The sequence below is a fragment of the Pristiophorus japonicus genome, chromosome 12 (genome assembly GCF_044704955.1).
Source record: "Pristiophorus japonicus isolate sPriJap1 chromosome 12, sPriJap1.hap1, whole genome shotgun sequence".
NCBI lineage: Eukaryota > Metazoa > Chordata > Chondrichthyes > Pristiophoridae > Pristiophorus > Pristiophorus japonicus.
In genome coordinates, this window is record NC_091988.1 from 88,596,249 (window position 1) to 88,668,337 (window position 72,089).

General features: G+C 42.4%; 2 protein-coding genes across 3 annotated transcripts in view; both read right to left on the bottom strand.

The window, feature by feature from the left end:
* Positions 1 to 4,548: 4,548 nt before the first annotated feature.
* On the bottom strand, positions 4,549 to 52,083 carry edem1 (ER degradation enhancer, mannosidase alpha-like 1). Of its 2 annotated transcripts, XM_070895727.1 has the most exons (12): positions 51,479 to 52,083; positions 47,618 to 47,690; positions 30,569 to 30,672; positions 29,391 to 29,562; positions 27,234 to 27,417; positions 24,330 to 24,504; positions 22,204 to 22,324; positions 21,942 to 22,112; positions 18,942 to 19,015; positions 15,039 to 15,135; positions 8,676 to 8,861; positions 4,549 to 7,510 (listed from the first exon to the last, which is right to left on the bottom strand). In XM_070895727.1, the coding sequence occupies exons 1-12, from the start codon at positions 51,976 to 51,978 to the stop codon at positions 7,421 to 7,423; spliced, it is 1,947 nt and encodes a 648-aa protein (XP_070751828.1). In that variant the 5' UTR covers positions 51,979 to 52,083; the 3' UTR covers positions 4,549 to 7,420. The 2 variants fall into 2 exon arrangements, with proteins under 2 accessions (XP_070751828.1, XP_070751829.1); XM_070895728.1 differs by lacking the exons at positions 4,549 to 7,510; positions 18,942 to 19,015 and having other exon boundaries at positions 8,778 to 8,861.
* Positions 52,084 to 68,629: 16,546 nt separating this feature from the next.
* arl8ba (ADP-ribosylation factor-like 8Ba) overlaps positions 68,630 to 72,089 on the bottom strand; it is a 38,384-nt gene continuing 34,924 nt past the window's right edge. The window contains exon 7 of the mRNA XM_070894952.1: positions 68,630 to 69,439. Coding sequence (XP_070751053.1) covers positions 69,390 to 69,439 — 50 coding nt within the window. The 3' untranslated portion in view covers positions 68,630 to 69,389. The remainder of the gene's footprint in view (positions 69,440 to 72,089) is intronic.

Consider the following 72,089-nt stretch of genomic DNA (forward strand, 5'->3'; position numbering starts at 1 on the left):
GTTCACCCTGATCTACATGAACAGGTAGAGAGCAGGTGGCTTCAACAAAGTGCACACCGTGATAGCACAAATATGTCACACGAGATTGAAATCAATGATCCTGTATTTGTACTAAATTATGGACAAGGTCCCAAGTGGCTTCTCGGCACTGTCATGGCCAAAGAGGGGAGCAGGGTGTTTTGGGGCAAACTTTCAAATGGACTCATTCATCGGAAACACTTGGACCAAATCAAACTCAGATTCACAGACTATCCTGAGCAACCCACCTTGGACCCTACTTTTTTTGATCCCCCAACATACACACCAATAGCAACCAGCACCACAGTTGACCATGAAGCAGAACCCATCATCCACAGCAGCCCAGCAGGGCCCAACAAATGATTCAACAACACCAGCTTTCATACCGAGATGATCAACCAAGGCAAGAAGGGCCCCAGATCAACTCACATTGTAAATAGTTATACTATAGATTTTGTGGGGGGGGGGAAAAAGTGTTGTTATATATGTAAGCTTGTATTTACTCTGTACAGCCACCAGAGGGCTCCTCCCCTGGAGTCTCAAGGGATCCAATAATCCCTTGGGTGGACAGGTATTCACAGGTTGAAGAGGCACTCTGGAGACCTGCAATAAAAGACTACGGTCACATTTTACTTTGAGCTCACAGTGTTCAGTCTGACTCTTTCTCTATACACAACAGTGATGGCTTGGAAGTGTTTATGTACAGAGGGACCTGGGTGTCTTTGTACACCAGTCATTGAAAGCAAACATGCAGGTACAGCAAGCAGTTAGGAAGGCAAATGGTATGTTGGCCTTCATTGCAAGAGGATTTGAGTACAGGAGCAAGGATATCTTACAACAGTTATATAGGGCCTTGGTGAGACCGCACCTGGAGTATTGTGTGCAGTTTTAGTCTCCTTACCTAGAGGGAGTGCAGCGAAGGTTCACCAGACTGATTCCCGGGATGACAGGACTGTCGTATAAGGAGAAATTGGGTCAACTAGGCCTGCATTCACTAGAGTTTAGAAGAATGAGAGGGGATCTCATTGAAACGTATAAAATTCTGACTGGGTTGGATAGACTGGATGCGGGGAGGATGTTTTCCCTGGCTAGGAAGTCTAGAACAAGGGATCACAGTCTCAGGATACGGGATAGGAAATTTAGGAGCGAGATGAGGAGAAATTTTTTCGCTCAGAGGCTGGTGAACCTATGGAATTATCTATCACAGAAGACTGTGGAGGCCAAGTCACTGAATATATTTAAGAGGGAAATAGATAGATTTCTAGAAACAAAAAAAAACAAAGGGTATGAGGAAAACACGGGAATATGGTGTTGAGATAGAGGATCAGTCATGATCATATTGAATGGTTCTGCAGACTCAAAAGGCCAAATGGCCTACTACTGCTCCTATTTTCTATGTTTCTGTGATTCATGCCAGGATATCATTCCATCAGAATAGACTGCTCTGGACTGAGTCCTCAGCCAGGTGACTGTGCGTCTAACCAGCAGGTTAGAGGAGATTAGTGAGATTAAATAGAGAGTTACAAGTTACAGAAAGTTTGAGAGCTTGACCAGCTAGTTACAAGAGGTTTGTGAGATTACATTCCAATGTTGTTAGAGGCTAGTTAGAAGAGTTTGATGGGATTAACCAACTAATTGCAAAAGATTTGTGAGCTTGAGTAGCAATTTGCAGGAGATTTGTGAGATTAACCAGCTAGTTACAGGAGGTTTGAGAGCTTAAACAGCTAGTTACAGATTTGTGAGCTTGAACAGCTAGTTACAGGAGGTTTGTACTTGAACAGCTAGTTACAGGAGGTTTGAGAGATTGAACACCTAGTTACAGGTTTGAGAGCTTGAAATGCTAGTTACCGGAGGTTTGTGAGCTTGAACAGCTAGTTACAGAAGGTTTGAGATCTTGAGTGGTGAGTTAGAGGAGGTTTGTGAGTTTCAATGGTAAGTTACAGGAGATTTGTGAGCTTGAAAAGCTAGTTATAGGAGGGTTGAGTGCCTGAACAGCGACTTACTGGCAGTTTGTGAGATTAACCAGCTAGCTAGTTACAGGAGGTTTTGGGTTTCCAGCATATGCATTTTTAAAAAATATTTGAATTACAGATTGACCAATCAGGAAAGGTGTGGCAACCAAGACCAACTCTGTCCTCACTCGATATAGGAAATCATAGGACGAGGAGTTGGCCATTAAGCCCATTGTGCCAATACTGGCTCTCCAGAGCAATTAAATCTAATCCCACTACCCCACTAGCCCTGTATCAATTCCAAACTAATCCCACTGCCCCGTTCTCTCCCCATAGCCCTGCATCAATCCCAAACTGATCCCACTGCCCCACTCTCTCCCCATAACCCTGTATCGATTCAAAACTAATCCCACTGCCCCGCTCTCTCCCCATAGCTCTGTACCGATGGGGTTAACAGAGAAACTATTTGTTCTATTTACTCAAGATCAAAAGATTTACTTCAGAATAGCCTGCAATTCAGGTTTTGAGAATTTGGCAAAATATTATTGCGAGAAAACCTAGAGCTGCCACGTTATTCCATCTCACTGTATTCACACACAACTTTTTTCAGTAGCACTAATGCTGAAATATAGCCAAACCTGATCACAAAACAATCTTTCAACTGTGAAAGTGGATATTGAGGGCGATGAGGAGTAACTTAGAGCGCTACACTGAAACATTGTTGGGAGAAGTACTGAGGAAAAAAAGGAATACTTTCAACATTACTGAGAACACAGATAAACCAATGTGACCAACAAGGGAGAAATAATGGAGGGATGTCAAATGTTCGTCTTATAATACACCTGTGAAGCACCTTGGGACATTTCACTATGTTGATGGCGCTATATAAATAAAAGTTGTTGTTGTTGAAGCTGCTGCTCCTGGGAGAGTTTAAAATTGTCACTGTACCAAAAAATAAAATCCCATTATTAGCACTTTTTAAAAAATAAGATGCTGATTGACGCATCTAAATGGGGAGTTCACTAAATCCAGTCACCAATGTATACAGGCAATGCCACTGCAATGGAGAATGAAATAACTCGTGATTCCTGTATTAATGCACCTTGTGACACAAGGTGCTTCAACTCTTCCCTTCAGAGATCAAGTATACTCTGGAAATACCCAACATGTCAGCTATAGAAAAGTCTGTTACATTTTTAAGTCTTATATTAGCAGAGTTTTATGAATTGTGTTTTGGTTCAGACACTTGCAAACAAAAACCGAGTAATTATGTTCGCGAACATTTTTGCGTCGTGCGCATGTGCGCCGAATCCGTCACGCTTTGCGCACGCGCGCTGCATCAGATCGTACATGCGCAGTGCAGTACACGAGGCGGCTGGAAGTGGGGCCAAAGCACCAACCTGTGAAGCTCATCCTGGGGATGGTGGGTTAACGCCAGGACTGCTGCCTGGAAATATCGGTGTGATTATACAGACGGTCATTTTCCCAGCCTTCGAAAGAGGAAATCGGCGGGGGGAGACTGGGGGCGGGGTGAGGGGAAAGAGTGAGAGAGAATTGGGGGGGGGGGAAAAGAGTGGGAGAATGGGGGGGAAGGGAAGAGAGCGAATGGTGGGGGAGTGGGAGAGAATGGGGGGGGGGGGAAAGGAGTGGGAGAGAATGGGGGGGGGGGGAAAGAGAGCGAATGGTGGGGGAGTGGGAGAGAATGGGGAGGGGGGAGTGAGAGAGAATGGGGGGGGGGGGAGGAGTGGGAGAGAATGGGGGGGGGGGGGGCAGAAGAGTGGAGGAGACTGGGGAATGAGGAGACAGGATAATGGGGGAAAGAGTGGAGAGGAAATTCGGAGAGATCAGGAACTCGGTGGTTGGGGGTAGTAAAGAGCATGGAGAGCACAGTGGGTGGGGATGGGGGAAGAACATGATCCAGGGGTCGGGGGTGAGATCGAGAATCTGATTCAAATGACAAGATGGATCACGTTCTTCCAACCCACCCCCTTACACCTGGATCATGTTCATCCTCCATCCCCACTGTACTCTCCATGCTCTTTACTCTCCCCACTCACACCATTTACTTCATACCCAATAACCTGCTAACAATCCGTGACCCACACACAATGACCCATCTATGGTGTGGCGGGGGGGAATAAGATCAGGAACTTGTTGGGGAGATGTCATGAATCTGTGAGGGAGGAACTTGGGCAGGGGGAGGTCAGGAAACCTGGGGATGAGGAAAGGTCAGGAACTTGAGCAAAGGGAGATCAGATCTTGGCTAGGAATTTGGACCAAGAACTTGTATTGGGGGTGGGTGGGTGGGAGGTCTTAACCCATGAGAGTGAGCTCTGTCTATTCTAAGTGAGCTCTCTCCTGTCTGGAGTTGGCAGTGAGAATGGCTCAAATTACACTTTGCAAAGTCACCGATTACATAGTCAGGACGGTTCTAATGACATATTCCAGAGAAACTGCTGGTTGTGTCTTATCCTCCAAGGGGACCAATCAGCAGTCGGGTCTTTTGATCAAAGGGACCGAAGCAGAGCTGTAGGTGTTACAAAAAAACTCATCCAAAAAAAAAAACGAACAAAAGAAACAATGGCACCGCATTTTTAATTGACATTTGTTTGGTCCTTTGACAATTTCAATACCATTGCTCATTTCTGGGAAAATAAAATTTATACAATTTTTCTTCTATACAACAGTGTATTGCACATTGATTTCGTAAACTTTAATAGTTCAGCATTGTCCTGTATATTAAACATCCAGCTTGAGTAAATACTTTTATTTGTAAGAAAACAATGTTTAACAATTACCCTTATCAACGTGTTAAAAATGAGGCAGATCCAATGTGCTTTGTTATCCTCTACCACGGCACTCAGATTGGTCAATTATATAAAAAGGTGCAATAGAAATCACCTAAAATGTTAAAACTTTGGCCATCAAACCGCAACATTTGGCACTTTCATTGCACATATAACTGAAGGAAGATTCTTATGTAATTGAGCCCTGTGCCCTGATCAGGCTCCTTCTTCCCTTGCCCACACACACACAAAGGCCACAAAGTCTGTAGGGAACTGGAGGCTTCCTGATGATTGTACAGGGTTAACCACTTGATTAAAAAAAAAAGGACAAACAACAGGGAGACTGCTGCACAAAAAGTTCATCCAAATAGGCCAATATGTAAGTTTGAGAAGGGAACGGGCAAACTTCAGGAATAATAATTAGATTGCACAGATCTAAGTTATTTTTGGTCCAGTGTCTAGGTTTGAAATTTCAGCAACCCAACAGGGAAAGTATTACCAAACATCTGGAATTTTTGGAAGTAGAGATTTTATATGTTAAGTAGAAAAAAAAATTAAATAAAGTCCTTAAGTGAAGTCAGCCTGGTTGTGCAGCACGACTGGGAGAATGCAAGTCTGAACCATGATTTCACTACCTTTGGTTCCAGTCTTGTTCTACCGGTTAAGGGGAAGGCATCAAACAGAAATAAGGTGCTTCCTTATTTGGGGGAGGGGGGCGGGGAGTTACTGAAAGGAAAGCCACTTTTGCACTCTGGAAACGCAGTGGATGAAGCACAGTGTGAGCAGAGATGCTGCAACAGGACAGCTGCTCAAGCTCTTGGTGAGAAAATGCAACCACAAAGTGACAATGCTGACTCGTGACATCACCAAAATTCACCATTGGTTTCTTTCGCATTCCCTCCGACTAATTTCTGCACCCCATCTCAACGTCCATGTTAATGCGTACTATCATCTTGAACTATGCAATTTTTGTTCTTCATTCAAAATTTCAATTGTCAGCTTGTCAAAGGTAGGCAAACTCTTCTGGACGATCCAGTCAAGATTTTGAAATAGTTTCCTCCTCTACTCCTCCCCAACTCTAGCGAGTAGCATTGTGACTGAGCACATGCAAGAGGGCGATTCTGAAACTTCCACTATTTCACACGTGCTGAATTTTCAGTCCCAATGACAGAAAAGAGAAAATTCTCACACAAAAGACAGAAGTGTCCTAATTTAACAAGTGCTGCTCACATACAATGTAGACCAGGAAATAAGCAGGGTGGGAATGTGGGAGGAAGTATAAAAAAAACAAATGCTCCACATTTTGCTGAAGAGGTCAATAAATATTCCATTGTAATAGCCTAATTTGTTCTTCGAACCACTCCCATCCAATGTCTCAATTCAACACATACAAAACCTGGAATGTATTTCAGTAATTGCCCATCATCTAATCACAGGTAACTGAGAAACAGAAGTTTGATAAAGAGTGATGCACAAGACCATAGAATGGGCAGGGCTGAAGTTTAAACTGAGCATTAATAACTGCCAAAAGTGCTAGAAAGATTCCAATTGCAAATATCAAACTAAACAGCAACCATTTTAAGATGGCATACTGAGGGCACCATTCTGGAATATTGTGAAACACCAGGAAATGTTAGGATGACGATGCGAGTTCCCAACTCCAGAGTTCCCAAGCTGAGCTGCATCAATCTGAGGGAGGTACTGAGCAGAGTTCAACACACCCCACCCCCTTCAAGAAGTTGAGTTGCAGATGGAGTGTGTGGTCTTAGGGTTGAGGATGTGATGACATTTGAGCTGCGTTGATATTTAAAAAACCAGGTGGCAAAGAAGCTTTACTTTTTGAAGACAGATCACAAGGAGTCGTCCACAAAATAAAATTAAGATGTGGTTGGCGAATATACTTCATGATCATGGCACACTTCGTCGTAACAGTGTTGCAGTCCTCTCACACAGCCATGAGCCCAACCAGCCAATGAAAACTGCATGTTCAATTAGACGGCTAACAGAAATCAATGCTGATTTGACGCTCAGACACGAGATGCCACTAGCTACTTTTGGTAAATGCATTGATTGTTACAAAGCACACTAGCCAAATCCAGAGCAGATTACACTTCTCTTTTTCCATATCTGGACACCCCACACCCAATACTAGACAACCGGAAAAACTGACCCAAGAGTGTGAATTCACAGTCCAGATCTTCACACTATTTTCTTGGTTTTCCCCCCTATGTGTAGCACATACATTAGTACAAAGGTGGATTCTGTACTGTGTGCTGAAACTTATTTCAAATTGCTGTACATTTAAGGCAGTAAATTACTTCAAATGGATTTAAACAAAAACCTAGCACAAGTCTTCTTACATTTTATTTTTCCTGGAAGAGCCTTGTAGTCAAGCGATTAATCCTATGCCTTCACAGAAGACGCAATGCACTAAAAACCCACCCATTTAAACAAAAACATTCCCCCCCCCTGCACAAAAGCAAAGGTTAGAAGTAATATCTTCTATTGCAGAGATGAAATTACATGTCCTAGAAATGTTTTCAGGGAAGGTGTAAAACTCTTAATAAATAAATGTCAATACATTTCTACACAAAAATAACAAAGTTGCATAGCTGAAGGTTAAGTCCCTGCATATCCATGTACGAGCCCTTTTAAGAGGTCGGTTTAAAGAAGTCCCACCATCTGGTCAATCTGCTGCATGTAAACTCCTTTCAAGGGCAGCGCATATCTCCGCTCACTGGAGACTCTGCTGCACTGTGGAAACATTATATATTAAAGCAATTAATTTTCATTACAGCAGTATCCAAAAAAACAATGTATCCTCATAAGTGATGCCAAGTTAGAATAGAGAGAGATTAACTATGTAGAAACAAGGTGATTTGCAAAGATATGCAATTTTGTTTTAATTGTATAAAGATCACTAACCTACAATCTTGCCAAATTGGACATGTGCAAGTAGTACACCGATACTACCAGCAGCTTCAGTACTCACCCCCCTCTCCCCACCTACCTCACAGAGGAGAAAAGGAAAACTCAGAACAGGGAAGTGTTCCATAAATAAATCTGTGCTATTTGTTTTATGAATTGTGTAGGTTTTCCCTAAAGCTCAGGTAAAATATTCCTTTCCCATAACTCTCCGCATTCAAACAATAAACTGCAGAAAGACGACTGCATCAATATGGGTTCACTTCATTTGCCGACTTAACATAAGAAATAGAAGCAGGTGTAGGTAATTTGGCCCCTCGAGCCTGCTCTGCCATTCAATAAGATCATGGCTGATCTGATCATGGACTCAGTTCCACTTCCCTGCCTGCTCCCCATAACCCTGGACTCCCTTATCACTCAAAAATCTGTCTATTTCCACCTTGAATATATTCAATGACCCAGCCTCCTTTACTCTTCAGCCCATGTGATTAGCAATACTTCTGACACCAATGGATAGGATCCAGGCAAGTGATCCATGACAACACCACAACACCAAAAAGTACTGGTGAGCAATGGGAGATTTGAGCCTTTCGGAAAAATCAAGTACACAACCAAGGCAAGTCTGACCCAGAGAGAAAAGCCGTTCAAGTGTCGCATTACAGCATGTGACACAGTCTCGGGGTGGAGGGCTTCAAAACGTTGGTCTGGAAAATATTTCTATGATGTCCAGTAGATAGAAAAAAGGGGTGTATTTTTATTTTCAAATCACACATGCACACCCAAAGACTTACTTTACTGTTGTTGAGGACAGTTCGTTAGATATATTCAAAAAGGAGTTAGATGTAGCCCTTACGGCTAAAGGGGTCAAGGGGTATGGAGAGAAATCAGGAACGGAGTACTGAAGTGCATGATGAGCCATGATTTTATTGAATGGCGGTGCAGGCTCGAAGGGCCGAATGGCCTACTCCTGCACCTATTTTCTATGTTTACTTACATTAATGCTGGAATTGGCAGGTCTGTGGTCCAGCACTCTAGAGTCATCTACAGTACCCTCTTCTTTGGAAGCGACATCTTCCCAAGGCTTTTCTCGGAAAAGTTTATCTACTGGCAAAATATGGCCCTCTGTTGTGAAAAGGTATTTGCTCCCAGATCTGTGCAATGGGTTGTCTTCATCAAATAGCTGATCATACAGTCAAAAGAAAGAGGTTAAAAGTTGGTTTCATCCACACAATGAACACCAACAGCAGCTAGAACAGAGTCCTATTTGGACAAGTACAGATTATACATTAGAAATGGCTGAGAGAAGCAAAACTTTCAACATACTACTATAAACAATTAATAAATAAGGATAAACGTAAACTTGTGAAAAATACATTTAGACCAGATACTAGAAGGAACTCCTTTATATAAGGGAGTGATGAACATTTAAAATAAACATCCAAACAAAGTAATATAGACATGGCTATGGGAGGAGAGAGATGAAAGGATAGGTGGATGCTCAGTTGGATCTGCTTGAATACTGGAGGAGTGAGCTTTGATGGATTGAATGACCATTTTGCTATTTAACTTTTCCTATGTAGACTGACATTTTACATTTGGATCTTCATAACCCACTCATCTCCCATTTAATAATATATGTAAAGCTCCAGTGCCTTTGCAAAACTCTTGGTAAGAGATCACAGGTGTGAACTATCAAGTGATAAGGGCACTGCAGCACTCCAAACAAGAGATCATAAACCCCAAATTAGTCCAATGTCAATTGTGAGTAAACTACTAGAATCCTTTATTAGGGTCAGAGTAATTGAGCATTTAGACAAATATGAGCTGATCAGAGAGCCAACATGGATTTATAAAGTCATGATTATCAAAGCTAGTTGAATTTTGAAAAGGTAGAAAACATGGTAGATAAGGAACATCTATGGATGTTATCAATATTGACTTTCAGAAGGCAAGTTTCAACACAGGAGATTAACAAAAATGAGAACGCATGGAATTGGAGGCAATCTACTGGCTTGGATAGGGAATTGGTTTTCAAATAGGAAACAGAGGTAGGATCATGGGTTTGTACTCACAAAGTGGCAGAGTGTGACTAGTGATGTCCCCCATAAATAAACGGCTTAATATTAAGTGAGTGGGCAAAACTGTGGGAAAGTGTGAGGTGATCCACTTTGGAGCCAAGAAAGATCAGAGTATTTTCTAAATGGCGAGAAGCTAGGAACTGTGGATGAGCAGAGAAACTTAGGGGTCTAAGTACAGAAAACACTAAAAGCTAGTGGATAGCTGCAAAAAATAATTAAAAAGGCTAATTGAATGTTGGCCTTTATCTCAAGAGGGTAGAAATACAAAGGGGTAGAAGTTATGTTACAGTTGCATAAAGCTCTAGTTAGGCACCATCTGGATTGCTTATTCATTTCTGGGGACTGTACCTCAAAGAGCATATTGACATTGGAGGGGGTGCAGTGCAGTGCAGATTCACCAGAATGTTACCACAGCTAAAAGGGTTAAATTATGAGGGCAGGTTGCATTCACTAGAGTATAGAAGATTAAGTGGTGATCTCATTGAGGTGTTTAAGATGATTAAAGAATTCCCTCTGGTTTGGGGGGGGAGGTGGGGGACTAAAAATTTGAGTTAGTCCATTCAGAGGTGATGTCAAAAAGTACTTTTCACACAAAGGGTAGTGGAAATCTGGAACTCAACACCCTCCACCAAAAACTGTTGAGACTGTGGGGGGTGGGGGGGGCAATGAAATTTTTAAAACGGAGATGGATAGACTTTTCTTAGGAAAGGGTATTAAGGGTTAAAGAACCAAGGTGGGTAGATCTAATTGAATGGCTGAACACGCTTAAGAGGCTGAATGGTTTACACCCGTGCCCATGTTCTATAAAAAGACTTGGATTTAGGGAGCGCCTTTCACGACCAACATAAGTCTCAAAGTGCTTTACAGCCAATTAAGTACTTTGAGTGTAGACACTGTTGCAATGTAGGAAATTATATTAAACTATATTAACAGTATTACATCTGTGCGTTCTTCCGAATTCATGCTTTTGTCATACCTGTGCCAACTTTTTCTATCAGAAATTCCTATGCCCACAGCCAATGTAAACTTGTCACACAGTAATTATACCTTCCTATTAGTAGTGACACTGCAGTGTCTTAGTTTTACATCTCCCAGATCCAGGGCTTGGAATGCAGAGAACTGCTATGCACCAATCAACTCTCCAGTCCGGTTTCACTAATTTTAGAATTAAAGATTGATATAGCACAGAAGGAGGCTATTTGATCCATCATGCATCACACTAGATCATAATTCTAAAAGGACAAAGGGTGTTAAAAAAAACAAGCCTGAAGGGTTTGTGTCTTAATGCAAGGAGTATCCGTAATAAAGTGGATGAATTAACTGTGCAAATAGATGTTAACAGATATGATGTGATTGAGATTACAGAGACGTGGCTCCAGGATGATCAGGGCTGGGAACTCCAAGGGTATTCAACATTCAGGAAGAAAGAATAAAAGGAAAAGGAGGTGGGGTAGCATTGCTGGTTAAAGAGGAGATTAATGCAATAGTTAGGAAGGACATTAGCTTGGATGATGTGGAATCTTTATGGGTAGAGCTGAAGAACACCAAAGGGCAAAAAAACATTAGTGGGAGTTGTGTACAGACCTCCAAACAGTAGTAGTGATGTTGGGGAGGGCATCAAACGGGAAATTAGGGGTGCATGCAATAAAGGTGCAGCAGTTATCATGGGTGACTTTAATATGCATGTAGATTGGGCTAACCAAACTGGAAGCAATACAGTGGAGGAGGATTTCCTGGAGTGCATAAGGGATGGTTTTCTAGACCAATATGTCGAGGAACCAACTAGGGGAAGGCTATCTTAGACTGGGTGTTGTGTAATGAGAGAGAATTAATTAGCAATCTCGTTGTGCGAGGCCCCTTGGAGAAGAGTGACCATATATGGTGGAATTCTACATTAGGATGGAGAATGAAACAGTTAATTCAGAGACCATAGTCCAGAACTTAAAGAAGGGTAACTTTGAAGGTATGAGGCGTGAACTGGCTAGGATAGATTGGTGAATGATACTTAAGGGGTTGACAGTGGATGGGCAATGGCAGACATTTAGAGAGCGCATGGATGAACTACAACAATTGTACATCCCTGTCTGGAGTAAAAATAAAACGGGGAAGGTGGCTCAACTGTGGCTATCTAGGGAAATCAGGGATAGTATTAAAGCCAAGGAAGTGGCATACATTGGCCAGAAATAGCAGCGAACCCGGGGACTGGGAGAAATTTAGAACTCAGCAGAGAAGGACAGAGGGTTTGATTAGGGCAGGGAAAATAGAGTACGAGAGGAAGCTTGCAGGGAACATTAAAACGGACTGCAAAAGCTTCTATAGATATGCAAGGAGAAAAAGGTTAGTAAAGACAAACGTAGGTCCCCTTGCCATCAGAATCAGGGGAAGTCATAACGGGGTACAAAGAAATGGCAGACCAATTGAACAAGTACTTTGGTTTGGTATTCACTAAGGAGGACACAAACAAGCTTCCGGATATAAAAGGGGTCAGAGGGTCTAATAAGAAGGAGGAACTGAGGGAAATCCTTATTAGTCAGGAAATTGTGTTGGGGAAATTGATGGGATTGAAGGCTGATAAATCCCCAGGGCCTGATGGTCTGCATCCCAGAGTACTTAAGGAGGTGGCCTTGGAAATAGCGGATGCATTGATGGTCATTTTCCAACATTCCATAGACTCTGGATCAGTTCCTATGGAGTGGAGGGTAGCCAATGTAACCCCAGTTTTTAAAAAAGGAGGGAGAGAAAACATGGAATTATAGACCGGTCAGCCTGACATCGGTAGTGGGTAAAATGATGGAATCAATTATTAAGGATGTCATAGCAGCGCATTTGGAAAGAGGCGACATGATAGGTCCAAGTCAGCATGGATTTGTGAAAGGGAAATCATGCTGGACAAATCTTCTGGAATTTTTTGAGGATGTTTCCAGTGGAGTGGACAAGGGAGAACCCAGTTGTTGTGGTATATTTGGACTTTCAGAAGGCTTCCGACAAGGTCCCACACAAGAGATTAATGTGCAAAGTTAAAGCACAAGGGATTGGGGTTAGTGTGCCGACGTGGATTGAGAACTGGTTGGCAGACAGGAAGCAAAGAGTAGGAGTAAATGGGTACTTTTCAGAATGGCAGGCAGTGACGAGTGGGATACCGCAAGGTTCTGTGCTGGGGCCCCAGCTGTTTACATTGTACATTAATGATTTAGACGAGGGGATTAAATGTAGTATCTCCAAATTTGCAGATGACACCAAGTTGGGTGGCAGTGTGAGCTGAGAGCAGGATGCTATGAGGCTGCAGAGTGACTTGGATAGGTTAGGTGAGTGGGCAAATGCATGACAGATGAAGTATAATGTGGATAAATATGAGGTTATCCACTTTGGTGGTAAAAACAGAGAGACAGACTATTATCTGAATGGTGACAGATTAGAAAAAGGGGAGGTGCAACGAGACCTGGGTGTCATGGTACATCAGTCATTGAAGATTGGCATGCAGGTACAGCAGGTGGTTAAGAAAGCAAATGGCATGTTGGCCTTCATAGCAAGGGGATTTGAGTACAGGGGCAGGGAGGTGTTACTACAGTTGTACAGGGCCTTGGTGAGGCCACACCTGGAGTATTGTGTACAGTTTTGGTCTCCTAACTTGAGGAAGGACATTCTTGCTATTGAGGGAGTGCAGCGAAGGTTCACCAGACTGATTCCCGGGATGGCGGGACTGACATATCAAGAAAGACTGGATCAACTGGGCTTGTATTCACTGGAGTTCAGAAGAATGAGAGGGGACCTCATAGAAACGTTTAAAATTCTGACGGGTTTAGTCGGGTTAGATGCAGGAAGAATGTTCCCAATGTTGGGGAAGTCCAGAACCAGGGGTCACAGTCTAAGGATAAGGGGTAAGCCATTTAGGACCGAAATGAGGAGAAACGTCTTCACCCAGAGAGTGGTGAACCTTTGGAATTCTCTACCACAGAAAGTTGTTGAGGCCAATTCACTAAATATATTCAAAAAGGAGTTAGATGTAGTCCTTACTACTAGGGGAATCAAGGGGTATGGCGAGAAAGCAGGAATGGGGTACTGAAGTTGCATGTTCAGCCATGAACTCATTGAATGGCGGTGCAGGCTCGAAGGGCCGAATGGCCTACTCCTGCACCTAGTTTCTATGTTTCTATGTGCCTGAGCCGGTTCCGTGCAAGAGCTATCCAATAAATCCCAATGTCCTGCCCTTTCCCCACAGCCCTGCAATGTTTTCCCCATTCAAGTATTTATCCAATTCCTTTTTAAAGTGATTTTTGAATCTGCTTTCACCACCCTCTCAGGCACTGCATTCCAGACTAGAGCAACTCACTGTGTAAAACAATTACAATTTAGCCTTTGGCTCTTTTGCCAATTACCTTAAGTCTGTGTCCTCTGGTTACCGACCCTATCATCACTGGAAACAGTTTTTCCTTATTTACTCTATCAAAACTCTTCATAATTTTGAACACCTCTATTAAATCTCCCCTTAACCTTCTCAGCTCTACGGAGAACACCCCCAGTTTCTCTCGTCTTTCCACACAAGTCCCTCATCCCTGATACCATTCCAGTACATGTCCTCTGCACCCTCTCGAAGACCTTGACATCCTTCAAGCGAGGTGCCCAAAATTGAACACAATACTCCAGCCGAGGTCTAATCAGTGTTTTATAAAGATTTAACATAATTCCTTGCTTTTGTACTCTATGCCTGTTTATAAAGCCAAGGATCGCATATGCAGGTTTTAAAAAAACGGCCTTCCCAGCTAGTCTTGCCAAAGATTTGTGTACGTACACCCCGAGGCTCGTGTTTCTGCACCAACCTTTAGAATTGTATCATTTAGTTTATATTGCCTCCCCTCATTCTTCCCACCATAATGCATCACTTCACTGCATTAAATCGTATCTGCCATGTGCCTGCCCATTTCAGCAATCTGCCTATGCTACATAATTATAAATAAAGTCAGAATACATGACTTTTAACATGGAACAGTGCGCGCCATGGTCCAATTATCTCCTGCCCTACATCCTCGTTTCATCTGAAGAATCGACTTGGTCTTAGCTCCCTGTATGCAACACCATGGAAGATAAATTATTGTTGCATAAAAAGCTAGCAGCATGCAAAAGAAAGCTCAAATGATTTGCATTAACTTGAGACAGTGTTGCAGCCTTGAACCCCAAGTCAATTATTCTATATAGTTATACATTTAACAAAAACATCCTGAAGAGAATTCTACTGAAATTAACTAATTGACTCTCTTTAAAAATGTTTAGGAGTAACATACCAAATATAAATATTTACAGGTCTCGCTGAGAAAGAAGCTCTCCATTCGGTCTTCCTTCGACTTGTCTATTACATGATGAAGTGTGGCATAACCACATCTGTTTGCAAAAAAAAACAGCCAAGTGTAATTTCAGCATCACAGTATCATTGACTGCCGCTAGATTTCACCATGACTAAATTCCACAGTACATCATATTCTGTTCTTCATAATTTTGCGAGTGATAAATATTTTGGTACAAGTAGATTTTTAAAAGTTTTGTCTAAGCTATGTTTAAGATCCATTGGCAGCAACACTCTAGCGTGCATTAAGTTATATCTTGCCGACGAGACCCACCTCCTGCTCCCTCGACCCATTCCCACTGAACTGCTGACCACCCAACTTCCCTCCCTGGCTCCTATAATAGCTGATATTGTTTAACGGTTCTCTCTCCTCAGGTACTGTACCCCTCTCTTCAAAAATACAACCCTTGACCCCTGTCCTTGCAAATGACCACCCAATCTCCAACCTCCTTTTCCTCTCAAGTCCTTGAACGCATGGTCGCCTCCCAAATCCATGCCCATCTTTCCCAGAACTCCATGTTTGAATCCCTCCAATCAAGTTACCGCCCCTGCCACAGTATCAAAACGGCTTTTATCAAAGTCACAAATGACATCCTATGTAACTGTGACAAAGGTAAATTATCCTTTCTCGTCCTTCTCGACCTGTCTGCAGCCTTTGACACCGTTGACCGCACCATCCTCCGCCAACGCCTCTCCATCGCCATCCAGCCCTTCGGCAACATCACCCAAAAACACAGCATCAGTTTCCACATGTACGCTGACAACACCCAGCTCTACCATACCACCATTTCTCTCGATCTCTGCACTGTCTCTAAATTGTCACACTGCCTGTCTTGACATTCAGTACTGGATGAGCAGAAATTTTCTCCAACTAAATATTGAGAAGACCAAAGCCATTGTCTTTGGTCCTCACCACAAAATCTGTTCCCTAGCCACCGTCTTCATCCCTCTCCCTGGCAACTGTCCGAGGCTAATGTAATCTTGGTATCATATTTGACCAGAGATGAGCTTCCAACCACATATCCGCGCCATCACTAAGATAGTCTATTTCCACCTCCGTAACATGCTCCGACTCCACCCCACCTCAACTCATCCGCTGCTGAAACACTCATCCATGCCTTTGTAATCTCAGGACTTGACTGCATCAGCGCACTCCTGGCCGGTCTCCCACTTTCCATCCTCCGTAAACTTGGTCATCCAGAACTCTGCTGCCCATGTCCTAACTCACACCAAGTCCTGCTCATCCATCACCCCTGAGCTCGCTCCCGGTTAAGCAACACCTCGATTTCAAAATTCTCATCCTTATTTTCAAATCCCTCCATGACCTCGCCCCTCCCTATCTCTAATCTCCTCCAATCCTACAATTCTCCGAGCTATCTGTGCTACTCTAATTCTGGACTCTTGAGCAACCCCAATCGATCCAAGATTGATGGGCGTGCTTTCAGATGCCAAGACCCGAAGTTCTAGAAGTCCCTCCCTAAAACCTCTTCACCTCTTTTTCCTCCTTTAAGATTCTCCTTAACACCTACCTCTTTGACCAAGCTTTAGGTCATCTGCCCTAATATCTCCTTATGAGGCTTGGTGTCAAATTTTGTTAACATTCCCATTGGGCCATTTTACTATTTTAAAACTGCTCTTTAAATGCAAGTTGTTGTTGGTGGTCAGGAAGAAACCAGGGGATTGGAGACACCCCTCCCTCCCCCGCAATCTCTGCTGCCACGCTCTGTTCATGTGCACACACTGAGAATGGGTATTTGGATGAGATACCAGATACCCGCCAGTACCCACAGGACCGTGCTCTAGCACAAGCATAATTGCCTGCCTAAAAGGGAGTAGTTGGTAGTGGAACATTTTACTGTAACATTTTAAAAGTTACTGAAGTAGCAACAGACAAAATTGTGCAGCTGGGTCAGGAACCGTTTTTGAAAGATGCCAAGTTAAATTCTCTTTAGTACTTAAATATTAGGTTAGCCTTTACATTATTTATGTATGCAACTATAAGTTGGTAATGGATGATTGTAAAGTGCTTAAGGCTTTGTCCTTTGGTCAGCACTAACACAAGTGAATAACGTTAGAAGGGCTTAATCACACTTGGGATATCAACTCCACAACACATACATTTCTTTGTTCCCCAACTCGCCTGCACCCAGGTGCAAGATATAGCCCAGAATGTCTTTGCATCCTTCAGGACAATGAAGCAGCAGAGACAAATAAAACATGTAGGAAAACACTTATGGCGGGAGACCGTGTATATTGCAGACCAGGATCCAAGGTACCGCTAGGAATCATAGAAATTTACGGCACAGAAGTAGGCCATTCTGCCCATCGTGTCTGTGCTGGCCGCAAAAGAGCTATCCAGCCTAATCCCACTTCACAGCTCTTGGTCTGCATCCCTGTAGGTTACAGCACTTCAAGTGCATATTACAAGTACTTTTTAAATGCATTGAGGGTTTCTGCCTCTACCACCCTTTCCAAAGATGCTAAACCCCTTAATATTTCCCCCCTCACTACGTTTATCTCATCTAATATTTCACACTCCTCCTCAACTACAATGTCTACATCGTCCCTTTCTTTTGTGAAGACAGACACAAAGTATTCATTAAGAACTCCACCTTAACACACAGGTTACCTTTTTGGTCTCCAATAAGTTCTACTCTTTCTTTAGTTATCGTCTTGCTATTAATGTATTTATGAAACGCCTTTGGGTTTTCCTTGATTTTACTTGCTAATTATTGTTTGTTATTTGAATCTTAACTGTTGCTCCGTTTGCAGTTCTGTGAGCTTTGCTCATTTTAGTCTATTGGTTTAGAGGTGTTATAAAATATTTTTAATAAAAAAAGTAGATAGACATGAAGTGGCAACTTTATTAAGGTAACAATAATTGTGGTGTATTGAAAAAAAGTTCTTCTCCCTCAGGTTAGGGTCTATTGAAATATGAAGTAGTAACCATTTTTATGCCATTGAAATATAATGAATTAACTCTTGAATCACTGTTAAATGACCTGAACCTCATTAACTGTTAGATGGATTTGGATGGCTTTAACCTCATTAACTGTTAATTTATTGATTGCATGCTTTGATAGTTTCTTGGAGGGAGGTCACGTCTAATTCTGGGCAAATAAGGATAGTGGTGTGTGTAAGATAATGGCTGGTTGAAACTAGACAGAATGGAGCCAATGCATTTCGACTGATGCAGGGGCATTCATGCACAACAGAGCCATAAGGAAAGGGGTATAAATGAAAGAGAGCAAACATTTAAAAAAAAACATTTGAAAATTACCTACCATACTCTGTTGCTGTCCAGAGACTCAGACTACTGACCTTGATTCTATTAATTGTTGCTTGAATACTGTGTATATGACTGATTCTGCTAATGTTACAATGAAGCCTTATTATACCCAATTGGGATTGCCAAGCCAAAACATTAACAGAGTAACCCGGGGCTGAGCGCCAGACACGAGGGGTCCCTGTAACACAGGTCCTACTTCTCTTCCAGCTGCCCACTTTCCAATAGGCTGGCACTTGCTTCCCACTCTGCTCATGCGTGTGCAACCAATTCCTCCCAGGCTCATTGAATAAAACAATCCAGTGAGAGATGCCAGTGGGAATTTATTTTTTGTTACATCCAATTCAACAAATCAAAATCCTTTTACCCCTATATCAAAAATATAGACAAATGTGTTGATAATATAAAATTTAACCAGAAATCCTATCCCCAGAGAAGCCAGTGCAGAGAGTTTAAAAAAAAACAGACTTAGAGCAACACTAGTTTTTTTAACTTTTAAAAATGGCAAATGAAGTAAGTCGCCCAGATAAAGTCTATAAATGATATTCTAGCACTGACCTGACTTTGGTGTACTTCTCCAGACTCTGGAGGATATCCATTCCCACATGCAAGTAGAAAGGGTTTTTTGTTGCCTAATATCAAATGGTTTAACAAGAGATAGCATCAGATCAAACAATTAATGCTGGCATTCGACAGCATAAAATCAACTGCACAATTTTTAAATGCAGCATTTATAATGATTTTCAAGAAAATAACACACTTCATTAATACACAAATGCACTTCAAAATAATGTGCTAAACTACATAATGGAAAACGGTTACTAGCTCGTGCCTAGTTGGCAGATCTCAGGCAAAACAATAATGGGATATTATAATTGACTGAATTCAGTGTCCCCAGGCTGAGGAAAGAGTGTATGTGTGGAACAGTACCACAGCACGAGTCAAAGTCTTCAGTAGAAAAGGTGAGAAAACATGAAATTTGTAAAGATAGCTCTCTATCCCCTACTTTTAAAATGGAAAAAAAATCAAGCCATTTCCCATATTTAGTTAGAGTTTAAGCAAATTTAGTTCCAGGGCAGTCATAAAAAGACATGTATTAGGAACTACAAATATGGCATCTGTCATAAGCACGAATATCTGAAGATAAACTTGGACCAAGAGATAGGTACCGTCCACCAAGGGGTGCATTTAGGCTCCTGTGCACTACAAATCTATCCCATGCAGAACATTCCATGTCTGACTGTAAAGAACTGTAGAAACCACATCCTGCAAAGGATCCAGCTGAGACTTCTTATGACTGACCAAAAGCCCAATTTCTGGAGTCCAGGCTGGAAGCTCAAGCTAACCATTCATCCAGATACACATGAAAGTCCTGCAACATAGGTATGCAGCTATTACCGAAAGGTCCTCTGTGAAGACTCTTGAAACCTGGAAAAGTCAGTACCAAACAACTGTTACTTCCCATCTTACAAGATGAGGTTAGTTAAGCCCATAACTACCGCAAATCTACTTCTGTTCACATCCAGTTACTGTCTCATAAATCTGTTTGGCATTTGTCAGCCTAAGCCACAGTCCAGAGAACTGTTTATTCTACCACCTTCTAAAATCAAGGTTGATCACGAGGGCGTGCAATATGGTCAGTAAACCAAATTACAGTGCAGAGGGCTCTCAATCAACCCCTGTGCTCAATGCAAGTTACCTCAACGTTGGGCAGTAGTTACGCTCCATAGATGAACGCTCATTCTACGGGAGTGGGTTGAAATTTTAAACCAGAAAGAGATATTTGGAGTAAAGAACCTAAAGCTATCTGCAGTGGTGTTATACGCTCAATGGCCCAAAAATTTAAGAATTATTGGCCCGGAGTTTGCGGTGATACCCTGCTCCTCCACTAGGTGTGCTGTTGCAGTCTGCAATCAGAACAGAATCAGTAATTTAACGTGAAGTTCAACTTTTTACGTGCTCTTCTCGCTGTAAAAAACATTGAAAATGTTAAAGTTTGCTGAATGAGGTGTAACTGAGTTTTTAAATGGCATACTAAGTCAGAATTACTTCTCTGGCACTGAAAAAGTAATTTTAGAAGTGTGGAGTATCATTCCCTCCATTCCATTATAAAAATTTCATTTTTTTTTAAATAATAAGTTTTATTTTTTTCAAGTTTATGATATTTCAGCTTCTGCCCTAATCCCATGTGTATGCCCCAATCTTTATTTCACTTTCAGTAAAATGATTTTTTAAAAAGGTGAATAATAATCAGTGCTCTTTACTTCCTGGTTTGCTGTCTGGGAAAATTCTTAAATATGATTGGCTGCTCAGCCTGCTTGATGACTTCACCGTTCCTGGACACCAGAGATTCCCGTATAGATAGCGCCAGAATGAAATTGCCGTAATAGGCAAAATCTACGCCACAGAGCCCGCTAAATCTTTGTGGGCAGCGACAAGCGCCATCCCTTTATTACTGACCGCAGAATTTGGGCCATTATTTGGAGGTGCAAATGTCTCACATTTTAAATCATCTTATTGTGCCAGAGCCCTCAAAAAAAAAAAGTTGCAACAGCAGCTTAGAATTGAAGAGATTATCCAGGCAGATTATTAGGCCCTACAAATTCAAGTTCATTGCCACAATTCCGCTGAAAAACCTTTAAGGCTATTCGCATTGGTTAGGAATGGACTGAGAGGTCTAGAGTAAATGACTGCCCATTGTAAAAGAGTTGGATCCTTGAGTGAACCAACAGTGCAAGCCCATGGAGGACATGTCCTACTTTGTGTTGAAAATCTGTCTTGATCAAAACCTCTGTACTCTCAAAACATCTATGGACCCTGATGCAATCTTGAATATATCAATGGTAGCATAGTGGTTATGTTACTGGACGAGCATTCCAGAGATGAGAGTTCAAATCCCATCACGGCTGCTGGGGAATTTAAATTCAGTTAATTAAATAAATCTAGAAACTACTGGATTGTCATAAAAACCCATCTGGTTCACTAATGTCCTTTAGGGAAGGAAATATGTCACCCTTACCTGGTCTGGCCTATATGTGACTCCAGACCCACACTTAACTGCTTTCTGAAATGGCCTAGCAAGCCACTCAGTTGTGGAGTTGCTCACCACCATCTTCTCAAGGGCAATAAATGCTGGCCTTGCCTGTGACGCCAACATCTTGTGAGTGAACTTAAAAAATATAACAGACCCCTAAATGTAGTGCAACTCCTTAGACCTTCCTGGAGATGGTGCAGGGCGAGTCTCTTCGGCAATTAATTTGCTGCATTGGTGGAAGACTTGAAGAACAGCCAGCGAGTCCAGTACTTCCACCTGGTTTTGTAGGTCTGCAGTGCCGGAGTGAATCCTATACTATCTAACTCAAGAGTGAAACCCAAACTCTTCCCTACCTAGACCATAATCCTGTAACACTCACCCAAGGCCAAGAGCTCCAGTAAACCAAATGAGATACTGTCTGGCACAGCTTGAGATGATATGGAGGCGAAAGAATGAGTCAGGCCAGAGGCAACCTGGTTGATCGATTGCGGGTACTATTAAACAATACATTTCTGGTGCCATACCTGATACAGCAGATAAGTAGACTCAACTAATTCAGGCCTTAGTGGATAAAACATCACATCAGGTGCTTGAAGCTGCCAGTTATACCGCTCTGGAAGAGCCCCAAAACGTTTCCATATGGCATAATAAAAGGCATGAAGGCAAATGGCATCTTCTACATCACCTGTCAAAACCTAAAATAAATAAAAAGACCATTATAAAAAGCCACACTTAAAGGTTATAAAAAGACTAGAAAAATGGCAATTTTAAAATTAATGAAAATACCTGAAGACCAGGGAAAAACGCCTGTAGTGAATCAATCCATGTGTTCATTAGTTGGCCATTAAACATATTCACATTAACATAGAGCGGAGGATCTCCCTCTCCCTCATTACAAGCTTCACGCCTGCACGTTAAGAAATACATTAATAGAAATTTAAAACTATGATCTAGCAGTAAATTCCAATTGATAATAAACTGTAGAGCTGGAGGAGTCCACTGACCCCAACACTCCTTCATAACATTTCTTTCCACTTAATTTTGTTACTGTCCAAATACAGTAAGTACGAGTAGACCATCAAGATATTACCACAGACAACATCTCAGTTTATCAAGTTGGTATATCTCCAATGCTGTATACCATGTGGTAATTTATTGTATGTTTGTTTTTGAAGGCTGAGGCAAGAATCACAAGATTCTCAAATGTGGAGCATTGTGATCTGCAGACCCCAAATTATTTATAAAGACATGGCATGACATGCATAGCTAAGCAGACTAATAAAATGGTGCAACAGCAGTGTACAAAAAACATCAAGATTGTTGGCGAGCTCGTAATCCATTGCTCAATCCTCGGACTCTCTACATGGCAGCCGACTGTAGTTTAAAAAAAAATTATATCTGGACTGAAAGAGGAAACTAACTTCTATGTACTCGAGACACACATTTTTAGGAACAGAGGCAAATAAGCCCATCCATTTTTCAGAGACCTATCACTCCTTTTCATCATATTCCTCAGTCCCATCTCTTTCTAGAGAATCAAACTGATGTATACTGTCCACTCGCCTTCTGGTAACAACAAGAGGTTTTTCTATATCAAAGACACCCTTTCCCAGCTCCAATACTTTCCTTTATTCTGGTGCAATATTGCTGTAATTTCAAATTGCCTAAAAATACTATGGCCAGAGGAAAAAAATTCCCCCAAAAAGTGTGTTGTATTAACGAAGAGGCATAGAAAATATTAGAAAAGGCTTTGCTATAATTGCTGGCTCATTCCTGCAGTGCATTGTTAAAAAGTGTAGTCATAGTTGTTTTGTCAGCAGAAAGTAAAAAAATATGATTGGCGACTAATCACCGATAGAATGTGCGATTCCAGGACCATGGTATGAAACTTCAGAGCTGCACTGGCAACCAGTCTGCTTATGGCTAAGTGCAGAAACATGGCTGTTCTATTGTGAAACAGGGAACTGCCAGTAAATCAAAGAACATCCCAACAAGCTCCAGCCCCAGCCCCATCCCAGCAAGGAGCATTGTACTTGCATACCATTTGCCACAATCAGGTGCTATTTTATTATAACTTCGATACAGTACAACTTGCATAACTATCAAATCACAAAATGAATGTGGCATGAAACGGATTTCTACAGTCCTAAAAACAATTCTGCTGTTCTCAAAGGCTTTGCACACTTCAAACCACAACCAGTACCTGGAAATACCGCGAATGGATTTAGTTGCTGTTTTTGAAACCTTATGCAAATTAAATCAATCAGCAAGCCTCAAGCTGTGCATTATACAGCACAGAAATCAGGTTATAATTATCACTACTTGGATCATAGGTACCAACAATATACCATTGCTCACATTCGAGAAGGGATTCTGCTCTATACTATTAACATTTCCTAAAATAGAGTGGACCAACAATTCCCCATAATGTAAAACTAGGAAAATCAAGCACAAGTTAAAAATAGTTTGTCTTGAATTGATTCGATAAGCCAATCCCATTTGCTCCAGGTAACAGTATCTTGTGTCATTCGAGTTATTCAAAATGTGTTCAGTGGAGGCAAAAAGAAACCCCATTGTTTAATACTGACTGAGTTATAAGTTTACATTGCACGTTAAATCTAACAGGTGTTTGGTAGGGCTTCTCAATTAATGGCTTAAGTTAATTTTCATAACGGTTCCTTCTTTCATCATTACTTTACAAGCTACATGATACAATGCTCCAATAAAATATGTAAGAAAAATTACAGAAATTTACTAGAATTACATGAATTTTCTGAGTGAATGTACAATTACATGAAAATCTGTAACAAGATGCTAAGAGGCACAAAATTTTAAAACGCAAATCTAGGAAAGCTGGCTGTAGCAAGATAATTATCCATGAACTTAAAAGATACAGTTTAAGAATATCATACCCTCTCCTCAGATGATGCTGAATGCTTTCATAAGCAGCATTAAACATCTCCAGATCTTCACTTTCTCCAAATAGGATGTAGGATTTCAGAAGATACTCATAGAAAGAGTCCATTCCTGCTCCTAATCCACTCTGTTTTCCAACCCAATGTCCAGTCTGAATATTTACCACATTCCCTATGGAAAAGATGAAAGCAAACTAAATGTCCAGAAGTTCAAGTAAATGCTCGAGGTTCAAAAGTTAGTCCCTTGCAAGAAATTCAATTTTAACTGCCAATCAGAGATGACATCTTCTCTTAGCAGTTTGACCGTTCAATTTGGTTAACAAATAGACTCTAAACAGGATGAAGGTTATGCCCAATGAAGGTGCAGAAATTCCAATAGTGGTTGTAAAAACTTCCAAATGGACAGTTAAAAAGCCCATTAGAAATGGAGCACCTCCCTACCCCCCAGAATTCACATCCTATTTTTTTTGTGAATTTAGGGTGCAATGGAAAATGAATCAAACATCAATTACATCCTGAGTGGACACCAATGGTTAAGTAATACACTGAAGTTAAATACACCAGTCATTTTAACTGGTTCACAAATCAACTGATACGGGAAAAGCTCAGGCTATCCGAATGAATAAGGTTTCAATGTACGTTGAAGCTGCAGTTTTCATGGTGTTACACTAGAATAGAAAAAAGCGGATATTTTAATTGTGTCAACTGGTTTAAAAAAAAGTGTAAGCATGCTATTTTCCAAACATGAAAAGTTAGCTTAGCTATTGTTGTAGGGATCTAAAAATGAAGTGAACACACAAAGTTAATTCATCCCCTTTCTCTAATTGGGTCTCCTTATACCAGACAAATAAGGAAGAGAGCCAACAACCTGCTCCTAAGCTTCCAAATATGTCACAAGAGCAACTTGGGAAAGTGTCGCACCTCCACAGCAGGAGGCTATGTTCTGCAAAACAATGAAGTTCAGTTCAGGACATGCACCCAGGTCCCAACATTCATGGCAACGTACGTCAATGCACTTAAATGCTCTACCCCACTGTGTCAACTCCAGGTATAGATGGAGAATACACATCTGTTCAAAACACAGCATGAGTAAAAATGTACATGTAACTAAAAAACAAGGTGGCCGATTCAGTGACCAAAAAAATCCAGGGCCCTGATAATACATTGTGTGTTGCATGACTGAACACCTGTATTGTGGTCACACCAGTTTGGTTATAAAATAATGTATCCTGACTGACAGGAGATACACAAAGATTACACTATATTAGTGGATATCCCATGGCATTGCTTAGTCAGATGATATGAATGAATGTCTTAACGTAATTATGAGGTTTTCTCAGTTTCTTTTTCTAATTTGGTCAGTTTCTCCTTAGTTTCAAGATCTTTGTTCGGTTGCACATCTTCTGCTTCTCTCATGCAGAATTGCGCATGTTTATCCTTTTACGGGCCTGCTTCTGCCATTCTCCGTCTCTCCCTTTCCCCTCATCTGCCTATTTTTGCTCCTTATATCTGACTTTCTCCTGTAATGTTCTCTGCCTTTCTCCTTTTCAATGCTTATTGTTGTGATCTGTCTGTATTCTCCTGTTGTGGCTGAGGTCTATGAGGCATGAATGGGGAATATCAGGTCGGTGGAGTGTCGAGGGGAGGCGGAGAGGGTATCTCAGTTAAGCAATTCCATTCGGGTGTGGGAGGTCGGTAGGTTGTCAAGGGTGGCTAGAAGAGCAAGGCTTTGGTAAAGGTGGACAAGGACAAGGCAATTCGAGAGGGAGGCCACTGGTCAAAGAGGGTGATGTAGGCGGAGAGGATCTCCTGCTATGAATGGATATCAGAGCAGATCACAGGAAATAAACATACTAAAAGCACAGTAAGCATTTTCAATTAGACTTAAGCCACAGCCCTAGGTGGAGAGAGTAGTAGCTCAGGGTGGGCCAAAAGTCCCTTTCTCAAAGACCTCAAACAAGTGGAGCTGAGTAGCCCTCAAAGTTGCAATGCAACAGATCCAAAACAGGATTTAATCACTGGGACCCAAATAAAAGAAATCGGCTTGATATTGTTGCATTTAAATGCATCACAAAAACATTAGATATGGCATGGCATATGCCTGACAGAAAAGGCACAACAGTACAATGTTACACTTTACTGAAATGTGCCTTATTTGCAAGATTTTATATTATATTGTATAGCTATTACTATACCTTAGTGCATTCTCCCAAATATTTGGAGCAAAAATATAAGTGCCACTGTGTAATCCACAAACATACAGATGGACGGAAGTTCCATATTCAAGCTAAATAATTGTTATTTTTAAATATACAATAATACGATGACAAGTTCAATAAGAGAAACTGCTGACTCTCTACAGCAAGCTCCTGCTGTTGATCAAGTTATTAAGGAGAGCAATCAACTGAAAGCAAGGAGGATAAATTAAAAACAGCAGCGCAAAAATTTTAATTGTCTGAGACGCCTGATATCTTGGCAACAACTTTTTGTAGTACGCTAAGGACTAAAAATAAAATGAACCGTGCATTTTCTTTTATTGTAATTTGTAACATGTACATTAAAAGTGAACTATAATCTTCGCCAGTCACGCGATCCTGGTGACATAACCATGGCAACTTCTCTCAGAAGTTACAGATTTAGCCACAAACACAAAGCTGTCCTTCTAATTAATCAAGGATTCAGCCACTTGTTACCCAAACATTGAAATGTAGGATTCAGATGTTTTAAATGAAAACAGGCCACATTATAGCTCAGCTCTCGTCACAAGCTGCAATTTAATGTTTAAAGAAAACGTTCCTGATGTAAAACAGCCAATCAAAATATTAAGAGTTTGTGTCATTAAATTGCAGCTTTTGTGAAGTTTCACGAGTAATTCAGAAGCCCAAATAATGCATTAAGTACCTAGCAGTCCTGTCTCATCGCTTCTCAGTTTCCAGAGGGCTCTCACAGCTTGGCGAGCTACCCACTCAAATGTAGAATCCCCAATGAGGCGGCTCAGGATTCCAAACTCCACAAGCAGAGAGCCAGCTCCAGCAGTGCAGGTTTCATTAAGACAAGTTGAAGGCACCCCTTTCTTTAGATTCACCTGCAAGTTTTTTTTTTAAACAAAAGGTAGAGTACTTTACTTCATTACTTTCTGCTGTGCATAGTGCAAAATAAAATCAAGATCAGCAGCTAATTAAATCGCCACAATACATCCCCAGAACCTTTGGCTTGCTTCAGTTTGAATGAGCTTCACTCTGAAGTCAAGGTCCCATGTTCCACTTGAACAAGTGATTGCAGTTCATTCATCTGTGACAAACCCTCAAATATCTTCTGTGACAAACTCCCCAATATCTTCTGTCCATACCTCATCTTTTGTCAAGACAATGTAAAGCAAAAGTACCTGCTCTTCTCAGCTGTAACTACTACTGTGGATGTGGCTACTGCACATTGTTCACTTGTTCTGACTGAACACCTTTCAAATTAGCAGGAATAATGTTCATTTTGCAGGACAAGCAAGATAATCAAGCAAACTTAAAATGTAATTTTTAAAAAGCTGGAAACTGATGGCCAACTTCTTCAGGTGCAGTTTAAACAATTTTGAAATCCTACATTTCAATATTTAAATCATATTTAAAATGTAGTTCACAGATACAGTCCTACCTGCTTATGCCGACATTTCAGGCAGCATTCCAACTGTCAACATAAGCGATTCCTTTGAATTGATGTCAAGCTGACCAAGCAGCTTGCTATCACTGTGATTTACCTGCGGTGGAAGGATACAATAAAAAGAAGCCCATATGAAAGAGAAAGCCCCCAGCAAGCAGGAGTTTGTGAACAGTTAAACCTTGGGGCATAGAGATGGCACAGGAGCTGGGATGATGTTCAGTCAAACTGCGCTAAAGGTGTTTGTCAGTCCAGGTCGGGCGGTGAGCACTGCACGCACTAGGATTACAGGAGTCACTCAGGAAGGAGTTTGCCGGTCCATGTTAGGTGTTGACGTAAGTGGTAAGCAGCACAAGCCTTTAATGCAATTAGAGACTTAAAAACGTTGTAGATTTAAGCAGTCCAGAGTTAATGTTGATGTCGACAAATGGTAAGTTTTTTGTTTAAATGTAAAGGAACTTTGCCGTGATATTTTTGTCACCATAAGTAGGCTGTCGACCTAACTGAGGTCAAGATAAGTGGATAGGACTGTACTAGCATTCAAAGTTGAGGTTCAATAAATTTGTGCGAAAAAGGAAATTAACTGCAATTTTACAGTACTATCACACAACAACTGATTTTACATTGGCCTTACGAAGAGCGCTTACTTACACCATTAGTTTCTGACCATGTCTCACACCCACCTACCTGTCAGCAACTCTGCACTTACTGATTTGTCAAGAACAGATGCCAGGTAACCTGGGTTCCAAGTCATGCCAGTAGCCAGCCATAAGTAAATCTGGCTAATCCATACTGGGGTTGTCATGGGTGCAGGAGACAGAAGTTTTGGGTACAGAAACTTGCATTTATCAAGCGCCGTTAAGCTCTCCTCGAAAGCCAGTGTAAAAACATGTATTATGCTTTCTCAAAGCTTTAAGATAGCTCTTCGGGCTGGTGTTCTAAAATCTTATAAGTAACTCCGCACCGGTCTTGATTGTTCTCAAACGTATACTATTCCCTACCCTGCGCCCAGAAATCAAGCAACCTGCTCCCAAGCTTGCGCCAATACCACTCCGATGGATGAAATTCCTCAATTTTACCTCTCCACAGGAGATAACAACCTCTGCTCAGCAATTCCAAAAAGTGGCACAACCAAGATTGTAATTTTTTCACTTGCATGAGGGAGAAAAGGAAAAGGATGCACAAGTCCACAGGACGACCAATGCATTTGCCAATCATACTTTGTGCTTAAATATATAGTTAAAAGGCAAGAAATACTCTAATTCCAAAACTAAATATTATGGATTACTTGAACTTGTAATAGTTTTCACTTACCATTACACAAAATAAAGATGTTTGACAATGTTATAGTTGTTTGCATATATAAAAAGCAGACAACAGTTCATAACTCAAACACCATGCGTCACATACCCTAGGATGAGGAATGCCAGTTTTGGTGTTTTCAAATGCTGGCAGCAATCTCACAGCCAAGTCACGAGCCAAGTGAAGCAACTCATCATCATAACCCTCTGGGGCCATGTTTCCGAAGGGCTGAGCAGGGTCCATTATAATCATATGAGCAGATAGCAAGCTTCCTAATATCCTACAGCAAAACAAAACAAGCTGTTAAAGGACAACTAGAAATATGTGCTGTGAGGAGAAAAGGTAGATATTTGCTTTCTTTGGTGAGTTTTTAGGATTAAAACTGCAATGAAGATTAAACACAGAAATTCAGGGATATTTAGCACCAAGGAGGAGGATATGTGATGAGAAAAAAATCCCAAGCACACTCCAGTACATAAATCAAGTGGTCATTCTTCATGCAAGTGTTGAGATTGTGAGTGTTAGCAGGCCACTGAACCAAGCTTTCACTAAAAGCTAGTGAACAGGCATAAAAAGTTGTCAAAAAGGCTAAAGGAATGTTAACCTTTATCTTAAAGGAGCTGGAGAGAAAGGGGAGGAAGTTATGCTTCAGTTGTAGAGAGCCTTGACCAGACCCCATCTGGAGTAATGCGTTCAGTTTTGGGCACCACACCGCAGGAAAGATATATTGGCCTTGGAAGGGGTACAGCAGATTCACCAGAAATAATACCTGGGTAAAATTATGAGGACAAGTAGCATAAACTTGGCATGTATTCCCTCGAGATTAGACGGTTAAGGGGTGATCCAATCAACCTATTTAAAATGATCAGTAGTATAGATAGAAAATCTATTCCCTCTGGCGGGGGAATCCAGAACAAGAGGTCATAATCTTAAAATTAGAGCTGGGTCATTTGCAGTGAAATCAGGAAGCGTAGTTTCACAAACAGAGTTCCCACATTTCCACTAATCTGGAACTTGCTTCCCCCTAAATACTGGATGCTGGGTCAATTGAAATGTTCAAGACTGAGATTGATAAATAAGTAAGGGTATCAACGGATATAATGGTGGAACAGACTTGAGGGCTGAATGGCCGACTGCTATACCCATTTTTGTACGCTAGGCATTACAGTCAAGCTTGACCTTCTCACCTAATACACACACAAACTTCTGGGGCTGGGGGGGGGTTGTTGAGTAGTAACATGGATCAGAAATGCTGAGGTACAGGAAGTAGGAGGCCTACGGCTCACCTGATAGTCGCCTCAAAGACTTGCACGGTTGAATCTTTATTAAAAGAGACTGTGGTAATCACCAGCTTCACTGCTCTCTTGAACTCTGAAGCATTGCCCAAAACCTGTAGAGTGAACAGAAAAATGTTGCTATAATTTTTATAATTCGTCAGATTAAGAAGTGTGAAATGAGTAAATGCTGCACAGTGAGCATTTAGCTTCCCAAATAAGCTATCAGAAATACACTGCAAAACGAGGGTGCACAGTATGAAATGGCAAGTGATCTTTTCCATCATCAACTCCATTCGTAACAATTCAAGATAGCTAGCCAGAAATTTCCATTAAACACTTTTCCCTTTGTATTTTAATCCAATTTAGCGCAGCAGTTTAATATACATGGGAAAGTACAAATCTAATCAAAATCAGCACATGTCCTAACAAATGCGTCCATAACCTCTTGAAGGCAGGGGAGGTGGAGAAAGCGGAGAGAAATGGAGAACTATAAAGTTGGGAAAATGCAAACATAGAACTTGGCACAGTGCTTGTTACAAGTTTCAACTTGGTACAGGGATATAGGTTTGCACTCTCTGGGCTCAATTTTGGCCATGACTTGCTCCAATTTTTTTTGAAAAAGTTGGTTTTTCTGGCGCAAGTTTAAAAACGCCATTTTCCCCAATAAACTTGCTCCAGAGTAACTCAGTTAGGATTTTTTTTTTTTTTTAAAGTTGAGTTTTTTTTTCCCCAAAAGGGCACGTTCCCAGCTACTTACACCAGTTTTGACCATTTCTGCCACTTTAGCCAGCTAAACCTTACTCCAAATCGACTTAGGTCAGCATATATGGCCAGCTCTGAAAAACATTGCGGGCAGTTAAGAATTCGGCGCAGGTTGGTACATTTAAAGCACCGCAGTTCCAAACTTCACACCATTTATTCTGATCATTCTTTCTTGGGTCCAAAGTGGATAATCTCAGCCAGCGAAAACAACCTTTCAACATCTATTTAATCAACTTAGCTTATAGTATTTCAACTCATTACTTGATCTAGTTTAAGTTATAGGTAGATATGAAATATTTAAATATGTAACATGAACCACTACAAGTACAGAAGCCAAAAAAACAGAACCTTCTTCCCCTCTCTGCACCGAATTCCCACTTACCAAATTCCCAACTTTTGCACTCCGTTTCTGACAACTCTGAGCGACCCTGAATAAATACTGCAGGATATTCCCCACTCACCAGGCGAACATCAGGTGTCCCTTCAGCCAGGGATAGGGGCAGCGAGCTTCGGGTCCTGACGACAGCTTGCAGGGCGAGGAGCATGCGCGCAGACTCCACTGCGCATGCGGACAGCAGCCGGCAGTGTTTTCTGCACCTCCCCCCCCCCCGCCCCACCCCCCAGCATTTTTTTCGTCGCTGTTTCCAGCGCGCAAAGTCGGCGCAGTTAGGGTAAGTGCACCGAGAAAAGGGGTTGGGGAAAATTGGGCCCTCCATTCCCCACACAGGAAGATAGCAATCTTGGGCATAGGTCAGAAAGAAACCAAACAGAAACTAGACGATTCAACAGGGGCCAATCAAACACCTTCCAGCTTCTATACAGTGTAAAGGCCTGGTTGCATATCTCCAGCCTGTACCTTCTGATGGTGTATGGCAGACATAGAAGAGTAACTTCAAACACTCCACCTATTAACATTAAAGTTATAGTATGCTATAGAGATGCAAGAACTATAGAGTAGTGTAAATGGGGGATTTCAACTTTCCTAATATAGACTAGCACAATAATAGTGTATAGGGCAGAGAGGGGGTAGAATTTCTTAAGTGTGTTCAGAACTTACTTGATCAGTAAGTTTCCGGCCCAATGAGGAAGGAGGCATTGCTGGATCTGGTTCTGGGGAATGAGGTAGGTCAAGTGGAGCAAGTGTCAGTCGGTGAATGTTTGGGGAACACTGATCATAGTATCATACAGTTTAGATTAGCTATAGAAAAGGGCAGGGATAAATCTAGAGTAAAAATACATAATTGGAGGAAGGTAAATTTTAGTGAGATGAGAATGGATCTGGTCCGGGTAAATTGAAATCAAAGATTGGCAGGCAAAACTGTAGTGGAACAATGGGCTGCCTTTAAGGAGGAAATAGTTCGGGTACAGTCGAGGTACATTCCCAATAGGGGGAAAGGTAGGGCAACTAAAGTCAGAGCTCCCTGAATGACGAAAAAGTAAGTATGAAGCAGGAAAAGAGTGCTAATGACAGATGTCAGGTCGAGAATACATCTGAGAATCAGGCTAAATATAGAAAGTTCAGAGGAGAAGAGAAGAAGAAAATAAGGGGCAGAGAGAGGTTATGAGAATACAATGACAGCTAACATAAAAGGTAATCCAAAAGTCTTCTATAAGCATATAAATAGTAAACGGGTAGTAAGAGGAATGGTGGGGCCAATTAGAGATGAAAAAGATGACGTACACATGGAGGCAGAGGGTATGGCTAAGGTACTAAATAAGTACTTCACCAAAGGAAGATGCTGCCATAGAACATAGTAAAGGAGGAGGTAGAGGAGATACTGGATGGGGTAAGAATTGATAAAGATGAGGTACTAAGAAAGACTGGCTGTACTTAAAGTAGATAAGTCACCAGGACCAGATGGATGCATCCTAAGGGACAGAGGGAATTAAAGGAAGAAATTGCAGAGATACTGCCCATAATCTTCCAATCCTCCTTAGAAACAAGGGTGGTGCCAAAAGACTGGAGGATTGCAAATGTTACACCCTTGTTCAAAAAAAGGTGTCAAGATAAACCCAGCAACTACAGACCAGTCAGTTTAACCTCAGTAGTGGGGAAGCTTTTAGAAACAATAATCAGGGACAAAATTAACAGTCACTTGGACAAGTGTTGATTAATTAAGGAAAGCCAGCATGGATCTGTTAAAGGCAAATCGTGTTTCACCAAGTTGATTTGAGTTTTTTGATGAGGTAACAGAGAAAGTTGATGAGGACAATGCGGTTAATATGGTGTATATGAATTTTCAAAAGACGTTCGACAAAGTGCCACATAATCGGCTTCCCAGCAAAGTTGAAGCCCGTAGAATAAAAGGGACAGTGGCAGCATGAATACAAAATTGGCTAAGTGTCAAGAAAGAGAGAGTAGTGGTGAACGGTTGTTTTTCGGACAGGAGGAAGGTATGCAGTGGTGTTCCCCAGGGGTCTGTATAGGACCACTGCTTTTCTTGATAGATATTAATGACTTAGATGTGGGTGTACAGGGCACAATTTTAAAATTTTCAGATGACAAAACTTGTGAAGTATAGTGAACAGTGAGGAGGACAGTGATTGACTTCAACAGGACATAGACAGGCTGGTGGTGGGCAGAAAAGTGCGAAGTGATACATTTTGGTAGAAAGAATGAGGAGTGGAAATATAAACTAAAGGGTAAAAACCTAATGGGGGTGTATGAACAGAGAGACCTAGGGGTATATGTGCACAAATCGTTGAAGGTGTCAGGGCAAGCTGAGAAAGCAGTTAAAAAAGCTTATGGGATCGTGGACTTCATGAATAGAGGTATAGAGTACAAAAGCGTGGAAATTATGATGAACCTGTATAAAACACTGGTTTGACCTCAACTGGAGTGTTGTGTCCAATTCTGGGCTTTAGGAAGGATGTAAAGGCCTTAGAGAGGGTGCAGAAAAGATTTACAAGAATTATTCCAGGGATGAGAGACTTAAATTATGTGGATAGACTGGAGAAGCTGGAGTTTAAAATCATGAAAGGACTGGACAGAGTAGATAAAGAGAAACTGTTCCCATTGGCAGAAGGGTCAAGAACCAGAGGACATAGAGGAATGGAATGCAAAGGGTGATGGAGGCAGACTCAGTCATGGCTTTCAAAAGAGAGTTGGATAAGTACCTGAAAGAAAAAATTCGCAGGGCTACGGGGAAAGGGTAAAGAGTGGGACTAGCTGAAGTGCTGTAACCATTCTATGGGCTCAAAATTGGCACACCCCTTTTTTCGGCGCACTCACTGGAGATGCGCCGCTTTTCTGCGTTGAAAAGTGCTCCGAAAAAAAATCAGTCCCCACTTTGGCCGCTCTCCGACCTCTTCCGGGTCGTCGCGCAGCGTGGCCAGTCGGGTCGGGAACATCGGCACATGCGCGTTGGGAGTGTGCGCGCATGCGCAGTAGCTCCTGCCCCCAGCCTTTCGCCATGCGTGCTGCAGCGTGGGACCTCCATCATCATCATCATACCGGCTGCTGGTACGTCCCGCTCCTATCCCAGGCCGAGTGGCCTACCGCACAGGCCAGCCGGCTGCCTACCCGGGCTGATGATGAAGGTAGGACTTACTTCTATTTTGTATTGGATATTTTGAAAAAATTATATATGTTTTGTCTCTTGTGAATAGTGGTGACCATTTGTCAAGCCTATTTACCTGGTGCTATTGTGAAAGAAGAACATAAGTGATGGAGGAACACAGAATATCTTATTTATTGAAATAAAGACTTTATTTAGATAATATGGGCTCAATTTTGGCCCAGTATAATCATTGCAAACAAATAGTTGTGTAAATTAATTGAGATTAGGGCAATTTAATTCAACTATCTTTTACTTTTTATTTTTGTAGTTTAAGCTTCAATGAATGCTTCAATGAATGTATGGTAAATTAACTTTGCGAAGTTTGACATATGATGTCCTGTATAGCTGTTTGATCCTAGTCACATTCTTTAGTCAGGTCATTAAGTTCTGCTGGCCTCCGATGTACCTACCTGCGCTGATTTCATAACTCTCCGCAAGGGTTTGCACAAGCAGCCACATACAGTGGCCACATACACTGGCCTAAGTTTGGAGTAACTATTAGCTGGCCAAAGTGGCCTAAATGGCCAAAACGGGCATAGGTGGCTGATAATACCCCCTTTTGGAAAAAAAAACTTTAAAAATCCTAACTAACTCACTTACACTGGCGCAAATTGAATATGCAAAATGGGGATTTTTAAGATACTCTAGAAAAATCAAGTTGCTCCAAAAAAAAAAGAAGAGCAACTCCTGGGTAATTTTGAACCCCATGATAGTACCCTGCAAACATTACAAAACTATAGGGTCAAGGAGAGGGGATGCAAGTGTACAGAACATGATTGCTATATATCAATATTCCTCCAGAGAAGAGATACTTCATAGCAGGTAGACTTTGAAAGGCAGTACTGCAACAGATCTCTCGCGCTTTTTTTGAGTTTGACAATAACTGCACAATAATGCAGCTGCAAGCTTCCGTTTCCACTATGCTCGTCTATCTTACTTCCTCTCCTGAATTCCCTCTCTTTAGCTCAGCCCCAGCGGCCAAGCTCACTATATTGTCAGTTTGATTTACCACCACGGCAAGTTGTGAAATTCATTTCAATAATCTAGCAATTTGCGAGCCAGCACAAGATACAGAACCGTGAAAGCTGCCAGTTTGTTGCTCAATGTCCATTAGGGAAGGGAACCTGCTACCTCTACCAAGTCTGGCTCATGGGTGGCTCTAGTGTCACACCATGTGGTTGACTATTAATACCCTCAGGGCAACTAGGGATGGGCAATGCTGTCTTGCCAATGTTGCCCACAATCCTATAACAAAAAAAGTCTGACTTCTGCATTGGGTACCTGCTAAGGCTGGATCTTTGCACCATGTTGACACCACTGCAGCCACAAACTTTGCCTGTTAAGCTGTGATATGAAAATAAGTATCGCTATGCAGCAACATAAACGATAAGGCTATCACAGGGTTCCTGGACAAGCAACCGACCCCCCAAAAAATCATTCTGCTGCAATAATAAAAGTGTTTCGTAATGATAAAATTGATTGTGTATAAAAATAAAAATCTTAAGTGTAGATTATACGAAAAGTCAAGTTTGAAGAGATAAAATGGATACCTTCCCCAAGTTCATGTCTCCTGGCTGGACAGAGCTCAAGTTACAAAGGAAGCATGGCTTTGAAACTCACCAAACTAGAAAAGATGTTAATTGGAAAGCCATTAACCTAATCAAGGAATGGCACCGGCCTTCCAGACAGACACATGTATGAGAAGCCAATCGGGAACGGCCCTGAAACCAAGACCCAATCCTGAGGCTTTTCGAGAAACTATGGCCTTAAGAGGTATAAAAACTCAAGCCAAAAATTGCTCTCTCTTCTCCTTAGCACATGGAAAAAGCAGGACCTCTCTCTACAAAGAAGCAGGCCGTGTGCTTTTCCAGAGGGAAATAAAGTATATATTTTTTATTGTAACATCATTGTATCTGTTGTAACTAAGTAGATCTGTACGATAGCTGAGGACTGCTGTTTCTCTGATAGGTGTGCATGTGTGTGTGTTTAATAAACTATTCCAAATTGTTTTAAAAGAATCGGTCTTGCTGTCAATTTAATGCCAGAGATTTAGAAATCTTACAAAAATTGGGGGTTCGTCCAGGATCTGGTGCAACAGTTTTTGATCATTCTTTTCAACAATTGGAAATCTCGGGAGTTGCGATTCTAACCTTTTAAACAGATCGGGAGAAGTTTCGTATTAAGGAGCAGTCGTCTCGATAGTTGGAACTGTTTAAGTGTGGACCCACCAGTAGTTAAATTCAAAAGACACAGGATGAAGGGATCGGTCATGTACAAAAAAAAACAGCAAGAGATATACAGGCAGTCTATGAGAAGAAAGTATACAAAAGGTACCCATAAAGGACATATAAGAGTTGCAGGCACAGGCACCGTACTTCTGTAAGGGCCAACATGTGTCCTTTGGGGAGCTTGTGGCATTTATCCAGGAGAAAATAAATCAAAAAGAGAGCTAAGGCCAAAACAGTAAAACTGTCTCTTGGCATACATCGCACATTACTGCGCTGAGAGAGATGAGAAATTAATGAGGCAGGATGCAAAAGAGATTCAAAATTTAAGAAAAGAGATACAAGATTTAAAAGACCCAAGGACAAAAGAGATACAAGATTTAAAAGAATCACAAGTAAAAGAGGTTCAACTAAACAAAAGAGATTCAAAATATAAAAGAACAAAAGAAAGCCTTCAACTTATATGGCAGTTAGAGGAGGGAGAAATACAGCATTTGAGACAAGAAATTGATCGATTAAACCACAGTATTAGACAATTAGAAAGTGGGGAAGGTAGCAGCCCATAGAAAAGGGGGTCCACTTAGTGAGGGAAATTCCAGACAGAGCAGCCAAAAATGCTGGGATTGATGGGGAAAGAGAGCCTCCCCAACAGATCATCTAGATTTAAAATCCCTGCAGCAGCAATACTGGCTATATGCTGTTGTAAGCGCCTGGCACCAGGGAGCCAGATCCCTTCCTCAAACAACAGCCTGGGCTCCCAATACCAGACTAGCCACTGCCCGACTCAGATGAGAGCTGCTGATGTTCAAAGAAAGCCAAACGCCTGCCTGGTGGTGTGTGTTCCACCAGAGGTGGGTCAGGAACTGTTCTCCCTCTTTCACTCCCACCCCACAGCAGGGCACTATTCGGCCCTGGTAACCTTCTATAAGGTAGCATCCACAGCTTGGTGGCCTTCCATGAGGGAAACAATCAACCAATATGTGGCACGGTACCTACCATGCCTGCAGCACAATCCTCCCACATGCACTAACCGAGCCTTGCTTCAAAGCGCACCCCTACCTCAAGGACCATGGTCTCACCTCCAGATAGACTTCATTGGGCCACTTCCACAGGTGCAAGGCAATTTTCAACATGCCCTAATGTTGGTGGATCAATTCACTAAATGGATCGAAGCATTCCACTGCTGCTCCAACACCGCAATCACGGCAGCTAAAACACTATTAAATCATGTGTTTTGTAGGTGAGGAGTACCAGTCCAAGTGGATAGCGATCAAGGTTCACACTTTACCGGTAACATTTTTACTCACCTGCAGGAGATGTTGGGGATAAAACACAAATTACATATTGCTCACTACCCCCAATCGTCTGGAGGGGTCGAAAGAGGGAACAGGACCTCAAATTAATGTTAAAAAAATTGTGCGTAGACAACCCCACTCAATGGGCTAACATGCTGCCAATGTGCTTAATGGCAATGAAGTCCACACCTCACAAACAACAGGGTCTCCCCATATCAGGCCATGACGGGAAGACTCATCAGAATGCCAGGCCAGCTAACACCAGCAGGGATGAGTCCCCTGACAATGAAATCATGTAGTTTCAAGTGGCTGGAACAAGTAGTAGATCACACCGATCAGATGAATCGATTTGTGGCCACCAAACTGGGCAAGTCAAAAAGACAAATTAAAAGGTACTTTGACAAGAAAGTATGTCCCTTTGAATATCAGGTGAGAGACTCTGTAATGATTCCAAATTATGGGAAAAAGCATCATCCCTTTGAGCCCAGGTGATGGGGACCGCATACGATTATAGACCGATTGAATCCCGCGGTTTATTTGATTCAGTTACCGGGGAAAGGGGGTGTTAAGTACAAGAAATTGTTTCACATTAATCAGTTAAAAACTGTCAAAGAGTAAATACTACACTGACCTCGTTTCCCACAGACCATGATACGGATCCTTATGATTGTCGGGGCGATACTGGCCACGACCAAAGCCGAGGGAAGACTGAGAAGCGGGAGCTGCAGCATGACTTACGAACATCAATGTGCTTTGAGAAGCGATGGTGCACTGAAGAGACGGGAAGGGGAGGGTCTCTGCTGGAGATGTTATTGTACTATAGTAAATCCCCGACATGTGGCATATGCCTTACGAGGTGGGGACTGAGACAGGCTATCCACTTTTCTCTTGCTCTCTAAGTTTAAAACCCATTATACAGCGGTCATCCACCTCACAGAAACAAATAGCAGAGCTATCAGAATGCTCTCAATGTTTATGATATGTGAGCCCTGAGATAAACCATAGGAGTCAATAAGGATATTTCCCCCTCAAGGTGGGGAATCTGTAAGAATAAAAGTGTTCAGTAATGATAACATTTTTATATACAGAATCAATGTTAAGATTGTAGATTATACAAAAAGACAAGTTTGAAGAGACAAAACCTTCCCCAAGTTCATGTCTCCTGGCTGGACAGAACTCAAGTTACAAAGGAAGCGTGGCTTTGAAACTCGAAAAGATGTTAACTGGAAAGCCATTAACCTAATTAAGGAATGGCACCAGTATGACATGTAAAAGGAGAAGCCAATCAGGAACAGCCCTGGAACCAAGACCCAATCCTGAGGTTTTCTGAGAAACTATGGCACTTAGAGGTATAAAAACTCAAGCCAAAAATTGCTCGCTCTCTCTTCTCCTTAGCATATGGCAAAAACAGGACCTCCCTCTACAAACAAAGAAGCAGGCTGTGTGTTTTGCCAGAGGGAAGTAAAGTATATCTTTTTTATTGTAACATCATTGTATTTGTTGTAATTAAGTAGATCCGTACAATAGCTGCGGACCACTGTTTCTCTGATAGATGTGCATGTATGTGTTTAATGAACTATTCCAAATTGTTTTAAAAGAAGCGGTCTTGCTGTCAATTTAATGCCAGAGATTTAGAAATCTTACACTGCATCTGCAAACAACCACCTGGGAAGGTTCGCCAACATTTAAGCCTACTGCGACAAAATCATATTATAATTTTAAATTCCAGTTAAATGGGAAATTCAGTTTGAATACAACTTTTAATGTTTAGAAACTGCTCCGCCTAATCGAGAGGTGCCACGCTAGGGAGATGTAAACACAGGCATTTAAATAAGAAAATATTGGTTTAGGTAGCCACCATTTACAGCCTAGCTGCTTCAACACACAACAGCCTCAGTAACTTAGGTGGCACCACCTTAAAATGATAATGAAGGATAATTACAATGAAATGTCCCCCAAACCTAGACAACCTTGCCACTGAATCTGCATTTTCGCGCAACAGAAATTGACCGAGTTGTTGTGGAATTCAAAGGACACTGAAAATTCATCATTACTGGCAACTTCCCACAGTAACTACAAAACACACATGCTTTTACTGTTTACAACGTGAATGTGAATTTACTTGAAAGACAACTTCCTACTGGTCAGAAAATTTGCATTACTGAAACAGCTTTGCCAGAGGGAATCAAAAGGCAAAACAGCATTCACATTAATATTCCAATTTCTAAAGACAAGCTTTCAAGAAGTCTTTAAGATATCAAACCCGTGCAAATATCCTTCACAAAATAAAGGATTGCTGGGAAGTGTTATGATGCAGATGGTTATAATACAGATGTTATAATCATAAAAGCAAACCTAAAGCGGTTATCAGCATCTGGACACAAACATGCAAGAGATATATTTTGCAGGTTAGTTATATAGCAACCATTTTACCCATGAAAGGAGATTTCTCGTCCCTGTCTCACCAATCCTTAACACGAAGATTTATTTTTCTTTACATTATGCTTTTTTTGAGACTGAGCAGAGCTAGATTTCAAAGTTGAAACTTGCAATTTCCTAGCTCAGTTCCATTGCTATTGCCTGATTCACATTTGACTGCTGAGTGCTGCTCTGTCAGGTGGCTTGCTTTTCTTTTGGGGAGGGAGCGAGAAAAGAAAAACTGGAAAGGGGTTTGTGAAGTGGTTATCGTTACCAATTCCCCCTGCACTTACGGTGCTTTAGAGACACCAATTACCATCCCAGTAGTTTCCAACTGCTGCAATGACAATGGCCGATTGTATATTCAAAGTTTGATCACTGCTGTGACTAGGGTCTCACATTCTGCTCTGCTATTAAATGGTCATGTGTTTAGGCACTTTCAAACCAGCTCATACATTTCCACTTCATCTTGAGGGAGAAAACCTAACCAGTGCAAGAAAAATTTAAATAAAAACAGTACGATACAAAAGACATAGGCTTTTACTCCAAACCAGCCCCGATGAAACAACGAACAAAATCAAAGGGAAATTATTTTGCAATAGTTGACCAATTGCAAGAGTTCACTATGATATGGAGAGAAGAGTGCTCCTCCCATCAGTGCATCAGTGACCAGTAACATCATGACAGCTGTCCCACTGACAGCACACTCACAAAATCCTCCCTGAGCGGTCAGCCTATCGAGAATGTCACAAGCCTCTTTTTATGCTTGCAAGAATATAAATCTTTTACCAAGGAGTCAAGGTCTTAACTTAGCTCCGTGCAGTTTCAACAAGTAGAGATACTTAATAACCCATATCCCCTTTCCCTACGAGCGAACTAAAGATATGCTGCTACTCAATTTTAACAATTGTTATTATGGCGATAGAAAAGTCTAATTTTGCTTAAATGTTTCCACTTTAAATAATTCTCACTAAAGGTACTTCAATACCCATTTTGTCACAAACTACACAAGCCCCTTTTCTCCCTCTATAAAGGCAAATTTGTTTTGTGTCAAAATACTGTTATTTATTAAGAATAAGTCATGATTATTTAGCTCCGTGACTCCAAATGAAGAAGTGTCTAAATCGGTTATCTGCTGCTGCACGGAAATGAGCATTGTACGCCACAGTTTCCAGCTGTCAATGTGGTAGTTACCATGAACCAGCTTCCCTCCCCTATCCCCCTCATACTGTAGATCTCCATCAGAATCTAGAGCATCTCCAGCGGTGCGGTTACTACCGTGCCAGCTTTTCTTCCACATTGCTGCACAACATTAGCGGCTTATCTCAACACCTACATAACAAATTAAAGCTACTTTGTATCTTTATACAATCAAATCTAATAATGAAGAAGTCTCCTCGCACACCGGTTTATACAAATTAAGCTACAGGAGCAGATCTATAATTTAAGTTAGATGATCAGGGATTGCATACAGGTACCTAGGAGGTCTTTTAGGAGTTTGGGGAAGGTTCGTACATGGATGAATGCATACAGGTCTATAATGTTACTGTGGCCCATCATAGGCAACAAGAATTCAAATCTAGATAAGGATAGCAGATTATTCACTTTGACCCATTCCATCTAAACAGTTATGCTTTTAGAAGGATTTTGTGTTGTAGATATGAAAATATGTCACTTGTACGGCAGAACTGCTTTTAGTAGGCACCAGGATTATTCGCTTGTCACTTTCTGGGTGTGTATCCTTACATACTACCTAGGTATTTCACATCTGCACAAGTCTTTACTCCTTGAATTGTAGTCAAACCATTGAAAGTTCACATTAAATCACCTATTTATACTAAACATTATAACCAAACTACTACAAGACTGAGACTTCAATTATCAAGTCTCTGCCTTTGGGCATTGGAAGGTTGCTCCCTCCTTAACTACTCCCGCCACCCACTCCCTGAAATACACAAAAAGACACTTCAAACTAAATTTTGTGGGACCATTTTATTCAAAAGACAATCCTATTTCCTGCAGCATTCACTCTGCCGCTGAAAGGAACTACACTAACAAATTTCAAACACCATTTCTCAGCTATTGTTGCAAACATTACAGTGCTGTCAATTTGAAGCAAAAGGACAGCAGACAAGGCAACTCATTGCACTCCGCACCGAGAGCTGAAAACCGTTAAAATTAAAAGTAATGTCACCCAATTAATAATATGCAGCTTAATATGACTCCGGCATGGTGACTGCAAATTTAGTGATTCATTGCAACGGAATTAGCTGCAAATCATGGTCTGTTGTAAAGGCGGACATACAGCCAAGATCTGGAGTTATGCAGAATGAGGCATGGGGATAATCAAACCCTCACCCTAGCACTTCATGACAAAGCACATATGCCACAATAAACGGTATCAAGAGGCAAAAGGCTTCTTTAAGAGGCAGGTTTCATCATCTCTAACTGAACACGGGGGAAGAGAGGAGGAAACTATAAATGCATTAAATAGGACCTGTATCCTATGTGCAAGAGCATTGGCTGCCAGGTTTCTGCTGCAACTTTCCAGTGTCTATGAGTATTGGTCAGCTGGATAAACAGATATTAAGTTGTCTATTCGGAAATCAAAACGACTTACACTCTAGTTTCATTATAAAGGTGGCTTTTACCTCATCACATACTCATTGGTGCATGCCACACGAGAGCACACACTTGTTTGTGTAGCACATTTCAATTGGCGAAACATACAAAACATCAAGCACGTCAGTTAGCATCACAAAACTAATATTTTATCATTGTAAATAAATTTTGTAGCATGAATACAATAAATTCCTATTACAATTAACTTTGCCTTACCAAGAGGAAAAATATCTTCATAGTTATTAATTGATTGCAAAATGGATTCATAAGAATAAGTCTAAATTAAACTGTTGGGTATAGAATCTATTCCGACCATCTGATTGGCCTGTTTAGTCTGCATCACCTTCTAGTGATCAACATTCCCATTACGCCTCCCAATTTGCTCTGAAGGAGGAACAGGACACACAGGAGTAGGATGCCCTCTTATGTGAATGCCACCTACTTGCGCGTGCCTCTTTTCTTGACCCCATTCCTACCTCATTAATCCCCGTTCTCCAGCTTCACTCCTGGCCTGAAAGAGACTTTAACGGGGGCAGTCTTTGCCCACCTGCAGCAAGACCAGAACAACATCCAGGCTTGGGCTGAAAAGTAGCAATAACATTCGCACCACACAAGTGCCAGGCAATGACCATCTCCAACAAGGGAGCTTCTAACCACCTCTCCATGACATTCAGTGGCATCACCATCGTTGAATCCCTTCCATCAACATCCTGGGAGGGTGGGCGGTCACCATTAAAAAGAAAAACTTTCATTTATTTAGCACCTTTCACGACCACTGGACGTCCTAAAGCACTTTACAGCCAATGAAGTACTTTAGTGAAGTGTAATCACTGTTGCAATGTAGGAAACGCAGCAGCCAATTTGCACACTGCATGCTCCCACAAACAACAATGTGAAAATTCTGTAGCAAGTGACTCACTTCCTGACTCCTCAAAATGTTTCCACCATCTGCAAGGCAAAAGTCAGGAATGTGATGAAATATTCTCCAATTGCCTGGTGAGTGCAGCTCCAACAACACTCAAGAAGCCAGATATCATCCAGGACAAAGCAGCACTCCATCCACCAGGGCAGGGGGGGGGGGGGGGGTAACGACACACCACCCCCTCCAAATTCCCCTCCAAGGTCACACACCATCCTGACTTAGAAATATATTACCATTCCTTCATTATCACTGGGTCAAAATCCTGGAACTTCCTCCCTACCACTGTGGGACTATCTGCATCACACAGACTGCAGCCTTCCAAGAAAGAGGCAACCACCACCTTCGAGGGTAATTAGGGATGGACAATAAATGCTGGCCTTACCAGCGACGCCCATGTCCAGTAAATGAAGTTTTAAAAAGCAATGCCATGGGAGTTCCCCTAGTTACTAAAATAAACTTTGTTTAAAAAATCCACTGAAGCACAATGGAGCAACTGTCTGAATGTCACTGGAACTCTGCAGAGCAGACACGAACAGATTTGCTTTGCCACTTCAAAGAGCTTTTAGAAGATGGTACGATTTCTTTCGCATTTTATAAATTTACCAAAATGCAGCCTAATCCTGCAATATTTAATACTAACCCACTGTATAAAGAGGTGCTTAACATTTTATAGATATAAAAGGTAAAAACAGGCTTTACTATACTAAAAACACAACATTCCAAAAAATGACAGGAAAGCCTGTCCCATACATTTACGATGCCTTATGCATCACAATACATACACTCCCCTACATCACCATGTAATCGCCAAGAGATACTGCACATCTTAATGTTTAGTTAATACTATTCGCATTAATAACTTAAGTTTAAAAAAACAAATAATTTCCTGTTAATTTGAACCCTATTTGCAAATAGTTTCTTATTGGCCCAGAAATTGCTGGTGCGGTGCATCTTGCGGTGAGCATCATGGATCGGATTTTTTTATCTCACCCTTCAGATCGTATTAATTTTGCGCCGCAAATTTGAATTTGATATAGGCGCGGCGACGTCAATGCTGCATCTGGGACCTCGTGAATGTCAGATCCAATATTCTATCTCTTTAACCCATGAAATATAAGGATAGAGAAAGAAATAGAAACATAGAAAATAGGTGCAGGAGTAGGCCATTCGGCCCTTCTAGCCTGCACCGCCATTCAATGAGTTCATGGCTGAACATGCAACTTCAGTACCCCATTCCTGCTTTCTCACCAATAGAACAGCAGAGAAAGAAATTGGGTGAAAGAATAAAGAGAGGGAAAGAAAGAGTGGATTGAGAAAGGAAAAGAATGAAAAACAGATAAGGATAGTGTCACCCTGTCGCATCAGTCCTTGAGAAGTGAGTGAATGGCAGGACAGGTGTGTGAAATGTACATTCTTGCTCATATACTGCAGCCCAAAGTTACTTTCTGAAAGAAATCTAATTTGTATTTCTGAGTGAGAAAACAGCTTTGCATCCTGAAAATTAGTGTGTTCCAACAAACAGGAATATGGATGGCAATACTGGTCCAAAAATATTGCCAAGATAGATAAAGAAAAACTTAAAATCCACTATGAAGAATTCACTACCTGCTAGAGAAGACACCACAGAAAGAAAAGACTTGCATTCATATAGCGCCTTTCACAATCACCAGGTGTCTCAAAGCGCTTCACTGCCAATGAAGTACTTTTGGACTGTTATAATGTTGGAAACGCAACAGCCAACTTGCACACAACAATCTCCTACAAACAGCAATGTGATAATGACCAGATAATCTGTTCTTGTTATGTTGATTGAGGGATAAATATTGGCCAGGCCACAGGTTCATTTGCTCCCTTTCTGGTCCTCCAAGGTCAAGAGTCATATCAGGACCACAAATCTCGCCATTAACATTATGACATGAATTACAACAACCTGTATTTATATAGCGTCTTTAACGTAGTGCAATGTCCCAAGGCACTTCACAGGAGTATTGAGATAAAACAATTCATCACCAAGCCGCATAAGTAGAAACTTCGTCAAAGGTATGTTTTAAGGAGCGTCTTGAAGGAGGATAGAGAGATAGAGAGGCAGAGAGGTTTGGGCTGGAAGTTCCAGAGCTTGGGGCATAAGCCATCAATGGCTGAGAGATTATAGTCAGGGATGCTTAAGAGGGCAGAATTAGAGAAGCGACGACATCTCAGCGGGTTGTGAAGCTGGAGGAGATTACAGAGAAGGGACGGGCGAGGCCATGGAAGGATTTGAAATAAAGATGAGAATTTTGGAATCGAGGCGTTGCTTAACCGCTTAACCAGAAGCCAATGTAGGTCAGCGAGCACAGAGGGTGATGGGCGAGTGGAACTTGGTGTGAGTTAGAACACGGGCAGCCAAGTTTTGGATCACCTCTAGTTTACATAGGGTAGAATGTGAGAGGTCAGCCAGGAGTGCGTTGGAATAGTCAAGTCTAGAGGTAACAAAGGCAGCAATGAGCGCTTCAGCAGCAGATGAGCTGAGGCAAGGGAAGATACAGACGATGTTACGGAGGTGGAAATAGGCAGGCTTAGTTTTGCGGCGGATATGTGGTCAAAAGCTCATTGCAGGATTGCGAACAGCCTGGTTCAGCCTCAGACAGACATCGGGGAGAGGCGGGGACTGAAAACAATGCATCGGTCCTAAATGGCAGCGGCGAGATTAATTCACATTTATGGTGAAAATCCAACAATTAGATGACATGCAATTATATTCAATAGAGAGGCCAATGGCAAGCTTGCAATTTTTGGGGTTTTGCTAGGTTAACAGGGGAAGCGGTGCAAATAAACGATCAATTTATAGATTTATGACAACTAGAAACTCAGGGCGTATCGTTAATTCCAACTAGAGGCATTATTAGCCTACATGCATTCAGGTTATTTCATTTATGCAGAATTTCACAATCACAGAGATACTGAGCATGATTCCGACAATCTTGATCATTTTATTCAATCAGTAAACAAGGTGATGTCGCCAGAGTATGTGCAACCTGAACTTTTTAGTTGAAAAAAGATTGAAGACAAATTAATCTGAATAATATAATGGATTTCAGAAAATTTGCAGCCAACGTACAGAAGATTTTTCTGCGCTTTTTTTTAAGGCTGGTTACAAAATGAGTTTGGAAAAGCAAGAAACTTGCACAGCTGAAAGTTTGTAGTGAACACACAATAGAAAGATTGAAAAGTCCCACTGAGCGAAGCAATTACTAAACCAAGCATCTGTTACTCACCGCTAGTGTATCAAGTGCATCGATCAGTGTTAAAGAATAGTTCCCAAGGACATCATTAATGTTTATGTTTGAACTAGAAGGAAAACAAAATCAATTACAAGTTCCAAAAGCAAAATGAACCCAGATTGATTAAGATTGGGATCAGGAACGAAATTAGTCATTACTGGTCGAGTGTTACATGGATATCAAGAAAATCAGCACACCTCCTATTTATTAGAACTTGCGTGATAAAGATTTTATTACTTTTTTGCAGTCTGGCTCTGCAAACTAACTGACCAGAACTGAACTAACTGAAAAGATAGGCATGATCTTAAATAACTGCATGAATACTGACTTCATAACCTAAATATACACCAGCGACATCACTGATGCTTCAGGGTGGGAATGGAGAGAGAACTTGTCTTCTTTAATTATTGCACTGAGTAGGCCAAAGTCAAAATGGCATGTACCTACAAACCATCATAACTGAAGTGAAAGATCATACTGAGCAGTTTTTCTTTTAGAAAGGATCTGCACTGCAATTTAATTTAAGGAACTTGCGCGTGTAGACACACAAAGTCCAGTATGTTGCATAACTCACAATAAAGAGGACCTGAAATTCAAATTCCTATGTATATAAACCATCCTAATTCGAGGTGTATATCATGTAAGGTTGGACTGAGAATAAAAACATTGTTTGCTTACAAATGTCTATGTAAATTCTGTTTTTCTGGAGCACTATTAAAATGCATATTGTGCACACTCAACTACAAGCAGGCTATTCAGAAGTTGCAATGAAGTCAAATGCCAACTCCTTTTCTGCAGCACATCCTCAAACAATCCTGCAGGGCTTTTCACTGTAGTTGCCCGAGGATCATCATTGTTTTTGAAATTTGAGAAACAAACGGCGGTATGAAATTAGGTTTTCAAAATGCACTGCATGGTCCACAACAATGTTTGTGCTCTGCAGCTGCACTCCAGTTTTAAGTGGGTTGTTAAGAAGTGAATCAGTAACAAGTGTACCTATACTGAGATACAGAAAACACGGAGAATAAATGAGTTAACAATTCGGGTGGGGATCATTTGTCAAAACAGGTTTAATAAAGGGTCCACACTTGGAACATTAACTCGTTCATTCTCTCCACAAATGCGGCTTGACTTGCCTATCCTGTCTTTTCACACATCATACTACTGGACTGGCTGCCGTATCTGTAAATCATTCTGGCCATTTTCTGGTCCAAGAAGCATTACTGGCACACACCATTAAGGAATTTTGCGATGCTTTGCTGAAGGATCACTTTTGTAAAATAAATTCCTTTCTGTAGTTCGTAGATAGACTTGAATTAGTTCAACACTCTACAAACTCGCAGTACACTTGGCTTTCAAAATCCCATTAATGTTGTTAATCTACATTTACCGATCCAGAAGCATTTGGCAAAACTAATGACAATCAGCAAAAGTTATTAATGGAGAGATGCTTATGGGTCAGGACAACTGTATGAAATCTTAAAACAAAATAAATTATGTTTTTTTTTCTCCAGTTCTGATGATGGCTCACTGACCTGAAACATAAACTGTTTTTCTCTCTCTACAGTGGCTGCCTGACTTGCTGAGTTTTTCCAGCATTTTACAGAGAATGTACAGCACAGAAACAGCCATTTAGCCTAACATGTCTATGCCGGTGTTTATGCTCAACACGAGGCTCCTCCCATCCAGCTTCATCTAACCCTATCAGCATATGCTTCTATTCCTTTTTCCATGTGTTTATCTAGCTTCCACTTAAATGCATCTATGCTATTCGCCTTAACTACTCCTTTGGTTAGCGATTTTCTGCTTTCATAACTTATTACGGCTCCTTTCAGTAAACCCTGTAGAATATAACTTTTCTATTTAATTATTTTTAACAGCGTCTTCTAGGCAGGAGAGAATGGCATAGTCAAGTCACGTAAAGCAATTGCTTTACTGACATCTCAGGGACAACACAACTGGAAACAGTCTCCACATACTCAGTTTCACTAACTATGAAAAGCAATTGTTAGTAGGTCAAGTATCCACATGAAAAACAAGACCTCAAAAATTACTTTTTGCATGACAGACTGCAAGAAAGATTTCTCCCCAATTCTGTGGGGGTAGGGGCGGGGCGGGGAGGGGGAAGACAAGAGTTATGTTTGCAATTAATTTGTTGAATACAATCGAAGTTAAACTAAAGTACCAACATGTGTGTATTTAAATAATTACTTCAAATATGGCAAAATTTAATTTTCTTCACATGATCAATAAAAGCTAAAATTAAACATTAAAAATATGAAATGTTTTATTCTAACATCTCGAAAATTATACGCCAGGCCATAATTTTGCAATTTATAATGCAGTGCATGATTGTACATTTGGGACAATTTTTATAGATTTTATTTAATATATAGGTTATTGTTCCAAACACACTGCAAAACTCAAGTTTTTCCATTTTGATTCCAACTTTTTGTATATTGAGTCACTCAACTTGAGGATTGATCAGCGGAACAAATTCATTGTGGAACATGGAATCCACAAGAGGGATAAGGGGGTTCAAAAAACTGCAAGTTTAAAGTTTGTTATTTCAGCTATTCAGAATGCTGAATTCCTTCACATTTTTACAGTTCAGACATGTATAAGTTTAATGAAAAAGGGTTCACTTAAAATTATATATTCTTTTAAAAACTTAAATTTCTGCACAGGCACACTTAATCTTAGAGGATTTAGCACAGTGAAATAAATCACTGCTATAAATCCTTGTTCACACATCATCACCGTTGCAATTGTCTCATGTCTCCCTATTGCCATTATTAAAAAACGGAATGGGATCTCAGTTGAATGTAACCCAAGCTGGATTTGTATATGCCTGTTTCAATTCATGTGGCAAATATCCGATGAAGTGTTGATGCAAAACGAAACTAAATGTTGGGTTTTACTCACCACAAAAGGGACTATTAAGTTATCTACTGCAAGGTAACTAAATAGTTGTATTCTTGCCTATAGCGCAGATAACAGTTTGTTGGGCGTTTTCTACTAACTTACAGCTTATATGCTTAACCAAACTGGGGACTGCACTGCAAATCGCAAACCAACAGCTCCGGTATGAACTGATGCAAATCTGAAATCAAAGCTGGATAAAGTGCTGGAAATAGACAGCAGAAACATCAGCACCCAAAAAGAAAAAAAAAACGAGTGCACAGACCTATTACCCCACCTTGTCCTTTTCCAGATACTGAATGCATGTCGTCCATTCTGTGAATAGTCCTAGTATGTAGTCATGAGATTTACCAACTCTGGTACCTGAACTTAATGTGCGGTGAACTATCTGCAAACTTCTTTTTAATATTGACAGCAGTTAATACATGAAATGCATTGAACTTGGTGTCAAAACACTTAATGGATAAAAAGGGGAATACTACATTTGTTCCGATTATAACAGATGCTCCCTTTCCAAGGAGGAAGCTCGTCCGTCAAAAGTTTCCCCCAAAGAAAAAAAAGTTGGCTGCAAGCACTGCGGATGCGGCACAAGCCCGGGGCATAGTGAAAGGAACAACTCTGCTGAAAATGCTGAGAGCACAAGTGTTTTAAAGTGTTAGGAGAGAACCCCAGCCTCCGATCAGCCTACCCCACTTCTCCCCCCTGTCCACCCTACCCCAGCCCACCTTACCTCACCCATCCATCCTATCTCAGTTCCCACCACTCCATCCTACCCGACCCTTGTCCACACCCCCCTACCCCTTTCCATCTTCCCCCTGTCCATCCTACCCCACCCCACCCCACAGTCCATCTTACCTCACCCCCCACCCGTCCATCCTACCCCACCCGTTTTTCTTACCCCAATCCCTGTCCACCCTTCCCCCCTGCACTCACGGGTTGTCGCGGTCCGGCCCGCGGCCCCGGCAGTCGATGGGGTTGAGCTCGTCCTGCGGGAAGGCGTGCTCCATGTAGTTCTCGTAGCCGAAGTAGAACATGCGCAGGGCGGCGTCCTTCATGCGGCGGCGCTGGGGCTCGGGGAAGGCGCTGTACTTGCGGCTGTACTCGCCGAAACTGTCCAGGAAATTGTAGCCAGGGCCGGCGGGGGCCGAGGCGGAGGGCGACCGCCTCTTACACACCATCGGCTCGCCTCGCCTCAGCGGGACGCCGCCGGCCGCCTGCCTCCTGGCCCAGGTCTGATCGAACCACGACGGCTTCTTGGCGGCGGCGGCGGCGGCCTGGGTCTCGGCGTGCCGCGCCACACTGAAACCCAGGCGGAAGGGCACGAAGTTCTGGTAAAAGCCCAGGCTGGGCCCGAAACCGAAGAGGAGCCAGAGCGTGAGGTGGAGGCCCAGCCGCAGCAGCAGCAGGCCCAGCACTATCGAGCGCCATTGCATTATCGGATCGACCACACCACCGGCTGCCGCAACCGCATCGCCTCGACTGAAGCGCTCGGTGGGGCGGCCAGGGAGCAGGCCCCGGGCCCCCCGCCGATTGGCAGTCCTGGTGACGTGTTGGCAGCTGATTGGTGCGTGCTGCTATCAGTTTCACGCTCAACCCGGTCGACAGCTTGTCCCCGCCCCTTCCAGTAACTTCTGACCAATGGGAAAGAGGCGCTGAGAGAAGGGCGGGTCCAGCTCTGGATTACATCATGGAGACTTCACCTGTCAATAGGCTGGGCCGGGAAGGTGGCCATTCACCTGTGGCCACACCACCCAGCAGGGCACAGCAACATCCAACACCACGTTAGCCATCATCCCGCTTGGGACACATCACGGTTTCTTGCCTTCAGGTACTGAACCACACGTGGAAGGGGAGAAATAGTCCCAAGCGAATAGGAAAATATAAAAGAAACAGTCGCATACGGCTTGTTTTTTTTATTTGATTTTTATTTCAGATTCTAGCATCTGCAGCATTTTGCTTTTGCATAGATATTATGTTACTGGACTAGTAATCCGTATGCTGGAGTGATAACTTCAGATCCCACCACGACAACTAGGGCAGTTAATTAAATAAATCTGGAATAAAAAGCTAATTATTAGTACTAGTGACCATGAAAGTAGCAGATTGTCAAAAAAAAAGAGGTCACTGAATTCCTTCTGTCAAAAAACCCCAACTCATTCAGTAATGGCCTTTAGGGAAAGAAATCTGCCGTTCTTACCTGGTCTGGCTTATATGTGACTCCAGACCAACAGCAATGTGGTTGACTCTTAACCTAGCAAGCCGCCCAGTAGTAACAAACCGCTACTCGAAACAAGAAGAAAACCAGATGGACCACCAGTCCTCAACCTAGGCACTGGCTTAAAAATCTACCCGCATCTAACCTATCCCGTCCCGTCAGAATCTTGTATGTTTCAGTCATGTATTCAACTATCATTGTAACCCATGTATAAGCTGACCTAAGTTGTACACCTCGAGAACATTGACCATAAGGAGACACTCCTAACCTGAACTTTCAGGTATAAAAGGAGAAGCTCCACCCACCTTCATCACTTGCGGTCTTGGTAATAAAGGTAACTGGTCACATTGACCTCTCAAGTACGGGCCTCGTGTGCATTTATACTGTATAGTAAGCACATATCATTGGTGATGAGAAACTGGGATTTAAACCACGCGAGCATGGCCACTAGCAGCACAGAAGAGAGGTACTGTGTTGATGATTAGGACGACTTTATTGAGAGACAACAGCAAAGTTTTGTCACTAAGGAATCGTTGGGACAGAATTCGGCCGACAAACGCAGGGCTCATCTGCTGACGGTTTGTGGATACTCCCTGATAAAAAGGACCTTCTAGTGTGAGAGAAGCCGGTGGACAAGACGTTCGAAGAACTCAGTAAGTTGATCGGGGACCACCTTAAAACGGCTAGAAGCATGCACATGACGAGATACCGGTTTTACATGCACTGGCGGCAAGGACAAAGCGTTCCTGACTTCGTGGCAGATCTCCGGCGACTGGCGAGCCTATGCAAGTTCACAGATGCATGCAGAGGAGAGATGCTGCAAGACTTTTTTTTAAATTGAGAGCATCGGGCACGCTGGGGTTTTCAGGAAACTGATTGAGACCAAAGCCTTGACCTTGGAAGCGGCGACTGATAGCCCAGACATTTATCTCAGGGGAGGAAGAGACCAGAATGATGTATGACAAAAATCTTGGCTCAAATGCGGCAAACGACCAGGGAGTCAACATTTAACACGGCACACAGTTCTCTAGGCAGACAAGGACAATCGGACATGCCCCAGCATGTAGTCGAACCCAAAAGGGGGAATTCAACAGAGACAATGGCTAGCTGAACAGCGATTCATGCCATCGGAATGGACAATGCGGCCAGTAATGGGGCCATCAACACCTGTTAATGGTACGCTTAAGGACAATTACAGAGACAGTCAGAGACGATCGACTGGTAATGGATCTTTTGTTTCCAACAATGGGGCCTCCAGCTTATGCTGGAGGTGTGGAGGCAAACACCCAGCCAGAGCTTGCAGGTATCAGCAATATACCTGCAGAATCTTCAACGTCAGCGGTCACTTGGCGCATATGTGCAGGAAGCCTGCAGCAAGGTTGATGGATGAGGACGACGGGCCCGATGTCAGCCCTATGAGGCCAAATGAATACTGGGGGAAATTGCTGGAAGCTGAAGTTAAGCGAGTTCATGTGGTGCATAACGTATATACTCGCGTATCCTGCGATCTCGCGTATCATGCGACCCCTAAATTTTCGTCCCCAAAACATGATTTTACCATATATCTCATGTATCATGCGAGTCACTTTTTTGAGATCGAATACAGACCTCAACATGAACCATCGAGTGGATTCTGCTGTGAAAGCTGTTCACGAATCGAACACCGATACAGCAATCGTTCCAGCTGGCTTGACTAGCGTCGTTCAGCCACAGCCTCTACTGTGTTTGCGGGTAAAAGAAGCATGGGCTGAGATAGATGGAGCCTCTAATAATGCAGCAAACTTCAGAGGGAGTTGTGGGTGGCGGAGGTCGGGTCGCCGGGGGGGTGGGGGGGGGGGGTGAAGAGGAGGTTGGGTTGGGTCACCGGGGGGGAAGCGGAGGTCGGGTGGGGGGGGGAGTTGGGGGAGCGGAGGTCGGGTCGCCGGGGTAGGGAGAGCGGGGGTCAGGTCGGATCCGGTCCGGTCTCTTTCCTCCCCCCCCCCCCCCCCCCCCCCCGACCTCCGCGACTCTCTCTCCCCCCCCCGACCTCCGCGACTCTCTCATCCCCCCCCGATACAGTACAAGTGACAATAGAGGCTGCAATCCAGCCCAGGAGATACCTGCCGAGATTCAGCGTGGATACGGTCTGCTTAACAGCCGAACAGCCTAATCTTGGCCAGCACTTCACACCCGCAAATTTTGTATCTCGCGTATCATGCGACCCCCCAAATTTAGGTTACAATTTAGGTCTTCAAAAGTCGCATGATACGCGAGTATATACGGTATATACAGTTCACATATTAGGACACCACCGATAATGATGAAAGTGCTCCTCAACGGCAACCCAGTATTAATGGAGCTAGATATGGGGACCAGCCAGTCCCTGATGAGTATCAAACAGTTCGAAATGTTGTGGGTGTCCAAGACCAGGGGGCCAAAATTGCCGATTGACGCACAGCTACGGACATATACAAAAGGAGATAATTCCGGTGATAGGTGATAGGTAGTCGTGACCCACAAAGATTCGGAGAACAGGTTGCCACTCTGGATTGTCCCGGGAGACGGTCCCGCACTACTGGAGGGGAGTTGGCTTGCTGTCATGAACTGGAAATGGGGCGCTGTCAATGCAATTTCTTCTGTGGAGCGAGTATCATGCTCACAGGTCCTGGACAAATTTGACTCATTATTTCAACCCGGCATCGGCACTTTCATGGGGGCCAAGGTAGTGATTCACATAAACCCAGACGCCAGGCCAGTACACCACAAGGCCAGAGCGGTGCCGTACCTGATGCGTAAAAAGATAGAATGCGAATCCGATCGCCTGCTGAGGGAAAGCATCATCTCGCCAGTCGAATTCAGTGACTGGGCGAGCCCGATCTCGCCGGTGCTCAAGGCGGATGGGTCGGTCAGGATTTGTGGCGATCACAAGGCCACCATCAATTGGGTGTCACTCCAAGACCAGTACCCACTACCGAGAGCGGAGGACCTGTTTGCGACACTATCCAGTGGCAAACTTTTTTCAAAATTGGACCTGACCTCAGCTTACATGACCCAGGAGCTGGCGAGTGAGTCGAAGAATCTGACCACCATTACGACACACAAGGGGTTGTTTGAGTATAACAGATGTCCGTTCGGGATTAGTTTGGCCGCCACGATCTTGCAGCGAAATATGGAAAGCCTCCTCAAGTCGATTCCAAGGACGGTGGTTTTTCAAGATGACCTCATCACGGGTCACAATACTGAAGAACACCTCCACAACCTGGAGGTGCTACGCAGACTGGACCGGGTAGGGCTGCAACTGAAAAAGGCAAAGTGCGTCTTCTTAGCTCGAGGTAGAATTCCTGGGGAGGATAGTAGCAGCAGACAAAATCAGACCCATTAAGTCCAAAACGGAAGCGATCCAGAGAGCACCCAGACTCCGTAACACGACGGAGCTGCGTTCGTTCCTGGGGCTCCTGAACTATTTTGGTAATTTTCTTCGCAAATTGAGCATGCTGTTAGAGCCGCTGAACATGCTCCTACACAAAGGTAGTGATTGGGTCTGAGGGGACACCCAGGAAAGGGCTTTTGATGGAGCATAACAAGTTGCGTGCTCTAACAAACTTAACGTTATATGACCAGTGTAAGAAATTTGTTCTAACGTGCGATGCATTGTCCTATGGGGTCAGGTGTGTGTTGCAGCATGTGAATGCCAATGGTCAGTTACAGCCGGTAAGCTTATGTCTCCAGAAGTCTGTCCCAGGCAGAAAAGGGGCTACGGGATGATAGAAAAGGAAGCGCTAGCATGTGTATATGCAGTAAAAAAAAATGCATCAGTACCTATTTGGCAGGAAATTTGAGCTGGAAACAGATCACAAACCCCTAACGTCCCTTTTGGCCGACAACAAGGCCATAAATGCGAATGCATCAGCCCGCATACAGAGGTGGGCACTTACGTTAGCCGCCTATGACTACACAATTCGGCCGAGACCGGGCACTGAAAACTGTGCCGATGCACTCAGCAGGCTCCCACTAGCTATCACTGAAGGGGCAACTGAGCATGATGCTGAGATGGTCATGACTGTTGAAGCTTTCGAAAGCGAAGGCTCACTTGTGACAGCCCGTCAGATTAAAGTCTGGACAAATAAAGACCCGCTACTGTCTTTAATTAAGAAATGTGTCCTGAATGGAGACTGGGCAGCCACGTACGGGGAATTTAAACCGTTTCATAGGCCCAAAGATGAACTCTCAATTCAGGCCAATTGCCTGTGAGGAAACCGAGTAGTCATGCCCCAGAGGGGCAGAGAGGTGTTTATCAGAGAACTTCACAATGAGCACCCGGGCATTGTCATGATGAAGGCAATTGCCAGGTCACACGTTAGGTGGCCAGGGATAGATGCAGACCTGGAACTGTGTGTTCGCAGGTGCAACACATATGCTCAGCTGGGCAACGCACCCAGGGAAACACCCCCTTAGCCCCTGGTCCGCCAAGCTATGGTCACATCCATGTGGACTACACAGGTCCTTTTATGGGAAAAATGTTTTTGGTTGTAGTCGACGCCTACTCCAAATGGATTGAGTGTACCATTTTAAATTCAAGCACATCCTCTGCCACGGTAGAAAGTCAACGGGCAATGTTTGCCACCCATGGTCTACCGGATGTTTTGGTCAGCGACAATGGCCTATGCTTCACAAGCACTGAATTCCAGGACTTCATGGCAGGCAATGGAATCAACAATATCAGAACGGCACCATTCAAGCCGGCCTCAAACGGGCAGAACGAGTAGTGCAGATAATCAAACAGGGGATGCTCAGAATCCAAGGGGGTTCCCGACAAAGCCGCTTATCACGCCTCCTGTTGGCCAATAGATCCCGACCACACTCGCTCACAGGGGTTCCACCCGCAGAGCTGCTAATGAAAAGGACGCTCAAAACCAGGTTATCCCTTATACACCCTATGAAAGAAATTGTTGAGAGCAGGCGTCAGTCACAATGTGACTACCATGACAGAAATGCGAGGGCGCGATGTATTGATGTCATGACCCTGTTTTTGTCCTTAATTACACTGCAGGGCCTAAATGGCTTGCAGGCACTGTGATTACCAAAGAGGGGAATAGGGTTTTGGTAGTTAAACTTACCAATGGACAAATCTGCCGCAAACAGGTGGATCAAACTAAAAGGTGTTTCAGCAACCTCATAGAAGAAGCAGAGGAAGAACATGACGTAGAGTTTACTCCACCACAGGTGACCGAACACTGGAACCAAGTGGAGGAGAGCCCAGTCACTGTGGGCAGTCTGGACAGGCCTGAGGCACCGCAAACAGCAGACACTCAGGCTAGCGCCCAACAACCGGAGCCCCAACTCAGGCGCTCTGCAAGGGAGCATAAACCACCAGAGAGATTTAACCCGTGATCCCAATAAGACTTGGGGGGGGGGGGGGGGGCGGGGAGAAGGAGGTGATGTCATGTATTCAACTATCATTGTAACCCATGTATAAGCTGACCTAAGTTGTACACCTTGAACATTGACTACAAGGGGGTGAACTTCTGAGACACTCTTAACCTGGACATTCAGGTATAAAAGGGGAAGCTCCACCCACCTTCATCACTTGAGGTCTTGGTAATAAAGGTAACTGGTCAGAGTGACCTTCCCTCAAGTATGGGCCTCATATGTCATTATACAGTATAAATGCACATCAGTTTCTATGAGATCCCCTCTCATCCTTCGAAACTCCAATGTATAAAGGCCCAGTTGATCCAGTCTCTCCTCATATGTCAGTACAGCCATCCCATGAATCAGTCTGATGAACCTTCGCTGCACTCCCTCAATAGCAAGAACGTCCTTCCTCAGATTAGGAGACCAAAACTGAACACAATATTCCAGGTGAAGCCTCACCAAGGCCCTGCACAACTGCATTAAGACCTCCCTGCTCCTATACTCAAATCCCCTAGCTATGAAAGCCAACATACCATTTGCCTTCTTTACCGCCTGCTGTACCTGTATGCCAACTTTCAATGACTGATGAACCATTACACCCAGGTCTTGTTGCACCTACCCTTTTCCTAATCTGCCACCATTCAGATAATATTCTGTCTTCGCATTTTTGCCCCCAAAGTGGATAACCTCACATTTATCCACATTATACTGCATCTGCCATGCATTTGGCCACTCACCTAACCTGTCCAAGTCACCCTGCAGTCTTTTGGCATCCTCCTCACAGCTCTCACCGCACCACCCAGTTTAGTGTCATCTGCAAACTTGGAGATATTACACTCAATTAAAGAGATCTTCGAAGTGCTCCTTCCAGCGGGTCCTGGACAATGTGGACCACTTTCCATACCTTGGGAGCCTATCAGCAAGGACAGATATAGACGACGAGATTCAACACCGCCTCCAGTGTGCCAGCGCAGCCTTTGGTGGCCTGAGGAAGAGAATGTTCGAAGATCAGGCCTTCAAATCTGGCACCAAGCTTATGTCTACAGGGCTGTAGAGATACCCGCCCTCCTGTATGGCTCCGAGACATGGAGCATATACAGTAGACACCTCAAATCACTGGAGAAATATCAACGATGTCTCCGCAAGATCCTGCAAATCCCCTGGGAGGATAGACGCACCGTCAGTGTTCTCGATCAGGCCAACATCCCCAGCATCGAAGCACTGACCACATTCAACCAGCTCCATTGGATGGGCCACATTGTTCACATGCCCGGCACAAGACTCCCAAAGCAAGCGCTCTACTTTGAACTCTGACATGTCAAGCGAGCCCGAGGTGGGCAGAGGAAACATTTCAAGAATTCCCTCAAAGCCTCCTTGATAAAGTGCAACATCCCCACCAACACTTGGGTGTCTCTGGCCAAAGACCGCCCTAAGTGAAAGAAGAGCACCCGGGAGAGCACTGAGCACCTAGTCGCGTCGCAGAAAGCATGCAAAAAACAAGCACAGGCAGCAGGAGTGTGCGGCAAACCAGACTCCCCACCCACCCTTTCCTCCAATGACTGTCTGTCCCATCTGTGACAGGGACTGCAATTCCCATATTGGACTGTTCAGTCACCTGAGAACTCACTTTTAAGAGTGGAAGCAAGTCTTCCTTGATTTTGAGGGACTGCCTATACTGATGATTAGCCACTATAGCAGAGGATGCACGAAATCTTTAGATCAGTAATGGTCAGTTTCTCATGGGGTCAGACTTTTGTATGCATGGAGCATTTCAAATGCTGGTCAATGGAAGACAGAAAAACCTATATTTTAGTTCACTTCCATAATTCTCTCCATTTTGAAAGCTGAAGAAAGCAGCGTTATATTGATTTGCATCAAGCCTAAATGACTTTAGGGCAATTACTTAGAAATTTGGGGCAAGAATGAATAGGAAACATTCCACAAGACAATGATTTTAAATCTCTAAAATTCAGTTAGATGAGGGAAATACATCAGTTATTGATGTGCACAGCAGTAAATTTTCACATTGCAACTGTATGTAGTTTTGGACTAATGAAACAATTGTGGAATCATCCAAGTTCAGTGATAGAAACATAGAAAATAGGTGCAGGAGTTGGCCATTTGGCCCTTCCAGTGAATAAAGGCCCAGTTGATCCAGTCTCTCCTCATATGACAAGTCCAGCCATCCCTGGAATCAGTTTGGTGAAGCTTCGCTGCACTCCCTCAATAGCAAGAGCGTCCTTTCTCAGATTAGACCAAAACTGTACACAATATTCCAGGTGAGGCCTCACTAAAGCCCTGTACAACTGCAGTAAGACCTCCCTGCTCCTATACTCAAATCCCCTAGCTATGAAGGCCAACATACCATTTGCCTTCTTCACCGCCTGCTGTACCTGCATGCCCACTTTCAGTGACTGATGAACCATGACACCCAGGTCTTGTTGCACCTCCCCTTTTTCTAATCTGCCGCCATCCAGATAATATTCTGCCTTGTTTTTGCCCCCAAAATGGATATTTATCAATTTCCCTAACACAATTTCCCACCTAAGGATATCCTTCAGTACCTCCTCCTCACTAGACCTACTGTCCCCTAGTACAATCAGCAGGTTATTTGTGTCTTCCTTTGTGAAGACAGAACCAAACTATTTGTTTAATTGGTCTGCCATTTCTTCATTCCCCATTATAAATTCACCTCAATCCAACTGCAAGGGACCTACATTTGTCTTCACTAATCTTTTTCTCTTCACATATGTATCAAAGCTTTTGCAGTCAGTTTTTATGTTCCCTGCAAGCTTCCTCTCATACTCTATTTTCCCCCTCTTAATTACGCCCTTGGTCTTCCTCTGTTGAATTCTAAATTTCTCCCAGTCCTCAGGTTTGTTGCTTTTTCTAGCCAAATTATATGACTCTTCCTTGGCTTTAACACTATCCTTAATTTCCCTTGTTAGCCATGGTTGAGCCACCTTCCCAGTTTTATTTTTACTCCAGACAGGGATGTACAATTGCTGAAGTTCATCCATGTGATCTTTAAATGTTTGCTATTGCTTATCCACCATCAACTCTTTAAGTATCCTTTGCCAGTTTATTCTAGCCAATTCACACCTCATACCGTCAAAGTTACCTTTCCATAAGTTCAGGACCCTAGTTTCCAAATCAACTGTCACTCTCCATCTTAAGGAATTCTTCCATATTATGGTCACTCTTCTCCAAGGGGCCTCGCACAAGATTGCTAATTAGTCCCTTCTCATTACACATCACCCAGTCCAGGATGGCCAGCTCTCTAGTTGGTTCCTCAACACATTAGTCTCGAAAACCATCCCAAATACACTCCAGGAAATCATCCTTCACCACATTGCTACCAGTTTGGTTCGCCCAAATATGTAGATTAAAGTCGTCCATGATAACTGCTGTACCTTTATTGCACACACCCCTTATTTCTTGTTTGATGCTGTCCCCAACCTCACTACTGTTTGGTGGTCTGTACACAACTCCGACTAGCATTTTCTGCCCTTTGGAATTCCGCAGCTCCACCCATACCGATTCCATATCATCCAGGCTAATGTCCCTCCTTACTGTTGCATTAATTTCCTCTTTTTAACCAGCAACGCCACCCCGCCTCCTTTTCCTTTTGGTCTATCCTTCCTAAATGTTGAATACCCTTGGATGTTGATTTTCCAGCCTTGGTCACCCTGGAGCCATGTCACTGTGATGCCAATGACATCATACCCGTTAACTGCTATCTACGCAGTTAATTCGTCCACCTTATTCCGAATGCTCCTCGCATTGACAGAGCCTTCAGGCTGGTCTTTCTAACACACTTTGCCCTTTAGAATTTTGGTGTAATGTGGCCCTTTTTGTTATTTGCCTTGGGTTTCTCTGCCCTCCTTTTATTATTTGCCTTTCTATCTTTTGCTTCTGACTCCATTTTATTTCCCCCTGCCATATTAGTTTAACTCCTCCCCAACAGCACTAGCAAACACTCCACCTAGGACATTGGTTCCGGTCCTGCCCAGGTGCAGACCGTCCGGTTTGTACTAGTCCCACCTCCCCCAGAACCGGTTCCAATGCCCCAGGAATTTGAATCCCTCCCTTCTGCACCACTGCTGGAGCCACGTATTCATCTGAGCTATCCTGCGATTCATACTCTGACTAGCACGTGGCACTGGTAGCAATTCTAAGATTACTACCTTTGAGGTCCTACTTTTTAAATTTAACTCCTAGCTCCTTAAATTCATCTCGTAGGACCTCATCCCTTTTTTTACCTATATCGTTGGTACCTTTATGTACAGCGACAACTGGCTGTTCACCCTCCAGTTTCAGAATGTCCTGCACCCGCTCCAAGACATCCTTGACCCTTGCACCAGGGAGGCAACATACCATCCTGGAGTCTGTTGCGGCCGCAGAAACGCCTATCTATTCCCCTTACAATTGAATCCCCTATCGCTCTCCCACTCTTTTTTTCCTGCCCTCCTGTGCAGCAGAGCCAGCCACTGTGCCGTGAACTTGGCTGCTGCTGCCCTTCCCTGATGAGTCATCCCCCTCAACAGTACTCAAAACAGTGTTTGTTTTGCCAGGGGATGACCACAGGGGATCCCTGCACTACCTTCCTTGCACTGCTCTTCCTGTTGGGTCTTCCATTCCCTATCTGGCAGTGGACCCTTTACCTGCAGCAAGACCAACTCACTAAACGTGCTATTCACGTCATTCTCAGCATCGTGCATGCTCGAGTGAATCCACCTGCAGCTCCAGTTCGCAATGCGGTCCGTCAGGAGCTAGAGGCGGATACACTTCCCGCATAATGTAGTCGTCAGGGACACCGGAAGCGTCCCTGACTTCCCACATAGTACAGGAGCATAACGTGTCCGAGCTCTCCTGCCATGACTTAATCCTTAGATTAACTTAAAATTGGTAATGTTAAAGCTTACCGACTGATAAAGAAATCGAAAAACTACTCACCAATCACCAGCCAATCACTTACTCCCTTGGCTGTGAAGTCACCTTTCGATTTCTTTCTGCTTCTATTTTGCCTTCTCTCCCTGCTGCAGCTGCACAAGCACGCCTTTTATAGGCCGCTCCTCCACGAACTTATAGCATAAGATTGAAATTAGCTATGGAAAAAGACGGAGCAATCTGGAGTAATACTTAATTGGAGGGAGGCCAATTTCCTCAGCGAGATGAGAACGGATCTGGCCTGGGTAAATTGAAATCAAAGACTGGCAGGCAAAACTGTAGTGGAACAATGGGCTGCCTTTAATAGTTCAGGTACCACTAGGGGGACAGGTAAGGCAATTAAAGTCAGAGCTCCCTGGATGGAGAGAGTGTGTAAAATGAAGCAGGGAAAAAAAAGTGCATGTATGACAGATGTCAGGTCGAGAATACATCTGAAAATCAGGCTAAATATAGAAATTACAGAGAAGTGAAAAAGAAAAGAGGGGCAAAGAGAGGGTATGGGAATATAATGGCAGCTGACAAAAGGTAATCCAAAAATCTTCTATAGGTATATAAATAGTAAATAGGTAGCAAGAGGAGGGTGGGGCTGATTAGGGACCAAAAAGGAGACCGATGATTGGAGGCAAAGGGTGTAGCGGAGGTGCTAAATGAATACTTCGCATCTATCTTCAAGGAAGATGCTTCCCTAGACAGTGAAGGAGGAAATAGAGGAGATAGTGGATGGGATAAAAATTAAGGCGAGAAATCACCAGGACCAGATGGGATGCATCCTAGGACGCTGAGGGAAGTGAAGGAAGAAATTGCAGAGGTACTGTCCATAATCTTACAATCCTCCTTACAAACTGGGGTGACGCCAGAGGACTGGAGAATTTCAAATGTTTACACCCTTGTCCAAAAAAAGGGTGTAAAGATAAACCCAGCAACTACAGGCCTGTCAGTTTAACTTTGGTAGTGGGGAAGCTTTTAGAAACAATAATCAGGGTCAAAATTGTCAGTTGGACAAGTGTGGATTAATTAAGGAAAGCCAGCATGGATTTGTTAAAAGCAAATCGTGTTTAACCAACTTGATGAGTTTTTTGATAAGGTCAGAGGGTTGATGAGGGCAATGCAGTTAATGTGGCGTATATGGATTTCCAAAAGGCGTTCGACAAAGTGCCACATAAAAGACTTGTCAGCAAAGTTGAAGCCTGTGGAGTAAAAAGGACAGTGGATTCAAAATTTACTAAGTGACAGGAAACAGTAGTGGTGAATGGTAGTTTTTCAAGACTGAAAGAAGGTATACAATGGTGTTCCCCATGGATCGGTTCTAGGACCACTGCTTTTCTGGATATATATTAATGACTTGGTGTACAAGGCACAATTTCAAAATTTGCAGTTGGTACAAAACTTGGAAGTATAGTCAACAGTGAGGAGAGTGATAGATTTCAAGACAGACAGGCTGGTGGAATGGGCAGATAAAATTTACGCAGAAAAGTGCGGTGATGCATTTTGGTAGAATGAGTGGAAATATACACTAAAAGGTACAATCCTAAAGCGGGTGAGTGAACAGAGGAACCTGGGGTATATATGCACAAATAGTTGAAGTTTAGCAAAGAAATGTTTTTTTTAAAAAAATCAACATTTTCTTCTTTTCCTCTACTGCTCAGAACAAAATATTGACAGCTTCAAATGCATCCTTCATGAAGATATTTTGTTAAATAGATACAGCAACTTCATTTGGATTATTTAGATCTGATGTTCAACACCCTGCCCCAACTTCAAACGAATAAACCCTGCATTCCTTGTACAGGTACAACATACCAATCCGGAATTCCGAAAATCGTAATTGTCCGAAAAACCGGACATTTTGCACATCGCAGATGGAGTCATCCGGAATCCGGAAATAGTCCAAAAAATTGACAAAAAATAAACAGCGCATTACAGACCTGCGATCAGTCAGAGCCTTGCGGAATGACCCTCAACCCACGTGCGACCCAACCCACTTACTCGCCTCGACCAGGCTCCACCTGACTGGACTCGAGCGCTGTAGTGCTTTTTGCTATATACGGGTACAGCTGTATTGTGAATGTGTTGTTTGCCATTGCAATCATGTCGAAAAGACCAACAGATATCCCAATGGGTAATACAGGTAGCGCAAAGAGGAAACGTAATTCAGTCAATTGCCAAGGAAGTACAGATACTCCAGAGATTAGATAGAGGTGCTTCAGTGAGAAGATCAAGTGAAGAGTATGGTGTTGGAATCTCCACCATTTATGATATAAAAAAATGAAGTTTTATGCAGAGAGTGACATTCAAAGAAATGGAGAAAAACTATGCATAAGCCTAAAAGTGATGAGTTGGATTGAGTGATGGAGTGGTGGCAATAGAGAAGTGAAAAGATTCCTTTGTCTGGCCCAATGGTGATGCAACAAGCCAAGATATTCCATGCAGAACTGGAGATTGAAACTCCATGTGACTACTCTTCAGATTGGCTAAGCAAATTTAAAAGGTGCCATGGCATCAAGTAATTGAAAGTGTGTGGTGAGGAAGCCTCAGCAGATCATGAGGCAGCTGAAAGTTATATCGATGAGTTTGTTAAACTAATTGCTGATGGAAACTTTTCGGCTGAGCAAATCTAATACCGACAAGACAGCACTGTTTTGGCACTATATACCGAGAAAAACATTAACAGAAGAATCGCAGCCAGCAGGTGTAAAAGAAGCCAAAGATAGATTGACTGCTTGTTTTTGCAAATGTGGCTGGGACACAAGTGTAAGCTTACAATCAGGAAAAGTCAGCGTCCAAGATGTTTCAAGGGAATGAGAATATTCCCAGTGATTATGCTAATGAAAGCATGGGTAACCAGGGTAATTTCTGAACTGGTTTGAGAAGCATTTTGCTCCAAGGGTGTGTGCATTGTAGGTCAGCTGACCTTGAAGAAAACTGCTAAATACTCTTGCTGCTAGACAATTGCTCAGCACATCCTGATGCTAAACTTCTAGTAAAGGATAATGTCTGTGGAATTTATTTACCTCGCAAAGTATCAATAAGTACAGCAAATGGACCAAAGAATTCTGAGATAAATGAAGTGTCTCTACAAAAACAAATTCATGGAGTTTGCTTAGTGCTGTGAACAGACATGGATATAACAAGGTTTCTCTGAAGGATGCCATATGGGCAGCTGCGGATGTGTGGAATGAGGTAACTAGAGACACCTTGGCCAATGCTTGGCATAACCTCTGGCCAGCAATTATGTTTAGTGAAGATGACAATGATGCCATGATGACTTAAGGTTTTCATGTGTCCAGAGAGAAGAAAATCATTTCTGAACTTTTAGAATACACAAAAGGGCTGACTTGTGAAGCTGTTACAGAAGTCATGGACATAGATAGACAATGATGCTCCTGTTGTGCAGTGATAGATGAAGAAATCGTGGGCATGGTTTTGTGCCAGGGGAAAAGGATGAAAGCAGTTAGGATGACAATGCTGATGTTGATAATCAAGTGAAAAAAAGTGTCCATTGACAAAGCAATCTTTGCCATGAATTAGTTAATGCCCTAGAGCAATGAAATTTCATAAGTGGAGTAAATAATGCAGCTGTATAAAATTCAGGTAAAATGAATCAAAAGCCTAAATTACTTAAACATTGACTAATTTAAATTGTTTAAGAGGGTATTGCAGCAGAGTGCCTAAGACCTAGAGCCTACAACACCACCAGTAATTTCCACATTTGAAAATCCTATTGCTGGCCCATCTTCAACCCAGACATCATAGCTGAGCCCTTTACCCCAAGCACAACCTTCAGCCAATTGTAACCTGTATCCATTTCTGTGCAGCTTATTTAGGAAGTGGATCACAGGAAGAACTGTATTCTTTATACATTACCTGTATTCTGTTTCATACTTGTACTGTTTACTCACTCAGCCCTGATGTTGCTCGATCCGGCACGTCTGATTTCTTCTCCGAAATCCGGAAAAACCTGAAAACCAGAACCCAAGGTAGCCGGATTCAGGTTATTGTACCTGTAGCAACCGAGATACATGACCAGTAACAGACTCCACACTGTTCCACTAGGTTATATTACCAGTTTATGGAGCAGCTGAAGATCCTTTGCAATGTTGTCACCAGGCTCATATGATAACTTGCTATATATATATATTTTTTAAATCACAATAGTTCAATGTTGTGCTATGCTTTTAGTTCAACGCAAATCAGTTCCACCACTACTGATTAATATAACCACTCCATCCTACGAGAACTCAAAATGCTCTCTCCAAACACAACCTTAGTTTGGAAGGAGAAAATGCCTGTTTGCACCCCCCCCCCACCCCCCACCCCCCACCCAATAGTTCAAGTGGATAAAATGAATTTTAAATGCTCACGCTCATTCATGCCCAGTAAAATCCTTGTGGCACCTTAGTTTCTCTATTGGGGCAGGGAACAGCTGTCTAACTCAGCTTCACAGGAACTATGTTGTGGAGTTCCCACCCAGATACTGGCATTATCCAGGCAGAATCAACTGAAATAGCGCAAAAGATCGCAGAATTTAAAACACAAGTGAGTTACGCCCATAACCATTTATGCTGGCGTTTCTTTGATCTTTTATGCCGGTTCAAAGGTCAATTCGCCCAAAAGTAATGACAAAACTGACCACACTCCCAGGTTGGCATGGTACATCGCCAATTGCACCTGTTTAGGGGTGTTCATCACACTGTGCCCACAAATGCAGGTACACAGATACCAATGGTCACATTAATCCATCAGTAATGACCTGCACTTAATTGAAGGCTCACTCATCTGTTTCTCACTAATGCTACAATTACTTTCAATTCAGTTTAAATTTGTTAAAATTCAGCCAACTGATCTGCCCTTGGTACACAAGACTCGTGACCAGTAGGTTGAAATCACTGACCTGGTTCTTCAGTTGCAATTATTTAAATATTTTCAGTTTAAATGTGTTAAATTTTGTAATCTTGAGGCCCTTTGGCCATGTTCCAATCAATAATCGATTGCAATCGATAACACTCAATTGGTCTGATTTTATGCTCAGGCTAAGGTAAATGAATTTGAGCCTTCACCTTCACCTCAGCAAAACCAGCACAATTTCCAGATTGCTCCCCTAGTGGAAACTCCAGGCCCAAGTGTTTTATTGTCTTCAATTGCCAAAAACACATTGGTTTAACAGCTACACTGGTCATCACTATATACTTTAATTCAGAAATTTGCACCAGCATTAAGTACTTACAAGAAAGAAAAAGGGTACAGTCCCTTTAGTGTCTGAAAACTAAATTTGACTGATTATTTAAATCATGCTAGTTTGTTAAACATTTGTCAAACTTTTGAATACTCATTCTGATTAGTCCCACCGACGTGAGACAACACAGAACTAAGAGGCCCAAATCAAAACAGGGCTAAATTAATAGGCAATTTCTGAAACATGCGTTTGCTTCTTAAAATTGCCATGACCAGAAAATTAAACTTTGCATGTAGCTGAAATCTCAACGATGACAAATATAACAATGACAATATGCCCTCGTTAACTCCATTTATTTCAACAGAAGTGGGAGGAAAGAACACAATTATTCACAAGTCAACTAAATAGAAAAAGTAAACCAATTCCACATATATTATTTACAAATCTTGTAATTGGAAATTTTGCATGCACATGTTTACAGAAAGGTCACATGTTGCCCAATAGTGTCAAGACTCTAATGTTGAAGCAGTGTATTCAACCAGCACACCCAACGCATAAATTTTAGGTAAAGCATGATAAATAAACTTAAGTGATGGTCCCCCAACTACAACGTACATATTCTATTTGTATGCAAAAAGCTCATGGCTAAATTAAATACTGTATCAACAGTGAACATTTAAAAAATTCTAGTGACATTGAAATATCTACAGCACCAACACAAGTATGGGGTGCAATGCAACATGCTCCATAACCCCATTTGTAAGGACATTAATGGTGAGATCATTAAAAGCTATAAAACATTACTTGTGATACTGCAGGCTCCAAACACGTTCGAGGCTGAGAAATAAGCATGATTATTTTCATTGGCTCTTCCTTGTGCTTTTAGATCACTGACTTCAACATTTGTCTCAATCATGATTTTTATATAATGGCATTTGTAAAGCAAGTTAGTCTCTCACAATGAGAACATACTTTTCAGCGGTATGCGTCGAGGGACTTGAAGTATTTCAATATATTCAGAATAGTGTATTTCTGCTTATTATCCCATGAAGAATGAAGTAAAGTGAGTGGAGAAAGGTCTGGCCAATCACATGGGTTTTCACCATTAAATTTCAGCTTCTTCTGGACTTTGAGTGCTGAATAAGCCACTGCAGGGTGATATCTAAAAAATAAAAATGCAAGTTAATAATTTGTAAAAAAAAATGCCCAGCTTCTTTTGGTAATGCGCTTAGACGGACGGCAGTCAACATCAAGGATGGTTAAACTTGACATTTTATTTTGATGATCAAGATAGTTGCACACTTGGTTAACAGTCAGACTCTCACCTGCACATCAGGGAGTGCACAAAAATCTCAAGTCTTTGATTTCAAATACAAAGCAAATAAATCAGATTGTTCCAAACTTCATGCTGGCACAGCCATTGAAGAAGACTACTCATTACAGGGAATGCACCATAGTTTCAACATTCTCACATATGCAATAGAATTCTGCAATTAATTTAATTGAAATTTAAATTTAACCAGGAACACCTTTGCATAGAGCTTCAAGTTCAGGTTGGTCTAGTCAGGTTTCTAAGTGCATTTGGTAATGGTGCGAGTTTGATATTCAAATGTGCATCAAATATAGTATTTTCCACATCTACTGTAAAGTAGACCAACATTGGCTTGAAAAAAAGAGTTTAAAAAAACTTGGCTTTATAAAGCACCGGTCATGACCAGCAGACATCTCAAAGCACTTTACAGCCAATGAAGTGCTTTTAGACTGTAGTCATTGTTGTAATGTAGACCACCAGACTTTTTTTTAAATCCTAGAGAAAATATGCAAAGCAATACTCAGCATGCAGAGTCGGATTCAGTCCACTGAATGATAGGGAAGCCCTCCATAATACAATTTATATACCATGACAAAAACTAAATCACACACAGTCCTCAGTTCGAACAAAAATCAAGGTTTCTCTCTTGTACTTGGTGTAACTGAAATCCTGGGCCTGTATCTATTCCCCTATTTTAGGTTATCCAATAAAAAGGCTCTTCTACCCAGTCCTGATCAATCCCACTCAAAACAAAATCATTTCTTCAAGACTCTAATCTATTTACCTCATTGCTAGTATTTTGTTTTTAATTTCAGATTTCTACCATTAATGGTTTTGTATGAAAAAAGAGCATTTATAGGTATGCAACAATCTAGCAAGTTAACCCACAGCAATGTGGTCGACTCTTAACTGCCCTGTGAAATAGCCCAGCAAGCCACCCAATTGAGGGAAGTTATGGATGGGCAATAAATTCTGGCCTTGCCAGCAACACCCAAATCCCATGAAAGAATTAAGAAAAACTGGTCAAAAGATTTTCAAAAAAACAACTGAACCTTTGCTGTTGGAACACCAATCTTAGTGGTTCTGTGCAATTTATCACATCATTTATAGCCAGAATTGTAAAATTAATCTAATCCCAAAATTTAACAGGTATAAGCTGAACTTTAGAATGCAGCATGCTTCATTCAGATCTGTTTAAAGAGACATCTTTAACAATTATGACCTTTTGGGTGAGCATCATCTGCAAGCTTAGTGATGGAGTTTTCAAAGATGGAACATGTTACACAACCCCTCCCAACAGCCCAGGAATTAACCATCCACTCAAATCCTTGACATTCCTTTCTCCCCTCCACCATACTGTTGAGCAATGCCATTATCTTCAAAGGTATCTCTGAAGCAGTTACATTGGACATTGGCCTCCCCCTTGATCTTCTCGACAAGACACCAGAGCATTTCTGTACAAGGTGTTAAAAAGTTTGGGTGGAGATAAGGAACAATAAGGGGAAAAAGTCATTGGTGGGTATAGTCTACAGGCCCCCTTACAGTAGCAACTGTTGGTCGCAGCATAAACCAGGAAATAGCGGGGGCTTGTAAAAAAGGGAACAGCAATAATCATGGGTGATTTTAATCTCCATATTGATTGGACAAATCAAATTGGTCAGGGTAGCCTTGAGGAGTTGTTCATTGAGTGCATAAGGGGCAGGTTCCTTGAGCAGTATGTAACAGAATCAACCAGGGGACAGGCTATCTTATATCTGGCCCTGTGTAATGAGACAGGATTAATAAACAATCTCCTAGTAAAGGATCCCTCGGAATGAGTGATTATATCATCTGAATTTCAAATTCAGATAGAGGGTGAGAAAGTTGGATCTCTAACCAGCATACTAAGCTTAAATAAAGGGGACTATGAAGGTATGAGGGCAGAGTTGGGTAAAGTGGACTAGAAAAATAGATTAAAGTGTAGAATGGTTGATGAACAGTGGTGTACATTTGAGATTTCACAACTCAAGTAAAATATATTCCAGTGAGGAGGAAAGAGTGAGAGAAAAGAAAGCCATCCGTGGCTAACTAAAGAAATAAAGGACGGTATCCAATTAAAAAGAAGGGCATACAAAAGTGGCCAAGACTGGGAAGCTTTTAAAAGCCAAAGAACTAAAAAAAGAAAGGGAAGATAGACAATGAAAGTAAACTAGCACAAAATAAACAGATAACAAGAGTTTCTATAGGTATATAAAAAGGAAAAAAAAAGTGGCTAAAGTAAATGTTGGTCCCTTAGAGGATGAGACCGGGGAATTAGTAATGGGGAACATGGAGGTGGCAGAAACGCTGAACAAATATTTTGTATCAGTCTTTACAGTAGAGGACATTAACAATATTCCAACAGTGGATAGTCAAGTGGCTGTAGGGGGCGGTGGGGTGGGGGAGGAACTTAACACAATCACAATCACTAAGGAGGTGACACTCTTAAGATAATGGGACAAAAGGCAGATAAATCCCCTGG

Coding starts and splice junctions, on each gene's coding strand:
- edem1 (XM_070895727.1), bottom strand. CDS start 51,978: ATGCAATGGCGCTCGATAGTGCTGGGCCTGCTGCTGCTGCGGCTGGGC. Junction 30,673..47,617: donor ATGCACTTGATACACTAGCG/GTGAGTAACAGA, acceptor TTCACTCTACAG/GTTTTGGGCAATGCTTCAGA. Junction 19,016..21,941: donor CTACTTATCTGCTGTATCAG/GTATGGCACCAG, acceptor ATTTGATATTAG/GCAACAAAAAACCCTTTCTA.